Genomic DNA, 69,646 nt, shown 5'->3' with positions numbered 1-69,646 from the left:
CCTGCATCCACCATCAGCAGCAGCACCTTCTCTTCTCAGGCCTGCTCTTCTCATTTCTAGACTGCCCTGCTGTGCTCTCATGTATGTATATGGCCTAAGTGCTCTTTGTAACATGGTGCTTCCTTGTGCATTTCTGTGAGCTCAGGCAGGACCAGGCACTGGACACCCTTATGCCAGACTTGGCCTCCACAATAACATTTCCATATTAAAACATTTCCATAATAAAAGCAGATCTCCTCTTTGACCTGTTCAAATCCTGCCTTTCTTCAGAATTTTGAGTCAAAAATAAGCCCAAGGGATTGCACAACAAAAGGGCTCTTCTGCTTGCCAACTCTATAGCCTCCAGGGGATGTGCTCAGATTCCCTGGCTGATCTGCTACAGACTGCAGGTCGGATTCAGGGTTCACCTCTCAGTGACCATTGGAGATGGGGGATGGTCTCCAAATTGCCTGCTCAGGGCTGTCCCACAGGTGGCAGTTCTGATGAGAGATGGCCATCCTTCTAGAGGGGAATCTGTGCCCCAGGAGAGCTCAGCGGATCTCCAGGGAGAGTGTTTGCTTGGGGGTGGGCAGTGAGTGGAGCCTCACAAAACGAGGGATGGTCCACAGTGGAGTGACCAGAAAGTAAGGCACTAAATCCAGTTATGCATGGGGAAATGAGGACTCTGCAATCCCCGGAGAGGCAGGGAGGACCAAGGAGGCCCCGGGAACAGTCACTGGAGAGCGATTCCTGCACCCTCAGTGAAACACCACAGGCCGGAGCTAGTGCCCACCCAAACACATCTCCTGACACTGCAGATGCCCTGGGTTCAATCTGAGAACAATCCATGAGCACAGACACATGCCAGTAATCGGCGGTGGTGATCCCTGTCTGGCCAAATCTGCTTCCTGACCTGACCAGCATGATCAGAACTGAGGCAGGAGTCACTATGTGACCCCAAGGCCCCACAGCCTGCTTGCACTACAGAGCAGCACTGCCAGCTTGGGTCTTGTCAGGAGCACAGAGCAGGGGTGTGGGAATGGCCAGGCCAGCATGGACATGCTGACCTGGGGAAAGGCTCTCCGGAGAGCAGGGATGTCATAGGAGAAGATCAAGGCAGCACTCAGAAATAGGAAATGAGAACAAGAACCAGGTTTCTCTGTGCACCTGCACAGGTGGCTGTGTCCCCAGGGCAGCAGGAGCTGCCGAGGGGCTGCAGGGCCAGCACTCGCATGCTGTGCTTGGTGGCAAGGTGGGGGGAATGGAGGGGCTGCAGGCAGACAGGAAGGAGGATCTGCTGGTCACTAGAACAGGGGAGACAGAGAGAGACCAGGCCTCATTGCAGGACCTCATCCTCCTTGGTGTGGAGCTGCTGTGATATGCCTGAGATATGCTGTGGACATGGCTGTACCTGGCCCTGCTCCTCTCACCTCTTGATCTGACACTGTCTTCCTTCTGCTGACCTAACTCCTCATCTGTACCTCGGAACTGTCCCCTGACTACAGCCAGGAAAGCCTTGGCCAGAAAAGCTGTGACCCAAGCTTGATCCCACTCTGGCATGACTGGCAGAGCGAGGGGAGCACCCAGGGCAGAGCAGAATGAGCTCGACTGGGAGATGGTCATGGGGAAGATCCAAAGGTCCCTGGCTCAGCCCTGGGTGTGGGAAACTCCCTCATGCACCCTGAGAGGCTTTGGTTGCCTCTTTCACCCTCCCTGTGCTCCTCTCCCATCAGTGAAGGCCGAGTCCAGCATCGCCTGGGGACTCTCTTCCCTATGGGGAGGAAAGAGAGGGCCTTCAGCAGCCCCACGCTGTCCTTTCCACCCCTGGCCTTTGCATTTGTACGTGCCTGGGTCTGCCCACTTGCCTTCACCACAGTCACAGCTGCCCTGTAGCCCAAGAAAATCCTGGCACTCCTGCCCTCCAGCTGGCACCCACCCCACACCTGGAGCCTGGCCAGCCACAAACGCATCTCCCATCCAGTGCCCCAGCCATGCAGCCAAGGGCAGGAGTCTTCGCCCCAGTTTCCCTGCTCCTCCTCTGCTCTTGGCACTGCTGCTGCTGTGCCCATGTCAAACTCTCCTGCCACCAGAATGTCCCAGGGCCTGAGGCAGCTCAATCTCCCTCCAGGACTGCACTGGAGACATTCAGGAGCAAGCTGAGGTGGGACTGGCACCACCAGGGTGGGTCAGGAGACAACAGCTCCCCTCCCTCATACTGGAGCTGAGGCTGGGGCTGGGCACAGCATTTCCCTGGGGAGCTCCTGTAGAAACCACTGCAAGGGATGCTCCACCTCTGTCCTGGCAGCAGCACCAGCACTGTGGGTGCTGGCGTGGAAGGGAACAGAGAGGGTCAAGGGGGCCAGGCTGCCTGGGGGAACATCATGACCTTGTCTGTGCCTTCAGGGAAGGGGTGTGGAAAGCCGGAACTCAGCTGGAGCTGACACCAGAGACCTCTGCTGTGCTGGGGCTCTCCCGGGCTGCCTGAGCAGACCTCAGGCTGTGCTGGGCAGGGGGCTCGTGCCAGGCTCCAGCTGCCATGGGTCTGGCAGAGTGCCTGGACATGGAAAGGGCTGGAGTATTACTAAATGACTCTTAAATGATCTCTCAGTCTGGGGGAGTCTGAGCACTCAGTCCCTGACCAGCCTGGGCTGTGCCCCATGTGGTAGTCAGCAGACAGCTGTGCTCCAGGATGTGCTGGGACCTGGTGCAAAAGAGAGGCCATGCAAGGCTGGGATTTTCCCTTCTGACAGGACACAGAGACGTGTGAGGGGCTGCTCTGGGACGATGGCCCTCGTGTAGCTTCCCAATGTGTCTGTGCTATACAAGGAACACCCTGGGCTCTTCTCTCCTGCACCCTCCAAGTCCTGGTGCCTTTCTCAGGACACCTGCATTTGCCCTGCAAGCACACAGCTGTGTGCTCCAATGCTGCTGTTCAGACATAGTAGCTGAATGGCAGCATTTTCCTTCTCCCAGGGCCGTGTGTGCTTGTGCCAGGCTCAGGTATTTAGTGTGCATCTCCCAGGAAAAGGTACCAGGCTGGGGAGGCTGCTAGAGATGGTGAGGATCGAAAACAGTGGATTTAGTGGTATCTCCTACATTGAAACTTCCCCTTTCCAACCATCTGTGCTACTTAGAGCTACTTTCACAGGGGCTGGCGTGTCCAAGTAACAGCAACTTTTGTTTCTTCAGATTTCCTTCTGCATCAGAGGCTGGATGAGGCAGTCTCCTTCAGTCTCAAGTCAGAAGGGTTTTCTTCCAAATACACTTTGCAGGTGAGGAAGTCCCAAGGGGCAAGCATGAATAAAAAGGCAGGAGAAGGCAGACAGCTGAGCCTGTCACAGCCTGATCATCTCCTCCTGTGGTAACCAACACCGGTGACATCAGAGACCCTGACAAGCCTCCCAGCTTGGAATCAGGCACAGAGCACAAAGGGGAATTGTAGAGAATTGGCTGGACGAGCATGGATATCAGGCCGTGCAAATGAGCAACCCTGACTTGCTGATATGGAATAACCTTGGAGACACCTTGAAGGACAAGTAATGACGGAGTAAGAATGAATGCTATGTAAAAACAGGATGAAGGGGTTGGCGAGACGGGACAGTGAATATGTGGATAGCCAATAGCACAGAGCTTTGTGGCGTGAACTATAGTAGTAAGCCAATTAGATATAGCCAGCAGGATGCTTGAGCGTGTGAACAGCATGTGATGGTATATAAGCAGGTTAAGTTGCTGAAATAAACAGATCATATTGCTAGCTCATATTGAGTCGTTTTATGATTCCGCAAGCCCGCCTCCGACAAGTGGCGCCCGAACAGGGACCCCGAAGATATAAGTGAACCTGCTTTCTATGAGAGCTGGAGGAAAGGCCGTGTGCACACTAAAGAGGAATTCGTGCAGCTGCCCTCCGAGTGCCGGTAAGACCGCTGATCCTTGCCATAGAGATGGAACGAGAAGCGGCAATACAGTTATTGACGGAATTCCTCGCTAAGCGAGAGGTGCCCGTCTCTACTAAGAAGTTACTTGCCCTCTGTGAGTGGGCTAGGGGGCATGGACATTTAAGCGACCCCACTTTGGTATTTAGGGTTGCATGTGCCACATCGGCAATGCTGGGGGATCGCCTCTCGGAAACCTCTCCCGCAGTTACTCCCTCACGGCTTTTTGTGAGCCCGTCCTCCACAGGAGGAATGGAGGTTCCTGTGGCTGAGAGCGCAGCGGAGATAAGGGCAAAAGCGGCTCAGAGCCAGGCAGAGCAGGAGGGGCAGACTTCTCGTTTGGACAAAGGCCAAGGGGGCCCTTGTTGCCGTCCCTCTGCACCACCTCTGCCAGAGAACGAGAATAGTGATAATGAAGGGAAAACAGCTGGGGCAAGGAGTGCGCATGCGGAAACTGAGGAGAAGGACCGCTTCTTTGATCCTCCTCCTCCGCCGCGGTCGCGCTGCTCAGGGCCTCGGCCTTCAGACTATCTGTTGGAGGAAGTTACTCGGTGCATGAGCAATTTGCAAGCCGGAGAAGTGGTTGAAGTGCTTGTTATCTCTTCTGGCGGAGTGCAATTAAAGCCCTTGAATACACAACATCGGTGGTCAGGGGTGATCCGCGATGCCCTTTTGGAGGGTGAGTGGCAGGCCGCCGCTGCCTGTCCTCCCTCCGCCTTCCCTGTGACTATTACGAATGCAGGTGGTCAAGCCACTGCTAGATATCACCCCTTCGAGTGGAAGTTGATGCAGCAAATTCGCAATACAGTTGCTACCTATGGATTACATGGAGCGCCGTCACGACAAACGATTACGTATTTGTTTGCATCAAATGTCATGACACCGGATGACTGTGTTTCGGTGGCAAAACTGGTGTTGACCCCAGTGCAGTTTCTCCTGTGGGAACGATATTGGGAGGAGGGCTGTCGCAAGGTGGTCAACAAGCCGAGGCCACAAACTGATCCCCTGCGAGATGTCACCTTGAATATGCTGATGGGCAAAGGAATTTATGCTGCTGCTGCTCAACAACTGCAGTTTCCGGCGGATTTCCACAACGCCTCTGCCAAAGCAGCTAAAAACGCGCTGTGGAGAGTGCCGATGGAAAAGAGGCCACCCAGTTGGGCTACATTGCGTCAAGGAGTCCAGGAGCCCTTTGACTCCTTTATCAACAAGCTTGTGGCGTCTATTGAGGCATCTCACAAGATCGGGGAGGGGGTCAAGGAACAGTTGTTGCGTGCTTTTGCGTTTGAGAATGCGAATGCGAAAACGAAAATGTTGCTAAGCACCTTGCCTAGGAGTGCCACGCTCTCTGAGATGCTGGAGAGAGTAGCTGATTCTGGCCTCCAGCAGCAAGCTGCGTTTGTGTCTGAGGCGGTCGCCGCTGCTGTTAAACAGCAAAGCAAATCGCTTGCGGAAGCAGTGGCGCAGCAGACACAGGCGCTTGCTGCTGCCTTACAGGGCCCGACCCAGCAGAAGAGGCCTCCGAACTTAGGGGCTTGCTTCCGCTGTGGGAAACCGGGCCACACCCGAAAACAATGCAGGGAGGCACAAGTGTGGTGTGAGAACTGTCAAAGCGACACTCACACCTCTGCTGCATGTCAGCAGTCGGGAAACGGCTTGCGGAGCGCGAAAGGGGGTCGCGCGCAGACAACAATAACCCCTCCTCTGGCTCCGGTGGTTGGGGGACTCCAGCCACTGCCAGGAGCTTGGGGTGCGACCTGGCAACAGCAGTAGAAATCACCCTGATTGACACCAGGCCACAGAAAATTCCAACAGGGTGGCACAAGCTGCCTGATCGAGTGGGGGGCCTTTTGTTAGGCCGCTCCTCAGCCGGATTGAAGGGCATCATTGTATGCCCTGGGGTTCTTGATGCTGATTATACGGGTCAAGTTTGGATAGTAATATATACTCTAACTCCTCCTATTTTTGTACCAAGGGGAAGTAAAATTGCCCAAATAGTCCCATTTCCGCAGTTATTAGCAGAATTGACCAATCCTGCTCAACTTCGAGAGTTGCCCCAGTGGGGGAATGCTGGGTTTGGAAGTACCGACCCACTGGCTTGTCTAACTCTAAATATGAACTGTAGACCGACGGTCTCGGTGAAGGTAAATTATGCCGGTGAGCAGTGGTACTTCCGCCTGCTGTTGGACACAGGAGCTGATGTTACGATCATGTCGGCCACGGTTTGGCCCACGCTCTGGCCAGTTCATCCGTCTCCGGATGCAATTGCGGGTGTGGGGGGTGTCATAGGTTACTCTCTTGAAGGTTAATTCATACGGAGAGTTTGTTAAATCATGTCAGTAATTTATTTAATTAAGTAAGCAGCCACAAGCAAAACAGTGCTGGGCGGCCGGGGAGTCTTAGCTCCGCCAACGGCGCGCGCCTCCTTCACATACAGTCCCCTTTTTATAGTCTGCTAGTTTTGGGATGCGTTGTAATCTCCTGGTGGGTTTTGCGCATGTGTGAGTTGCTGGGGGGGGGGTCGTCTGAAGTTCTCTGGTGGTCGTGGAGAGAAAGGCCGTAGTCCTCCTCTGTCTCTTCATTTTGGCTTGTCTCCTTGTGAGTGATCACAGGTGTTTGCTTATCTGTTGTGTTGACTCCCTTTCGGGATGCTGTACTGTGAGTGATTACAGGCGCCTGTTTATCTTTTCTTCTTTATCCTTTTGTTTTCAAAGGAATTCCTTCTTGTTGACCTTTGAGCAGCTTGTTGTTTACTTCAGCTCCTTATAGTCCTGCAAGATAGCTAAGGCCCCCGACACCGGTTCCACAAGGGGTCATATAAGCTTTTGTGCTTACCATAATTTATTTGTCTGACACCATGTCTCAACCCTGGTTGTTGTAAAACCTCCTCCTCCCCCTCCACCGGCTTATTCCTCCTTTTAAACAATGAACAAATACTTACAATTTATTACAGGGGGATCAGCTCAAGCCATGGTAACTTTGCAGCCTGCGGAGATGATCCTTGAGCAACGCAGGGCCCGGGTACTCCTTACTGTCCTGCCACTACCTGAAGGGGTCAATGGGTTGGTGGGACGGGAGTGCCTCACACAATGGGGAGTTGTTTTAGCAACCCCTGACTCATTTTTTTCTCAGCGACCGCTGTGAAGCAGCCGACACCCCTGAAGCTCACTTGGCTCACTAATGAACCAGTGTGGGTGGAGCAGTGGCCGCTGACACAGGAACGGTTGCAACAGGCGCATGAATTAGTTGCTGAACAGTTACGTGTCGGGCATATTCAACCTTCGATAAGCCCTTGGAACACACCTATATTTGTTATTCCAAAAAAATCAGGGAAGTGGCGTTTGTTACATGACCTAAGAAAGGTAAATGAGCAAATGCTGCCAATGGGGGCGCTGCAGCCAGGGCTGCCAACACCTACGATGATTCCACGTGAATGGCACATATTAATCGTAGACCTTAAGGATTGTTTTTTCACAATTCCACTTCACCTAGATGATGCACCTCGATTTGCCTTTTCCCTTCCAGCGCTCAATAAGGCCGCCCCGAGTCAGAGATTTGAATGGGTCGTGCTCCCTCAAGGGATGCGTAACAGCCCTACCATGTGTCAGTTATTCGTAGCGGCCGCTTGCAGCCCATCCGTCAAGCATGGCTGCAAGCAATCATTTATCATTATATGGATGACATTTTAGTAGCCCAGGCTGCTCCCCTTTCACACCATCAAAGCAAATATTTGCATGATACGTTACTGGCCAGAGGATTACAGGTTGCTCCAGAAAAGATACAGGTTACCAGCCCATGGAAATATTTGGGATGGCACATTAGTGATACTATGGTTGGACCACAAAAGGTTACACTGACGACTGCCGTCCACACCCTACTGGATGCACAGAAACTTATGGGAGATTTACAATGGGTCAGGGCCTTAGTAGGCATTCAAAACGAGGAGCTGGAGCCTCTTTGCCCCTTATTAAAGGGCTTGGATCCAGCTACCCCTGTCCGTTTGTCTACGGCACAACAGGCTTGTTTACAGCACTTAACGGATTTAGTTACATCACGATGGGCATCTCGTCGGTCTGAAGACGAGCCATATAGGCTTGTTGTATTGTTATCTGCGACCTCAGTGTGTGCAGTCACCATGCAGTGGCAAAAAAAAAAAAAAAAAAAAAAGGGTGGGGAGAGATGTGATAGTGGTTTTGGAATGGATATTTCTCCCTCTCCAACCGAAGCGTAGTATTGTTACACGCCTGGAGCAAGTAGGGGAAGTGATTAGAAAAGGACGGGATAGGCTGGTGGCCATCACCGGCCAGGAGCCTGATACAATTCACATACCAATGGCACAAGCAGATTTGGAATGGGCGCTGCGCCACTCCACGGCGCTGCAACTGTCACTCCTAGGCTGGCCAGGATTATTGTCTACCCATGTGCCTAATGGGAAGGATAGCGGATTTTTACAGTCACTAACATGGGCGGGCAAGCCGCTATTTTCGGAGCGGCCACTTCAAAATGCCGTTACCGCCTTCACAGATGCAGGAAAAGCCAGCAGAAAGGCTGCCGTTGTGTGGCAGGACAAGGGGCGTTGGCAGCATCAGGTCTTCCCGGCAGTGGCGGGAGACAGTTTGCAGACATTGGAGTTAGCAGCAGTTTGTTGGGCAGTGACTCACTGGATGCATGTACCACTGAATGTGGTTACGGATTCATTGTACGTAGCTGGTGTTGTTCAGCGGATTGAAGATGCTGTGCTCAGGCAGGTACATAACGCTAGGTTGCTTGCCCTATTTATGCAGTTGCAACAAGCCTTACGGCAAAGATCGCAACCGTATTGTATTATTCATGTACGGAGTCATCAAACGATGGAAGGTTTAGGGTTAGGTAATCACCTGGCAGATCAATTGGTTAGCATGGCTATTCAACCCCTAAATCAGTTTGAGGCGGCGCGGGCCTCACACAATCAGTTTCATCAGAATGCCAAAGGCCTTAGTAGACAATTCTCTCTCACGATTACCGAGGCACAGGGCATTGTGCGTACCTGTCCACAATGCAGCCATCATGGACCGCGGTTAGGGATAGGAGTCAATCCGAGAGGTTTGAAAGCCCTGGAGCTTTGGCAAATGGATATTACCCATATTGTTAGCTTTGGGAGATTGAAATATGTGCATGTTATGGTAGATACATTTTCGAGATTCATTTGGGCCACAGCACAGCCGGGAGAAAAAACCTTACATGTCCGTAAACACCTGACACAGTGCATGGCGATCATGGGGGTCCCACAACATATAAAGACTGATAATGGCCCTGCCTACACTAGTAATAGCACGCGTCAATTTATGATGCACTGGGGAATTAGGCATACGACAGGGCTACCAAATTCACCAACAGGCCAAGCTATCGTTGAACGGGCTAATAGAACCCTGAAAACCTATCTGCAAAAGTATTCTGACATAACAGACGCTAAAGAGCGGTTGGATAAGACCTTGTTTGTGTTGAATCACTTGTGCGTTTTCGGGGATTCCGAGGTTCCTCCTGTGGTGGTTCACAATCAGCATGTACAACAAGCGGTGACACCACGGGTGGCCAAGGTGTTGTATCGGAATCCACGAACTGGAATTTGGGAAGGACCTGCAGAGGTTGTGTATGTTGGAAGAGGTTACATGTGTGTTTCTACCCCCTCAGGTCCACTATGGGTGCCCAGCAAATGGACTAAGGCCTCCACCACTGAAAGGCATCAAGCGGACGTCTCCGACCACGATGGGCTGGGTCAATCCGTTGATACTCTGGCTCATCTGCTTGGAGGCCCAGACACTGCTTGTTGAGGCACTAACAAACATTGATGTGAGACAGAATCTGTGCGTTACTTGGGCTAATCGTACTGGACAGTCCACCTTTTGCCTTTCCATGGCGTCTGCTACAGATCCCTTTAGAACGTGTCTGGTAGAAGTTCCCACTTTTAGGATCTAGTATTTTAAGCCATTTAGCGTTCACAATTGTAGTCAATCCCTAAACGTAAGCCATTGTGCAGCAATTGATTTTTTACTATTGGCGCAAGGACATGGATATGAGGACTTTGAGGGAATGTGTTGCTTGAACCTGTCAGATCTCAGTGAATCTATCCACAAGATTCGGTGGCTACAAGATCATACGAAGAAAATACAACAAGAGCATGGACTTTTGGATGGGTGGCTACAGGGTTTGTTTGGCCCTTTGCCTCAATGGTTGTTAAGTTTGATCAAAGAACTATTGTGGATAGCAGTTGTGCTGTGCTTGCTGGGTGTATTCCTCTGTATTACTTTTAGTTGTGTTAAGCGGATGTTCTCCAAGGCTCTTCAACAAGTTTGGGTTGCTCAAAAGAAAAACGGGGGAATTGTAGAGAATTGGCTGGACGAGCATGGATATCAGGCCGTGCAAATGAGCAACCCTGACTTGCTGATATGGAGTAACCTTGGAGACACCTTGAAGGACAAGTAATGACGGAGTAAGAATGAATGCTATGTAAAAACAGGATGAAGGGGTTGGCAAGACGGGACAGTGAATATGTGGATAGCCAATAGCACAGAGCTTTGTGGCGTGAACTATAGTAGTAAGCCAATTAGATATAGCCAGCAGGATGCTTGAGCGTGTGAACAGCATACGATGGTATATAAGCAGGTTAAGTTGCTGAAATAAACGGATCATATTGCTAGCTCATATTGAGTCATCTTATGATTCCGCAAGCCCGCCTCCGACAGGGAAGCAGTTGCCTGGCCGCTGGCAGAGCAGCAGCTCACCAGACCAAATACAGCCAATTTGCAAGGGGCCACCACTACTCATGATTGTAAAGCATCAGAGCTGCAGGATGTGCAGGGGTTCTGCAGGCAGCAGCCCCATGAAGGGTTGATAGAGTGGCTGTTAAAACTGTGGGATGATGGGGCAGAGGCAGCTTATTCTGCTAGAGAGGAGCTCGGTAGGATGGGGTCTCCGCCCCAGGGTCCTACCCTCTGCAACACCCTCCACATCCTGCAACTGCAAAACCGAGGTAGTCTCTTTCTCTCAGTGTCCAAAAAGTTCCAGAGAGGCCAACTAAATCTCTGCTTGCAGGAACTTAGTGATGAGCCCATTCAGTGGACTCCATGCTGGACCCATGACAGTGGGCACCTGGCACAAGTCCCCTGCCCAGCACAGCCTGGGAGGCGGCTCAGGCCTCTCTGGAGAGCCCCAGCCCTGCAGGGAACAGCCCTTCTGGCCTGTTGTCTTCAGAGCCAGAAGCATCCTCCCAAGCCATTTCACAGCCCTGTTGCTGCTGCTCAGTTGCTCAGGCTGAAGCGACCTCACAGCTGCTCTGCTGATGCTGTTCCTGCTGCTGGCCTATCTGGTACTCGGGCAGCAGTGACCTCACGGTCTGCACTGAGGCCATGAACCTGCTTCTGGCCTGTCAGCAGCAGAGGTAGAGGGGACTTTACATGAAACCAACAGCAACCAAGGGCCTCCTGCTGGCGCATAAGCTGCAGAGCAGGAAGTGACCTCACAATCAGCATCAGAGCCATGTCCCTGCCTTTGACCTGTCAAGTACTCAGGCAGCAATGACCTCACAAAGAACATACAAGCCATGTGCCTGTTTCTGGCCTATCACCACCAGAGATTGAGGTGACATCACTAGAAGATACAAGAGCTTCCTGCTGGCCTATCAGGTACTGAGGCAGCAGTAACCTCACAATCAGAATGGAAGCCATGTGCCCACTGCTGGCCTATCAGCACTCAGGCAGAAGTGACCTCACAAGCACAAACTTCTGTCTTCTCTCTGCTTCTGGTGTATCAAGTGCTGATGGGAAAACGATCTCAAAATCAGTGTCAAAGCCATAAGCCTGTTCCTGGCCTCTGAGTAGCAAATACAGAGGAAACAGAAAGATTTTCCATGAACCAAGAGTCTGCTGTAGCCCACCAGCTTCAGAGAGAAGTGACCTCACAACATGGATCTAAGCCATGTGCCTGCTACTGGCCTATCAGGTGCTTGGGTGGTGGTGACCTCACAAGCACAAACTCCAGCCATGTCCCTGGTGCTGGCCGGTTATGTTCTCACACACAGGTCACCATGTCATTCACTCCCACGAACCCAGGGAATGGTGATCTCCAGGATTTGCTTGCTCCTGCAGTGGCTTTCCAGGAGCTGGGAGAGGGCTTAGGAGGGACCTGGCCCCAGGCACGTGTCAGCACCTTCACCTCACGAGAGGCGGGACCTGTCCCTCCTCCCCTCAGTCCTTGGAGCAGCCAGCTCCTCTCCAGCAGGGTGACAGGAGCCTGAGCTCTCCTTGCCCATCAGGAAGGCATGCTCCCATAAGCACAGCCAGCTGTTTGTCCCCAAGCACCAGGCCTAGGAAGTGTGTGCAGGGGTGTTAGCACAGCCCCAGGTAGTGCAGTGCCATGAGGATCCTGCCAGGCCTGCTCTTCCAGCACTTCCTCAAACAACATGCTTGGGAGGAACAGAAAGGGCCAGGTCCCATCTGTTCCCTTCCAGCTGGGTGAAGGGAACACCTTGAGTGCTTATGGGAGTCCATCAGGAGCATGCCCTCAGGTGCTGCTGCTCATGGAAGAAATGGCCTTTCCAGAGAGGTGGTAAATGCACCCATAGCTAGAGATGTTTACTGGTGGGACCCCTGGCCTGAGTCTCCCTGTTTTGATTCATTTCTACTTTCTTCCTCCACCTCTCCCACAGAAATTTGTCTTACTCTGTGAGGTGAGTCAGGAGCCCATGGCACGAGCAGAGGAGCCTGTATCCAGCCCTGTGGCTCAGGGCTTGGGATCCTTGGCACCTCGGGCGGGCCACTGCCACTTGGCTTTTCCAGACTGGTGCTGTGAGCTCTCACGCACATACTTACTCTTTCAATGGCTCCACAGATCATCATAATTCTTCACAGTTTTGTTTATTATGCAAGGGAAAAGATAGAAGGTATTGTTGAGTGAGATGTGACCCTAGCAAGTATCACTGAAGAGGAGAGAGGGCATCAAGTAGTTTACAGCCACCCTCAGGACATTCTGTCCCAATCTTTTCTCTTTCAGACTAAACTCAGGCTTCATCCCACAGCCACTGAAGACAATAGAAAGAGTTTTTTAGGTTTTTTTTTGTTTGTTTTTTTTTCCCACATCAATGTTCTGGAGTATCAGTCATAGTGCTTCAATCTTAGTTTTAGTTAGATTTGCACAGATATATCACTGAATCATAATTCTGGGCATGCTATCAGAGGTCAAATAAATCAGAAGTCCCCCTGGCACTCTCCCCTGTGAGCAAGTCTGGGCACATTTGGCTTGGGCCACTTGGCCCATGGCAAAAATACTTTTCCTCTCCTCTCCTCTCCTCTCCTCTCCTCTCCTCTCCTCTCCTCTCCTCTCCTCTCCTCTCCTCTCCTCTCCTCTCCTCTCCTCCCCTCCCCTCCCCTCCCCTCCCCGCCCCTCCCCTCCCCTCCCTTCCCCTCCCCTCTTCACTTTTCTATTTTCTTTTTTCTTTTCTTTTTGGTCCTTTATTTATCATACCTCTCTCTCCAAGATGGGCAGTCTGCTAATTCAGCACTTTCTTTATTTTGCTTCTCTTTAGTTGAGGCTGCCAGAGTGGTTCGTCTGTCCCACTGCACTCACCCTGCTGTCTGCACTCTTGCTAGTACAGCCCAGAGTAACGGTGGCCATCCTTGCTACAGGAGCACCCTGTTGACCTCTCGCCAATTTGATGTCCACCAAGACTTGCAGGTCATTGCCTAGATCCTCTTTCTTGTCCTTCTTGAAGATGGATGTCATGTTTTGTGGGGAGGTGGGGACGGCCAGGGGCCAGGCAGCAGCTGCAGGGCTGTGTCAGCTCCTGCTGCACTGCTGGTCCCTGCAGTGTGGGGAGAGGGGATGGGAGATGGAACAATGCAAGGGCAGTAGCAGGTCAGCAGGACAGGGGCAAGGGGCAGTGGAGGCTGCAGTGAGGGGTTGTGGTCGGTGTTTCTGCAGCACAGCAGCTGTGGTGTTCATCTCACACGCAAAAATAGTGCCCTGTTTCTCTGGGGCTCACGTCACCTCCCATCAGGACAGGGACATAGGAGGAGGGTTCTCTGCCTGTCCTGGTGCTCAGGGCAAGATTCCCAAGTCTGGCACAGTCTTGCTGAGGGACGTCTTGGTCCTCAGCCTCTGCCTGGCACAGCTGGAGCAGGGATAAGAGCTCATGGGGCCGGGCAGGGAGAGCTCTCCTGGGAGGTTCTCTTTTGCAGTGGAGTGCTGAGGAGCATCATGGCTCCCATCTGTATCCCATCCCTGCACCCCACACAGTGGCATGGCCCTACTGTGTAGGCACCGCACAAGGTTCGGTGCATTCAGGGTTGGGAGAGCATCTCCCTGTCATGGCCCCCATAACAGCCCTCCGTGACCCATCCACCCACAGCCCTCTTTAGCCCTGCTTTAGCCGCCTCCCCAGCATCGAGCCCCTGCGCAGCCCAGGCCTTCTCCCACACTGGAGATCATACATAGCCATCCTCTAGGGTCTGCCAGGGTCCGGGCTAGGAGAGGGGCCAGGCAGGGCTGACTGTTCCCCTAGACACAGGCAGCGAGCCCAGGAGGAAGGAGCTGGCCACAGGTCAGAATGCACCCAGAAACCAGGGATGCGTAAGGAACACTAGAAATGGCCGATGTGAGAGGCTGGTCTGTGACAAATGCCTGGGGGCACCATGCCATGGTCGCTCCATGCAACCAAGAGCACAGACCGACCTCCTCTCCTCTGCACCAGGCATGTCTTGGTTCCCCTCCATGAGACCTGGCTCTACATCACAACACCCCTAGCCTGTGTCCTCACCCTGCCAGCTCACACAGCTGAGCTGACATTGCCATTTTTCCTCTCTCAGGCCCCTTCCAGCCCAGCCCAGCCTCTCCCCATCTCTCCCCATCTCCCCTACCCTCTCCACAGCCCACTCAGCAAAGTAGCCCAGGATGGTGGTGGCCCCACAGCCAGTGCCTGCCACAGGGGGCTGCAGAGCTCTGGGCACTCACTCCACAGCCTCAGCCCCACAGCAGGCACAGCAGCTCCATGGGGAAGGAGATGTGTCAGCTCCATCAGCCTCCAAGCTGAGACTGGCCCCCGTGACACAAGGAGGCAGAGCACAGTGACACTCTGTGTCCCTTGTTCTGGTGACCAGGAGATTCCTGGGATGTTGGATGGGCATCATTGCACCTGACAATTCCCACCAAAGTGTCTATGGCTCTGGAGGATGCTCTCAGCAAGCACAGGGCATTTCAAATGCCTCAGGCTCTGTCCCAGATCGCCTGAATGTGAGAGGCAATTTCTTCACTGTGAGAGTGATGGAGCACTGGAACAGGTTGCCCAGAGAGGTTGTGGAGTCTCCTTCTCTGGAGATATTCAAGGCCTGCCTGGATGCAACCCTATCTAACATGCTCTAGGTGACCTTGCTGAGCAGGGAGGTTGGACTAGATGATCTCCAGAGGTCCCTTCCAACCTTACTGATTCTATGATTCTATGATTCTAGATCCCAGCCCATGGTTTTTGATTGAAGATGGTATGAAAAACTCCCCAAGTTCCCTCCTCTGTGCTTGCTCAGTGCCCACTGCCTCTTCTGGGATTGTAGAGCTCTCACTAGCCTGGACATTCATTGGTTTTGCCCTCTACCTTTGGGTAACTCCACTTGACTTTGTGAAGCTCCCTTCACCTCGAGGCACATGGTGCCCTTGGAGGTGCCCTGTGCTCTCCTGGGGGCTCCAAACTCCCTTTGAGAAGGACAGGCATCAGTCTCCAGCCCTGTCATATGGGAGATGCTGCTTGACCATTCACCACCTGCACGAGCAATGGGCCCCCACAAGTCAGAATTGAATCCAGCCCTCATTCCCTAACACATCACCGATGTGCCCATTGGCTTGAGCCCAAGCAGCACCTGGAGAAACAAGTCTTTCAGTGTGAAAGTCCTTGAGACATTCTTGGCTCCAGTGTTAAAAGAAGAACCCAACCTTCAAGCACTGCACTGCACTGCCTTTTATTAGAGAGAGGCCAGCTGTGACACAGGGACAGACACATTCACAGGAGGCCTCTGGGTCAGACAGACTGAGGTCATGCCTTTGGAGAAGTGGGATAAATTCAGACACTCCTATACAAACATGTCTATCACAGGGAGAATGCCCAGAGCACAACAGTTGTCTGAGACAAATGAGAAACCACTTGTGAGGAGGCATGGGCAGCTTATTGCTGCTGACCTAGGATGCGCTGAATCAGTTTCCTCAGGACATCTTTGAGCTCCTTGTTCCTCATGCTGTAAATGAGGGGATTCAGTGTTGGAGGCAGCACCGAGTACAGAACAGCCACCACCAGATCCAGAGCTGGGGATGAGAGGGAGGGGGGCTTCAGGTAGGCAAAAATGCCAGTGCTGACAAACAGGGAGACCACGGTCAGATGAGGGAGGCACATGGAACAGGCTTTGTGCCGGCCCTGCTCAGAGGGGATCCTCAGCACAGCAGTGAAGATCTGCACGTAGGTCAGCACAATGCAAACAAAACACCCAAAGAATAAAAAACCACTAACCATAAGAAGCCAAATTTCCCTGAAGTAGGCATCTGAGCAGGAGAGCTTGAGGATCTGGGGAATCTCACAGAAGAACTGGTCCACTGTGTTGCCTTGGCAGAGGGATATGGAGAATGTGTTGGCAGTGTGCAGGAGAGCATGGAGAAAACCACTGGCCCAGGCAGCTGCTGCCATTTTGGCACAGGCTCTGCTGTCCATGAGTGTGCTATAGTGTAGGGGTGTGCAGATGGCAATGTAGTGCTCATAAGCCATGACTATGAGAAGACAATACTCTCCTCCTAACAAGAAGAGAAATAGAAACATTTGTGCAACACATCCTGAGTAGGAAATGGCCCTGGTGTCCCACAGGGAATTCGCCATGGATTTGGGGACAGTGGTGGAGATGGTGCCAAGGTCGAGGAGGGAGAGGTTCAGCAGGAAGAAGTATATGGGGGTGTGGAGGGGTGGTCACAGGCTACAGCTGTGATGATGAATCCGTTGCCCAGGAGGGCAGCCAGGTAGATGCCCAGGAAGAGCGAGAAGTGCAAGAGCTGCAGGTCCTTTGTGTCTGCAAATGCCAGGAGGAGGAACTCACTGAGGGAGCTGCTGTTGGACATTTGCTCTGTCTCGGTTCAGGGCACTGTCCAAGGAGGAAAAGGCATTGACAAGTTAGAACACGCTTTTCTGAGCAAAACCCTCTCCATTCTTCAAAGCATCCCCACATTACCTCTCTCTTTTACCTTGTTCAGCTCCTTTCCTGGCCCACAGCTTGTGCTGAGGGTGCCCAGCAACGCAGGGGCCTCTGACCATGAGCTCCAGAAGAATCAGCCACTGAGATTTGTAAATGGAGGTGTCAGACTTCCCCGTGTATTTGGTGGAGATACCTGGGAATAGATGCCCTGAGCTGAGGAAAGGGGATTTGGTCTGGCGACCCAGGGAGAATATTCTCTTTTTATCCTTACGAGAGAAAAACTTAGCACTCATGGTAGCTGTGCCTGAAAGAGAATGTCCTTATGAGGGTTTCATCTCTCCAGGCTTTACCCTCTTGAACTGGGTGTCTGTATCTGGATCAATCACACCAGCTCCCACCCTGCCAAGGGAGGGAAACAGTGCAGTGAAGGCAGGGGTTGACCCAGTCCTTCTTAAGCATGTCTTTCCAACTGAGAAGGACCCTGCCCTCCCATCACTGTACTAACTGCAATGTTTCTCCAGGCAGCGTAGTGGGAGTGTGATGTTGTTGCCTCAGCTGCAGCTGAACCCCCTCCTTAGCCCCAGTGAGCAGGAGAGCAAAACCAGACCAGTACAGAGAGGTGAGGAAACAAGGAGTAGTTGCTCTATCACTCCTGCCACAGGAAAAAGCAAAGAGTAAGGGAGAGACGGGCACTCAGGAAAGACTTCCCCTCACCCAGCTGTGCACACCACCTCCCAGGTGGCAACATCGCAGGACAGTGGCTCTCAGCCCTTTTGTCACACAGTGGGAAATGGGCATGTTGCAATAAGAGATGCCTCTCTCCTCGGCTGGAGCTCAGGCTGCGAAGAGGACTGTCATGCCCTAGACCCCCTGGCTGTGAGGGCGGACGTCTACTAGGTGGGAGAGGAGACCCAGCAGTGCTTGCTTAGAGATTGAATTGAAGAGGATGACAGGGAGGTCTCCAAATTACCCCTCCCCCCCCCCCCAGAGCATTTTTTGTTCTAGTTTCCTGTCCTTCACTGAGCATATCTTCACTGCTCGGAGCTTTTCCTCCTGGGAGCTGTTTCTCTCTGCCCTATTTCTTCCCTGTGAGCACTCTGCAAACAGGAAAATGAAAGCACAGACTCAGGAGAGTCCCCAGTCTTTAAGGTAACCTCTGTTACCCTCACAGGCAGCACAGTCACTGCCCCAGGCACACAGCACCACGGGGCACAGGGACACTGCTCTGAACTACAGCGCTGGGCAGACATGGGTGCATTCCCTGGCTTTACTCCCTTGCAGCGTTCTGTGATGCCCTGTCCCTCTGACCACATAGCAATGAATCCCTGCTCTAAAGCACCACCTGCTACAAACAGGAGGAGCTGAGAGAGCCACCCTGAGAGACCCTTTCAGCTATGGAAGGTGCCAGCTGCAGAAGAACCTACCAGGAACCACAGCAGCATTGCCCTGCAGCCAGAGACTTACTGTGTCGGGAGCTGTGAAGGTTTATCCCTGCAGGGAGCTCTCAGTCATCCTCCCACTCCCAATTGTCTTTAACTTCTCAGTTAAAGAGAGAGGGAAAGAACTTGGCTCTGAGCCTTGCTGCTCTTTTAAGAGGAGCTGCTCCTGGACAGAGCTGTCTCTCTGCTGCACCTGACAGATTGCCATGGACAACCATGGTTACAGGAGCCAAGTGCAGCTCAGAGGCAGAGTCCCAGCTGAAAGCATGACTGTCTCTGTCCCCTGTGCACACTCAAGATGTCCTCAGAACTCCAGGATTGACAGCTCCTGAAAGGCAGCAAGGTCACATTAAAGGTCCACTGAAGCAGACTAAAATAATCAACGGTCCTTCCTGAAAGAGCGGAGAGAGACTGAGTCCAGCCTTGCAGTTAGTCTCATCAGAGGATGGTTATCTAAGAGAGGTGGAAACGTCCCACTCTAGAAGGCCCTGCTCCCATCTCCTAGGAAGACAGGACACCTAGACACAGGGAGAAGAAGGGAGTTCATTTACCTGTGCTTCAGGGACCTGTTTAGAGGAGTTCATCAATACATATAATGCCCACTGAGAAGCCCCTGGGGTGCAGTGGCATTCAGTTCCTTCCTGTGCACCCACAAACTCATAGGATGTGGGATTCCCTTTGCCCACATTTGGGGGTAAACAAAATGAGTGTCTGCATGGAAGCTCCTTCTCAAAGCTCCCATTGGAATCAAAGGTGAAATAGGGTGGGAGAAAGTTGTTCACGCACAAACACCTGGTGGCACTGGAAGAGACAGAGGTCATCCAGGACATGTGCCGGTGTCTGTCTGCCTGCTCTGACAGAGTAACTATGAGACACAAATCCTTCCAGAGCACGAGCTGGGGGCCAAGTGGAGAATCTCCTTGGCCATCTGCAATGACACTTGCTACCGACAACTGCAAGAGCTCCACTCACTCCAAAGCCAGGACACATACAGATCCCAACACTGCAAACAGCTCCTGTGATTCAGTGCTCACACTTGATTTAATGCAATGACAAGAGGCCTTCAGGGCCATGCCAGGTGCATGGGGTGTGCAGCACAACCACCACGTTTCCAGCAGGTCCAGCACAGGACCTCCAGGAACTCCACGCCTTTCTGGAGTGGTTGCTGCCAAACACTCCAGGGCATCTTGGATTTCCTGTGTATCCCCAGAGAGTGGGTTCCCATCACTGTCTTCACACAAAGTCTATCCCATTTACAGCCAAGCATGCTGCAAAGATGGACAGCATATCACACCAAGTTCTCCACATATTTGCCTACACTCTCAAAGCCCAGTTGTTCTCCTGTCTCCAAACTTTTTCTGATTCCCACAGACATGAACAGGGATTGTGTTAATGATGCAGCCACAGTGTGACTGCATTGCAGGCTGTTCAGGTCAAGGGACTTTCTCAGTGGCACCTTCTCCTTCCTGGAGATCTGGTCACTTCTGTCACAGACCCCAAGATACTGCAGAGTCACCTTGGGTACAAAACACCTCTTCTGCCACAACTGTATGGCCCAGTTCTGTTTCTCTCAGGCCTTGGGTACTATAGCGTTTACTCTCTTGGTGGAAGCCTCATGTCAGCATTACATCCTCAGTTGCCATCTACACCAGCATGTCTCTGCTCTGAAGCGGGGCCTTTGCATACACAGTGTCCTTGGCTCTGGGACCACATTTCACAGCGACAAGTCTGTGCTCAGCCCTGGTGCCACAGCTGAGGTTCCACATCCCAAATATACACAAATGCACAAAGCCTGGCACGCAAACAGCAGGAAGTAGAGATGCACAACCTGTGACAGAACTGCTACATTCTGAAGCACCCTGAGGAAGCCTATGGATCACAGAGCCTAATTCTCATGGGGGGACTTTAATCTCCCTGACTTTCACTGGGACAACAATGCAGCAAGGTTCAAACTATCCAGGGGGATTCTGGTGGGTGTGGAGGACCACGTCCTACCACAGCTAAGCCAGATATACCAACAAAGGTGCCATTTTCCTTAACTTGTAACCTGTCAATGGGGAAGAACTGATCAGGGATGTGATATTCAGTGTCAGGCTTGTAAAGAGGAGAAGCAGACTCCAGACTCTGGCGGTCAGGAGAGCAGACTTGGGCCTACTAGGGGGGCTGGTAGAGGGGTCCCATGGGAGGCACCTCTGAAGGGTCAGGAATGCTTGATAGTTGAGTCAGGAATTCTTTGCAAGAACACAAGTCTATGGCATTGGACAGGCTGCAGCTGAGAATGCTGAGAGAGCTGGCAGCTCTCTTGCAAGGCCACTCTCTACCATCTTGGAAAGGTGTGGAGACTCGAGGAAGCCCCAATGTCTGGAGAAAGGCAAAGTGGCATCTATCTTCCACAAAGGTCACAGGGACAAACTCGGGAATTATAGGCTGTTCAGACTCACTTTGATCAGGCGAGTGTCATGGAGTGAGTCTTCTCTGATCACAGTTCTGGGCCCATAAAGGAGAAGAAGGTGACTGGGAACATTCCATATAGGTTTACCAAGGGTAAATCATGCCTCCCCAACTGCATGGCCTTCTAGGTTAAAAGAACTGTATTGGTCAACCATCAGAGAGCAGTGAACATCAGTTAACTCGAGCTTAGGAAGGCTTGCAACAGTTTCTCCCACAGAAGACTTGCACACCGATTAGGTCTTCATGGTCTGAATGCGTAGATAACCAAATGGCCACATAATTGGATGATGAGGCTCAGAAGATACTCGTGAAAGGACGGTACTCTTCCTGAAGAGTTCAAGAGTAATGGAGTAACACAGGCTCCTTCCTGGAACCTGTCCTGTTTTAAACCTTCATGAATGACCCGGAGAGGGTAACTTTCAGCACGCTTGTAGATGACCCCAACCTGAGTGGGGAGCAGTCTTAGGCTTGAGGGCTGCCACTGAGAGGGCCCTAGATTGGCAGGAGGAAAGCCAGGTTAGGAATCTCATGAAATCCAGCAAGGACAAGGGCTATGTCCCTGCACTTGGGACAGAAGAAAATCCTGCAGAGATACAGGCTGGGGACCAAGTGTCCATGGAGTAGCTCTGCAGAAAAGGACCTGCGGATTTGGGCAGACTGAAGGCAAAGTATGAGACAGGTGTGTGCCCAGGCAGCAGAGAAGGCCAACAGCAGCCTGGGCTGTATGAATAGGAGCATGGCCAGGAGGTCAAGGGATGTGATTATTTCCTTCTCCTTGGAACCTTCTAGACAGAATGTGCAACATTGCATCCAATTTTGGGCTCCCCAGAACAAGGACCTCCCTGTACAAGGAGGTCATCAAGAAGGTAAAGATAGGTTCTGCATAACAGTGTGTGGCAGGATAAAGAGAGACAACGGCTGTAAGTTGAAGCCAGAGAGAAACAGGCTGAAGAGAAGCAGAAAACCTCTCTGCTGAGAGGATGTTCAAGCACCTGAATGCATTGCCCATCTTGTTATCTTGCTGGAGGCACCATAGGTCAGGGGGAGCCATCAACAGACACATATTAACAGTGCCACAGGACAGCCTCAGTCTGTGGGGAACTTGAGAAATGGAAGGATTCAGCCAGCAGAAACCTCATCAAGTCTTACAAAGAGAAGCGGCAAGTGCTGCACCTAGGAAAAACCAAAAACCCTGTGCATCAGGATAGTTTGGGACCTGACCAACCCAGGAGTGGTTTCATCCAGGAGAAGGCCTGAGTGTTACGAGGGATGCCCTAGGAGCCATTGGTGCATGCTCCTTCCCTCAGAATAAGGCCAAAAGCCTACGGGGCTGCATTAGGACGAGCATGGCCACCCAGACAAGGGGAGTTATTATCCTCCTCAACTCAGCACGAGTGTGACCCATTTGGGGTTTTCAGAAGCAGTTCTTGGTAGTGGGAAGCAGCATGGAAGGGGAAAGAGCTACAAAACTATAGCTTGAGAAGTCCAGACTGGACAGTAGGCTGAAGAAATATCACTCCAGGGTAGTGCTGTGGTGCAAAAGGTCACCAGAAGTCTGTGATCAGCCGATGGTTGTGCGTTTCCAAGAACAGCCAGTGAGGACAGAGAGATATCAGTAAGGGAGGGGAGAATCTGGAGAGAAATCAAAGTGGAGAAGCAGGTTGGGAGTCTACAGTCTCCAGGGACACAGGCACAGGAGTGGGACAGCACAGAATGGCCTGAGTTGGAAATGGCCAAGGGCCCTGGCAAGGCTGAAGGGCCCTGACAGAACTGACGTCTGTGTCTCCTTGGCTATGGCTGTTCTCTCTGACACTGAGCCCCACCAGGAGACACCGGGGCCTTGTTGCCTCCTGGCAGCCCAGGGAGCCCAGGAGGAATCATGTGGTTGTCCTGCACTTGGTACTGCACACCCCCACCTGCACGCTGCCCCAGAAAAAGGCATGGGCAATGGGAAAGGGAAAGGATCTCGCTTCCTAGGGATTTGGTGTCCGGTAACTGTGCTTGGGCATTTTGATTGATAAAACACATCAAGGGTTGGCAATCAGAGCTGTCTGCACATTTCCTTTGCCTGCCTGTAATCCGTGAGTACAATTTTCTGCTATAATTAGCCCCCAGGGAGTCTTTGTGGATAACAGTCCTCAGTGGGACCCATTAACACTTGATAAAACTTGGGCTTTGCTTCTGACTTCTACTGCTGGAATATTTCTTCAGGTTCCTCTCAGGAGCTGAGTTCCATCAACTCAGCACCACATGTACTGTGGGGCTCATTAAAATGAAAAAAGCCCTGACGAACCATGCCCCTCACTGTAATTTTCTTCAGATCCTGTAGTCTAATTGGAGAGGTGTCAAGAGTGCAGCTGAAAGATGGAGACTTCAATAATACACAAGAATTCCTACTTTTGAGGGTTTCTTTTAGGATTATTATTTTGGAGCTTTCAGAAGAAGTGACAGCAACAGTCTCCTGTTGAGATCCATCCAGAGTGTCTCCTAGGGAAGTCAGGACATCTAGGAAAAGCAGTGTCCTGGAGGTCAGACCCTGGGAGGACAATCTTTCTCCCCATGTCCCCAACATAGCCAGTGCTCTCCTCAGCCACCTGGGACTGACATCACTCTTGGTAAAAGCTAACCTTATTCCACTCAAGTCTGCAACTGAGTGTTACAGCTCATAGGTCCCAATTCCCTCCTGCTTTACCTAGAGAACTAGCTGTAAATCATCAAGCAAGGACTTTTTTTTTTATTGCAAGAACATAAAAAGAAAATAAAAAGACAGAAACAAAATATGATAGAGTTTCATTAAAATAATTACAGTTCTCAACACTATACTAAGTTACCTTCAATGAGGTTCACTTTCCAAAGGAGATAGCCTCTCTAGAAATCTTTCGGACAGATAGGAAACTGTAGATAGAAACAGAATTAAAGACTTGGCTAAATGGACAGATTTTGGAAGATGGAATAAGCCTTAAACTCCCTGAAGGGCAAATCAGCAGCTCAGTATCTTTATGAATCAAGAGTAAGAGGAGGAAAAATGGAAAAAAGGGAAACTTAAAATGTCCAGCTAGGGTGCTGTAAAGGTGATGACAGAAAATGTCAATTTAATTGGAGCATGTGGAAAAAGAAGAGAGAGTAACACAGCTCCTACAGGACCCAGGCCATGCTATGGGCTGTGCTGCTCTTGGGCCTCTAGGAACAGGCTGTGTTTCTGCACAAACGTCTGGAAAAGCCTTGATGTGAGGCCCTAGAGAAAAGAGATTTTTCCTGGTTACTCTGAGCCACTCCTGCAGAACTCAAGGCACATGGAGGGAAACCCCTCGCACCCACACAAAACCCACTGCTCTCCCCACACACCTTCCTGGACCCTCACAGCAGCAGCAGGAGAGGATACAGGCGCATGGCCATGTCCTAGACTAGCCTCCACCAGGCCTTCAGCTACACAACATGAAACATCTTCAAGTGAGCTCTCTAAAGCAACACTTCTCATGCCCCAGGTGCCTAGAGAAGTCTTTGAGTAGACATACAATAGACAAGGTAAAGAGCTAAGGGTGCAGGGCTGGGGCTCACAGCATCAGCTAGGCAGTGCCAAGGGCTCAACAAGCAACCCAAAGAAGTAAAGGAGTCCCTCCATTTGCAGTGACTTGGAAGCCCCATCTCTGACAGTATTCAAGGGGGATGGAGCCTCCCTTCCACAGGAGTCACACCAGGCAGTGCAAAACTAGTACAATCAGGATGGCTGGGTGTAGGGACATTCTCAAACTCCAGCAGCTGCAGAGCTGGGAGCTGGTCATTGCACAAACACCTCAATGAGCCAAAAGGCAGGTCTGGAGGCACAGCACTGCCTTTCGGGCTCTGCACCACAGCCTGGACAGCAGCACTGCACTCAGAAGCCCAGGGTCAAAAATGTGGGGGATTCAGGGAGCCAGGGCTGCACAGTCTCCCAAGATAGGCAGGGTGCTGGGGTTATGCAGGGTGTCAGGGGCTGTACCCAGGGAGAAGCACTGCCCCAAGGTGACATGGAAAAGCCCAAGGACCAACAGAGCTCCAGAGATGAGAACTGCTTTCCCCAGGCTCAGCCAGATGGAAAGCTGGACAAAATTCATGGAAAAGGGGAACACTTCTTCATATTTACTACCTGGTCTGCCCCATGGCCTTGGAGACTGGCAAGGACCAGCATCCCAGGCAAAGTCCTCTGGATGGTGTGTATTAAGGGCACATTTGCTCTTTTGTGGCATCTCATCTCCATCTCAAGCACTGCAGACCAGGAAATCTTGCTGAGAATTTTTTTTTAATCTGTTTTGGTGCTTCAGGGAGGAAGACTACATCCTGTCCTATGCTGCTCTGCATCCTACTTCTACAAAGAGAGTGACCCACAGTAGCTATCAGTTTTGAAGCTCACCAAAGCAACCCACAGGGGAAAGCAGTTATGAAGCTCACTAAAAGCATCTCAGTGCCTGGTCACACTTTGTGCTGTCATGTGGATGTCATATGACTCTGATCCTGTCTTTGAAGGATGTCAACCTCCAATCCAAACCCCAAAGCCCCAGCTTCCTGCAGAGGTCTGCCCAGTGCAGAGACCTGTCAGTGCAGGGGCACAGACATGACCTCTCTAGTGCCTCATTTTAAATATTTCACAGCCTTTGGAACCATCTGCAGATGTTCCTGAGGGGGTTATTAGAAATATTTGGAACTTAACTGGGGTGGGGAGAGGTGACTACTTTCCAGGAAGTGAGGGGAAATCTCTGTGTGCTCTCCCTCGATGTGCCGTCTCCATGGGAATGACCTACTGAGCTCCACATGACAATAGCTGAGGTCACAGTGGGATGTGACACATCACAAGAAGGTCTCCCTGGTGACATGGTGATGTCCTCACTTCCCTGCAAGGCCCAGGCACTGCTGGGCACTGCTCTCACCCTCCCCACTGCTGCCCTTCAGAGCTGCTTCATGGCAAGCAGCAGGGACAGGAGGCAGCGGGAACATGTTAGGACTGCTCGCTAACGGGCAGAGGAGCAGGGACACGTTGGAGAGGAGTTTTGGGTGACCGGACAGGAAGAGCATCCTTCCTCCCTGCATCGAGAGGTGAGCTGAGGGCAAGGGAGCAAGGCAGACGGAGACCTCCTGCACTGACACTATGAGCTTGGACTCCAGCTGTTTATTCCCAAGTCTCCTATGCTCTGCACCAAGGGTAAGGGCTGCAGGGGCTCCTTCCTGACATGTTGCACAGAAACTGTTAACTGCAAAAATGGCTGTGGGCCCTGATCTGTGGGGTGACTGCGCAGTGAGGGAGCTGCCACAAGAGCCCTGCCTGAGGGTGCTGCCTGGTTCAGGGCAGAATGTGGCAGCCAGGACTGCTGGGTCCTGGGAATGGGGCTGCCCTGAGCCCCAAGGCTCCTGAGCTCCTGGGGCTCCTCCCCAGTCACTCCGGAGTGACCCCCCTGGGGCCCAGCCCAGCCCCGCAGAGAGCAGCCCCTGCCTGGCCATGGCCCAGCCCTGATGGTCCCAGCACAAGCGCTGTCAAGCCCCAGGGCTGCTGTGCGGAGGGGGCCGGGGCAGAAGGGGCGAGAGGACACAGCCCTGCCCTGCCCTGGGGGCAGCAGCACGCTGCCCGTGGCCTCCAGCACCCCGGCCATGACCAGGGCCACCACGCAGGCACCAGGGCTGGCACCAGCACAGGCCCCAGGGATGCCCCCCATGCCCGGCACGGCCTCTGGGCGCAGGGCAGCAAGGAGCCCCATGGGGCCCCTGCGGCAGAGCCCAGCCCTGCGGGGCAGCAGCCGGGCCCCAGGGCCCCGCACTGCCTGAGCACCCGGCACCGGCCTCCCCGAGGCCCCACCGCGCCCCGTGCTGCCGCCCACAAGATGGCGCCGTCCCATGGCAGGAGGGGAGGGGAGGGGCGGGGCTGCCACGGGGGTCACATGGGGGGGTGGGGCGCAGCGTTGCCATGGCAGTGCCCTGGGGCTGCAAGGGAAGGGGGCAGGGCTGGGCCTGACTGACGGCTCTGCCAGCCAATCGGAGCGCAGCCTATGGCTCTGCCCTGCGGAAGGAGCCAGGCGCCTGCGCTATGGGGCGGCTTCTCCCTCTGCCTGGGCCGTGAAGCCCTGCTGCCTTCAGCCCCGTGGTCGCTGCTCCCGTGCGATGTTCCTGTCAGGAAATGCTCCGCAGAATCACTTGCAGGCCTTTCCCCAGCTCCTGTGTCAGGCACGCGGCTGTGGTGGTGACTGTGATCTCTTCCTGAGTCCCTGATGGGCCAGCATCAGCCTCATGGCTGTAAGCGCAGACCTGGAGTCTGACTTGGGGCTTCTTCCTCAGGACAGACTTGCACCCCTGCACCAGTCTCTGAGGGAGTCCAGGTAGAATTTTTATGCTGCTAAATGGATTAAGAGAAGGTGCGAGCAGTGACATTGGTAATGTCTGATTTCCAGTGCCTGTGTGCTGCAGAAAATTCTGCCCCATCAAAACATGAGGGGGCTGCTGAGCTTTTTCTCCAAGATGTGGATGATATCTCTGAGGGTTGACGTGTCCTGAGGGTCCCCTAGCTGCAGCCATGGCTGGTTGTGTGCACTGTGTATCCCTGATGTATAGCTGCATGTTGGGTGTCAACCCTCTGTGAGGTGAGGAGCGGGCATGTGGTGTGTCAGAGTGGTGGGGTACCTTGTGGTGGGCACAGATGATACCCCAGTGTCCTGGTGCTGATCAGAGGAGGAGGTGTCTGGAGAGAGCAGTGCTCTTTGTGAGGAGTTCCTTAGGCTGAGGGGATGAGGATCACTGTGTGGTGAGGAGGTGGCTTGGCTTGCAGCAGCCAGGTACCTTGATGGTGTGAGGCAGGGATGCTGGCAGCCTGCTGCCTTCTCAGCGATGAGGTTCAGGCCTTGTGTTTCCTCAGCTCTTGCCAGAATGTGCAGGCAGGATGCTGCCTAAAGGGCAGGGAGTGTTTCTGCTTACTCTGAAGTGTGAACCAAGACTGCTTTTTCCCTTTCTGCTCGCTTGCTTTTCTTCATGAGAGCTTTCCCCTGCAGCAGTGCTTGCTGAGGGAGGAAAGGGCCATGTGTGTTGCTCATTGCTGGCTGGGCGTTAGTGTGCTGGAAGCTCCTTGGAGGAGTGAAAGCTTTGCAGAGAGAGGGTCTTTGTATGCGGGTAAGTGTGTTCCTAGGAGATGAATTGGAAGGTGCTGCTCCCTTGCTGTGCCAGATCTCCCTAGACAAGGAGTCCCTTTGAGTAGGCAAGCCAAGCAAGAGTGCCCTGTGAGGACTGCACCTCTCCTCCTCCCAGCTGCAGTCTCTGAATTCTCCCATCATCCTGCTGTCTGTGCTACAGCAGGGACACAAGAGAGCAGCCCATGTGCAGGCAGCAATGTACTAGGTGTGGTGTTGTTAGGTGCTGACAGTGCTGACATGGGCAAGGCGCTGTGTTTTCTCCTGAGCCTTGGATGGGTGTGAGGAGCCCCACTTAGCTCTAGATGCATTGCTGCAAGTAGCTGGAGCCAAGGGAGTGGTGGTGAGCACAGCTGTCGTCCAAGGAAGCTGCCATCTTTTGGGCAGGCATTGAGGACCTTGTGTGCTTGAAGCCCTTGACACTTGGTGTTTTCTACCTGAGCACTTTTAGAGTTGCCCCTCCTTTTTTGAGAAAGAGTCCTAGAGCTTTTGCAGTGTGACCACTCTTGTTTTTGATCTCATCCCTGCTGAGGCCTGAGGGGATAGTCTCCCTGCAGTGCTGAGAAGTCAGGGTGCCCATGAGGGGAGCCCTGAGGGTCAAATACTTTGTAAGAGAGGAAAGAGAAATGGTCCTTCCTCCAGCCTGCCCCCTCGTGCCGGTTTAGAGGACAGTGTCTTGCACCAAAAATGGGTAAAAACGAGCTTGGCTCTCCCACACCTTCTGTGAGGCATGTCGGGAGGCAGTGTGTCACAGTGCAGTGGGTACCCTGTAGTGGGGGTGGAGACCCCAGTGTGTTGGTGCTGTGTGCAGGAGGAGGTGTCTGGAGGGAGCAGTGCTATGGGAGCCCTGCCAGGCTGGGAGAAGGGAGCACTGTAAGGGAAGGACTTGAGTTCACTCCCAGGGCTCAGCGTGCCATCACAGTGTCCTTCTTGGGGATGTGATGTGGGGATTGTTGGTGACCGTGTTCCCTCCTTTGAGCATCCCCGTATGACCCAGAGATGCTCACTGTTTGCTGATACCTTAATGACTTTCTGTTGAATCTGGACACTCATTGCATCTTCCCATCGCAGGCCCTAAGCCATTCGAGTCCTTCAGAGAGATGGGGAGTTACTCAAATGAGTCAGAGCCATTTCTCCTCTTTGGGCCTGCCCAGACCATTACAGATAGTGGTGTGCCACCTCAGAGGAAGTCAGGCCTCTTGGGGTGATGGGTGGCTTTGAGGTGCCTGTCTTTGGTCAGCACTCAAGGTGGGCAGCTCCAAAGTCACTGGTCCCTTGGGAATGCAGTCCTAAAGTAGCAAATGTATTGAGCCTGCAATGGTAGAGGACCTGTGGAGTTGGGGGTCCAGCAGCCTGATCAAGGCATGGCCCAGAGGGTGAGGATGCTCCAGTCCTTGTCCCGTCAAGTTCTGAATATCTCCCAGGATGGAGTCACAATCTCTCTGGGCCTTCTCTTGCCTGGGCTGAACATACCCAGCTCTTCCAGCCTCTCCTCATCTGCCCCATGCTTCAGCCCCTGACCGTTTTGGTGTCCTTGTGCTGGACTTCCTCCTATGTGTCAGTGCCTTTTGGGAACTGGAAAGCTCAGACAAGACCAAGCATCCAAAAAAAGGGTCTTAGTTTTGCCCAAACCAGGAGTCCAGTGTCTCCAAGGGTCCGACTGTCTGTGCTCTGATGATTGTTCGGTTCAATACAGAGGGGAGACATTTGCCCTGGGCTGCTGTGACTATGAAAGGCCAGCAGAACTGATAATAACCCTCCAATTCTTTCTTTCTAGGTTCTTCCACTCATGTAGGCTCCAAGTGCAGTTCTAGTGCCCGCACAGATGGAGGGAGGATGCCAGGGTACGTTACTGTAGCTGTCAACATCTTTGCCAAGATCATGACCCTCTGAAAGCAGCTGCAAGTGAGTGAGGTGAGGCTACGTATGGATGTGAAGGCTCCCCTCAATGCACCTGGCTGCCATGGGTGACAGGTATGAGTTCACCTCCTGGTACCTCTGCTCTCCTTCTGCTTCCTCATGCCACAAAAACTGTTACTACTGGCCTGCTCAGCAAATGCTGTTGTGCCCCCTCCTTTCCTTTGGGCCCTATAAAATGGCCAGTAAGATGAATTAAAGACTCTTCTCATGAAGTGCAGCATGTCTTGAAGGCCTGTGTCTAAGTGCCTGAAAGCCTCCTGTGTGTGAGCTGAGGAAGTCTCGCAGTGCTTGGGCTTCTCACCCTGCAAGGGATGAAGATGTGCCCAGTGCCAGGCAGCACGTGGCACCAAGGCATCAGCCAGTGCCCCGTGAACCCAGGTACAGAGCCAGGTCTCCTGCTCCAGAGGCTGTGCCCCCAGGGCAGCTGGCATTTCAGCAGAGCTCCAGTCTGGGGTGGTCTCCTTGCTTGGGTCTCAGTTCGCAGACTCTGCATCCTTTCTCCCTTCACAGAGCCTCCCTGCCCAACTGATGAAAGGAAAGGGACAGAGGTTGCTTTGTGCTCAGGAGACCTGCAGGACCTCCAAGCATTTCTGAATTGTGTCTGTAACTTCAGCATTACAAAACAAATCCCCTAACCATTGTCCCCAGGTGGAGGTTCATGGCATAGTGGGGTCCAGGGATGAGGCAGCAGTCTGCTGTGCCCACAGGGAGCAGCATCCTTCCCTCTGAAAGCAGCAGCATTGCCCAAGGAGCCAGCTGTGGCCCCGGTCTTGTGCTCAGGTTTTTCCACATGCCTTGTGAGCCCAGAGTGCCTTGGCCACTTTCTGGTGTCACCACAAGAGCTTCTGTGTGTGTCTGGGCTGAGCAGCCAAGGGAAGGCAGTGAGCAGAGCAGTGCCTGGGGAGTGTGCAAGTGGCGAGTGTCCTGCATCCTGAAGGGAAAGACTCTGGGGATTTGTTGTGCCTGTGGCTTTGGTGTGGTGATCCAAAGAGCTGTGCAGACAGGCAGACTCATGGCTGTTTCTGATGGATGACCAGTTGTCTCTAAGTTACTGTTGATTTTTCCTGCCTTGAGGACACACCCTGGGAAACTGCTAGTCCCCTGCTGCTGCATAGACCTGTCTCAGTGGCTCTTGTGTCTGGAGAGAGTTTGTTACTGGCAGTTTTGGGAGCTTCTCTGTCCCCCCTGTCCTGCTCTCTCTGAAGAGAGGGAGAGGAAGCAACAGCCATATGGTTGCAGGTGGGGGAAAGCCTCACTTGTCTCCCATGGGAGCAACCAGTGGGCTGCTCACCTTCCGCACTGGGGAGAAGTGGTGAGAGTCATGAAACCCAAGACACATGATTGTAAGCAGTGGTTCCCAGGAGAGCTGGGAGCACAGATGTCCCACTGTTATTTCTGAAGTACAAATAAAGAGTTTAATACATGCAGTCACATTTGGCCATTCCAGCGTGTCTGAGTTCCCTGAGTACCTCATATGCCAGCAGAAGGTGGCAGGCCATGAAAGCAGCCAGGCCAAACATGGCTTGGATGCTCAGAGTGACTTTTTTTCCCCTGGTGTGCCTGATAGGTCAGTTAAAGGCACATGTATGGTACGTGTGCCTGTAAAGTCACTCGGGACTATGTGACTGACAGGTCAGTAGAAGGCACGTTCCTTGGATGCTGCTTGTGAGGTCACTTTGTTCTCTGGGGTTGATTGACCATCAGCAGGCTCTTGGTTGGTGCAGGTTCCTGTGCTGTCACCTCTGTGTATTCTCCAAATAAACAAGAAACTGATTAATAGCTTCAGTGTGGACTTTGAGGTCCTTTCTGCCTGAGTACCTGATAGGCCAGCAGCAGGCTCATGGGGAGGATGGGTGCTTGTGAGGTCCCTTTATCCTCAGTACCTGATAGGCAAGCTGCAGGCACCTGGCTTGAGTGCTGACTGTGAGGTGACTTCTGCCTCAGCACCTCACAGGCCAGGGAGAGGCACCTACCTGCTGTTTGTGCAGATTGGGAGGTGCTTCTGCCTCAGTCCGTGATAGGCCAGCAGTAGGCACATGGCTTGGAGGCTGAGTGTAAAGTCAATGTAGCCTTGGTATGCACATTGCTGCTGCTGCCACTTGCGAGGTCGATGGTGAGTCAGTAGCTGATAGGACAACTGCAGGGAGACAGTTTCAGGGCTTAATGTGAGGCCCCTTTTCAATCCATACCTGGTAGAGCAGCATCATGGAGATTACTGCTGGGTTGTCTTGGTTACTGCCCTTTTCCTACGTTTGATCCTTCCCTAAACACTCCATAGTAAGTCTTGCACCATCCCAGCATTCCAAAATGACTCTCATACACCCATAGGCAGTAACTCCCATCCTCAGTCTGCAAGGCCATCCTGGGAGGCTCTCCCATTGAGTGTATGTGAGTCTTACACACGGATATGTTGGATCTGCTCTGAACGAATGTTTCTCCTCAGTAATTTGTAATCATTTCTCTGAAAACAGGGTGATTCATGTCCTAGAAATGCTGATTCTTCCTCTTTCTTTCTTAGGGAAGTATGTGGAGTTAGGTCAGATTAAAATGCTATGTGGGTTATGTGTCTAATCCCACCTGACCACGATAAATGTCCTGAGGACATCAACTCCATAGTGCATTTCCTTGCACTGATCATAACTGATAGGGGCCATAGCATCCATAGATCTAACTTACTAAGACCTTTTCAACCTCTGTGTGCCTCCGCTCCTCCCTGCAAAAGGATGTGTCAGACGTTCAAGAGCCAAGATCTAAAACAAATTAAAGTGATGGAAGTGCAAGCCAGGCAGACAATAGCACTATTTAAAAGTTTAAATGACAACAAACATATTGAGCAGCAATTGTGCACTGAGATTAAAGGCATGCTGGAGGATTTTATTGAACACCATCTGAAGGATGCCTAGGGACTCTTCGGGTGCATCCAGGTATCTGGAAGGCGTTTTGGATGCTCTCCAGTGTGCTACCATCACAGTACAGTGATCCTCCAGAGCAGGATGTGAGTGTCACGTCATGCCAAATTGAGTATCTCAGATTGTGGTCTAGGCTCACTTTGTCATCATTAGAGAGACAGCGGAAGAATCTGGAAGATAATCTGTCTTCTTCTGAGGGAGACACAGAAATAAGCCCAGTGAATCAGTCTGGCTCCTTTTTCTGCCAGTGGTCAGCAAGTCAGTTTTGAAAAGATGTTACCTCAGATCCTTGTTCTACCCTGATTCCCTTCCCTAGACATTCCTTAATCAGTTTTACACATTCCTTCAAGCACTTCTCAAATATCCAAAGCCTTCATGTCTTCTTTCCCACTTCTTATCTATTACAAAGTCTAGGTTGGCCCTCTCCAAAGCTATGCTTGTACTTTCTTCATGGCCCATCAGTTAATGACTGGGGAATGTTGGTCTCAGCATCATCTCTGTTACTCCTTGTCTATCATGTTTGTGTCTATGTCGTTTTCCTAAATGCTTTCTCTTTACTTATTATCCCTTTTGCACTGGAAAGGTCTGAGACCGGATAGTCTTCATGAAGCAGATGCTCTCACATTATGCATACCCTTACGTCAGCCAGACAAGCATACTGACCAGCAGCTTGTTGACATGGAACTGCTCTCTTTCTTTGCCCCTCCCTTCCATTTCTCCATTCTTCCTCTTCTTGATTCCCCTGGATCTCCTCTTTTCCCCACTTTTGGCCTTCTTCCTGGACATTCCAGCATAAGCTTTCTACACTCCCCTAATCCTCGTAAAACATGCCAGACCAAATTCTACGCAGTGTGACAGCCTCTCTCCAATATCCCCGGAAGAGTCTCCCCTTTCCCAGGAGACCCCGGATAATTTTGTGCCCTTGTGATCAGTTAATGGATCAGGGCTTGATCCTCTGCAGGTCCATAGTGGGAAGGTTTACTCAGTGCCCATCCATCAGTGACCTGAGAGCTCTGGTCTCTGTCATCTGCTGCTCAGTACTCTAGAGGGCTGGTTGCTATTCATAGGAACCTCAATGCACTGCAGATTTGGGCTGGCAGGAGCCTCCTGAAATTCAGGCAAGGAAAGGAGAGAGTCTTGAACCTGGGGTGGGATAACCCCAGTAGCCCTGTGCAAAAGGTGAGCACACACCTGACTGATGAGAGATCAGCTTTTCAGAAGAGGACTTGTGACTCTTGGTGAGAAAGCTGAAGAGGATTCAGGAGTGTTTCTTGGTGGCAAATACCATCAAGTAGGATGAGACTCCCAAGGTCCCATAGCACAGGGAGATAAAGGAGTTGAGATGCGTGGGGAATGTGGTCCCCAGGCCCACCCCTGTCCTAGGCTCTGGAGGACTGGTAAAAGCTTTGCAATAGGAATGAGGGCTGGGGAGAGAAGCCTGATGCTCCAAGAGAAAAGGAGTAGGGAGGAAGGATGATAGTGCCATCTCCCTACAAGAAGGTGATGGGTGAGGAGCAGAGCTGCAGCTGGAGTCAGAGAAGAACAGCTGGAGTGGGTTTTGCTGTTCCCTCGGTGGACAGGGACAGTGTGGAAGAGGGAGGCCCAGGTGTTGCTTGAATCTCTTTTGCTAACCCTCAGCAACAGGAACTGCCTGCCTCACTCAGGCTTTTCCATTTCCTCTTGCTGCTGGAGAAGGCATGACTGCTCACCCCATCCAACCACTTGTTGTAACCCTAGCTGGTCCTTGAGGTTGTGCCAAGCCAAAGGAGGGAATATAGTTGAGGTGGGTTTAACCCACCTAAGCCCCCAAACAGAAACAGCACATTTTTCCTTAGAAGTCCAGAGAGATGTAATATTCACTGCCGGCTGACATGCCAGCTTCTACCCTAGAAATGTGCAATGCTGAGGGAGATGTCTCCCATCTCAGGGACCAAAAGCAAGATGGATCCCCCCAGGCATGCCCATGGAAGGAATTCATCTGCCATCCCAAATTTATTCCTTCCAGATTCTCCGAGAAAGAAAACAGTTGATACATGTAGGAACAGCACACTCCTTATAATCAAAGAAAAAGTTTATGCATGACCTTTTTAACTTTCTTTTTCTAAAATAAGAGCATTTCTTTCCACAGAGCTTTCCCTTTCCTCCCATTAGCACTCCACAGGCAGTCTCAAGGCCACACACTTCTAAAGAGATCTTGCAGTACACAGTACTTGGCTTTGTAGAAGTTAGAAGTTGTTTGTGCCCATGTCAACTGGCATGAGCCCTGGGTACCACCCAAATCTTTCCTGAGTGCTTTCCTCAGGGCCTTCCTGAGCTCCTTGCTCTGCAGACTGTAGGTGAGGAGATTGACCAGGGTGGTGAGGACAGGGTAGGAAGAAGGAGAACACCTTGTTGAGCTGTCTGAGTCTGGGGGTTCTGGGCAGCATGTGGACAATGATGAGGGAGCCATAGAAAACAGTGACGACAGTGAGGTTCGAGGAGCAGGTGGAGAAGGCCTTCTGGCTGCCCATGCTGGAGGGGATCCTCAGGATGGCAATTCTGATGGACACGTAGGAGGCCAGCGTGATCAGGAAGGGGAAGACTGAATCCAGGAGAGTCAGGATGAAAGTTACTATTTTAACTACACTGGTGTCAGTGCACGCGAGCTCCAGCAAAGGAGTAAAATCAGAGAAGAAGTTGTCAGTTGCAGCAGGGCCACAGAACTTTAACCTTGATGAGAAGACAGTGGCTACTACAGAAAAGACCAAACCCCCAGCCAAGACCCAGCTGCCATCAGGAGACAAACCTTCCAGGTCATGAGGCTTGCATAGAGCAGGGGCTGGCTATGGCCAAGTACCGATCATAGGACATGGATGCCAGCAGGAAACACTCAGTAGCTGCAAAACCAATGAAGAAATAGAGCTGAGTCATACAACCCTGAGCAGACATAGTTCTGTCTCCAGTCAGGAAGCTGGCCAACAGCTGGGGCAGGATGGTGGAGCTGTAGCAGGTCTCTACAAAGGACAGATTGCCCAGGAAGAAGTACATGGAGCTGTGCAGATGCCGGTCTGCCACCACCAGCACAACAATGAGGCTGTTCCCAACCACGGTCACCAAGTAGATCAGGAGCAAGAGGAGGAAGAGTGGTGTATGGAGTGAGGGGATGTTCCCCATTCCCAGCAGGAGGAACTCACTTGATGATGTGCAGTTATTCCCTTTCTCTTTCTCCATACGATGTTGTATGTGTACAACATCGACAAGGGTGACTATGAACTACTTGATGCCTTCTGTGCTCTTCAGCCATGTTTCCTAGGGCCACACCTTAGTCTACCATGTCTCTATTCTTTCTCTCGCATAATAGAGCAGAACTGTGAGGAAAGAACTGAGTCTAAGGAAATGCCAGGCCAAAAATCTGGGCATCTGAGGGAAAGAGTAAGTATGTGCGTGAGAGCTCACAGCACAGGTCTGGAAACGCCAAGTGGCGGTGACCCTGCTGAGGTGCCAAAGATCCCAAGCCCTGAGCCACAGGGTTGGATTCGGCCTCCTTTACTTGTGGTGTGGACTCCTGACATATTGCACAGAGTAAAATGAATTTCTGTGGGAGAAGTGGAGAAAGAAAGTAGAAATGAATCAAAAGAGAGAGATTCGGGTCAGGAGTCTCAGCACTAAACATCTCTAACTATAGGTACATTTGCCACTTCTCTGGAAAGGCCATTTCTTCCATGACCATCAGCACCTGAGGGCATGCTCCTGATGGACTCTCATAAGCACTCAGGGTGTTGCGTGCAGCCAGCTGGAGGGGCACAGATGGGACCTAGCCCTTCCTGTTCCTCCCAAGCATGTTGTTTAAGGAAGTGCTGGAAGAACAGGCCTGACGGGATCCTCACGGCACTGCACTGCCTGGGGCTGTGAGAACAGCCCTGCACACACTTCCTGGACTAGGCACTTGGAGACAAGCAACCAACAGTGCTTATGGGAGCATGTCTTCCTGATGGGCAAGGAGAGCTCAGGTTCTTGTCACCCTGCTGGAGAGGAGCTGGCAGCTCCAAGGACTGAGGGGAAGAGGAACAGGACCCATAGCTCATGAGGTGATGGTGCTGACGTGCATTTTGCCAGGTCCCTGCTACTTCCTACGCCCTTTCCCAGATCCTGGAAAGCCACTGCAGGAGCAAGCAAATCCTGGAGATCACCATTCCCTGGGTTCGTGGGAGTGAATGACATGGTGACCTGTGTGTGAGACCATGACAGGCCAGCACCAGGGACATGGCTGGGATTTGTGCTTGTGAGGTCACCACCACCCAAGCACCTGATAGGCCAGCAGCAGGCACATGGCTTAGATCCATATTGTGAAGTCACTTCTCTCTGAAGCTGGTGGGCTACAGCAGACTCTTGGTTCATGAAAATTCTTTCTGTTTCCTCTGTATCTGCTACTCAGAGGCCAGGAACAGGCTTATGGCTTTGATACTGTTTTTGAGATCATTTTTCCATCAGCACTTGATACACCAGAAGCAGAGAGAAGACAGAAGTTTGTGCTTGTGAGGTCACTTCTGCCTGAGTGCTGATAGGCCAGCAGTGGGCACATGGCTTCCATTCTGATTGTGAGGTTACTGCTGCCTCAGTACCTGATAGGCCAGCAGGAAGCTCTTGTATCTTCTAGTGATGTCACCTCAGTCTCTGGTGGTGATAGGCCAGAAACAGGCACATGGCTTGTATGTTCTTTGTGAGGTCATTGCTGCCTGAGTACTTGACAGGTCAAAGGCAGGGACAGGGCTCTGATGCTGATTGTGAGGACACTTCCTTCTCTATAGATTATATGTCATCAGCAGGCTCTCCGATGCTTTTGGTTCATGTAAAGTCCCCTCTACCTCTGCTGCTGACAGGCCAGAAGCAGGTTCATGGCCTCAGTGCAGACCGTGAGGTCACTGCTGCCCGAGTACCGGATAGGCCAGCAGCAGGAACAGCATCAGCAGAGCAGCTGTGAGGTCACTTTAGCCTGAGCAGCTGAGCAGCAGCAACAGGGCTGTGAAATGGCTTGGGAGGATGCTTCTGGCTCTGAAGACAACAGGCCAGAAGGGCTGTTCCCTGCAGGGCTGGGGCTCTCCAGAGAGTTCTTCCGTTGATGTGTTTACCCCGATGACTGTACCTCTTTCCTTTCCTCAGATATTACCACATCCCCATTGGGAATATCCCTGATGACATGTCTACCTCTTGGTTCTGACCTGTTTTTCTCCCGCCCCCTCCGTCGCCACAACCATTTGGTGTGGCTCTCACCGACAGCCCACCCAGAGCTGGGGGGGTAAAGAGGCTGATGACAACTGTTTAGTTATGGAGTTTGACGAGAGAGCCTCAGTGGAGATAAACAACCCTGGCTGCTACTCCACAGATAGGATAGCACTGAGTGGGGGCAGAGCCAAGTGTTCTTTCATGAGCTTCGGGAGAAGGATGGCTGCAGTGGCAGAAGAGTATCTGAGCAGTTCTGCAGTTGCTGACAGCTTCAGAAGTTGAGCAATGATGATCTGGACAGGATATACGCAGTTTGCATCTCCTGGGGATAGAAGGTCCTGTATGCAATAGAAAAAATGCATGTAGGCATTTAAATACAGATTATTTTCTAGTTTGCGGCCTCTCATAGCAGCATTCAGAAGATCACTTCTGGTGGTCCCTAGGATGAATCTTTCTGTGATGCAAAACAAGCTGACTGATAGTTCTTCTGAGCACCTCTGCTGCAGAAAAAGCTGTGGCCCCTGGAGGGGAAGCAGATCCAAGTTTTGTTGTAGATCCAACAGTAGTTGGATCTACTGTTTAGCTGTGCAGTGAATGGGGCCATGCATACATAGCATCACATCCACAGAGGGGAGAGGTCTGGCCATGTGCCAAAAGTGTCCTTTAAGGCCTGTAATACAAGGTGTGTGGCAGTCTGGAGAGCAGCACAGTTTCCCATGCTGCTGCAGTACTATATAGGCTTTCACCATTTCCTGATATGAATATCTTGATGTTGCACTTGGTGGATGCAGCAACACCTGTAAAGAGCTCTTACAGCTTGTGGAAAGTCCTGGCAAGTGGGTGCATTCATCATACCTGGAGAGGGGATTGTGTCCTTGCTGTTTCTCTGCCCTGCTTGCCCGTTGACAGGTTGTGTTTGTTCACAGTGTGTCTGGAGCTGGATATTCAGAGCCTGGCTGTAAACACAGTGTTACAGTCCCATCACATCAATGACATGGAGGAAGGTTCCAGCGTGAGTATCAGTTTTGATGTGATCCAGCAGGAATCTCTAGAAGACATGGTGACAGGGAACCAAGGTGCCAACATTCCAGACAGCTATGATGAGAGTGCCCTGTGCTCCAACCCTTTCAGGTATGTCTGTAAGGGTCAGCATGAGATGGAGCATCTATTCCATCCTGCCTGATGCGCTCAGGGTCCTGCCTCTCCTTCCCAGCTGACTGGCTGGCTTTAGCCTCTCCAGATTCTTACTAGCATGTGGTTTGTGGGGTGCCTTGAAGCACAATAGGCAGCTGGCTTGGCAGAGGGAAGGAGGCGAAGCCCAGCTTTGTCTGTTGACATCCTCCCTTTTAGGCTTGAGGATCAGCTCTCCCTAGTGGCTAGGCCAGCATATGTGAGGAGATGCTTTTGAAGAGTTTGCCCTTTCCTGTTTCTCTTCTCTTCACCTCCACAAGGTCACGGAGGCACATATTTGCCCTGTGGCTTATGTGCTGAGAGCTAATGCATCTCTGCTTTGGCAGAGTTCTCACTTGCTCTAGCATTATCTGAAAACATGTCAGTGTGTGAAAGGAGGAAGGGCTCATGTGCCTGGTGTGATGCTCATCTCTGCTCCGTGGCAGGATTCTGAAGAGCATGGTGGTGAGCTGGGTGAAGGAGATCACACAGTATCCCTACATCTATGCAGCCAACCAGGTGATTCGCTTTTACCACTGGCTCCGCTCTCCTTCCTCACTGCTTTATGACCGAGCTTTGCATTGCCCTCTGCACAACATGATGAAGAGGCTTTTCCTACAGTAAGTGAAAATGGAGCTTGCCATGCCCTGTGTGTGGAGCAGACAGATGTAGCCATGGGTGGGACTCTATTGGCACCCATAGCTGGGTCTTTTTCAGCACCTGTGGCACAACCTCTGGAAAGGCCCAGTAACTTCTGGATGCATAGCTGGTCCAACTTTTGTTGGAGTGCCTGCCATACTGTGGTTGGAGCTCCCTTAGATGGCAAGACCAACGCATTTGACTTCTGGTTGTGCTGGAGCAGCATATCCTTGTATGTTGTGTTGTGGTTTGCTGTTCCCTGTTTAATGGCAGCTAAATAGCAGCAGTTCCTCCAGCCTACTGCCTCCAGCTCCTGTGTTCTGCTTGTAGGTTAGTGGCCGAGTTCAAGCGTCTTGGTTCTTCAGTGGTTTATGCCAGCTTCAACCAGATCATCTTGTGCACCAAGAAACGGCGAATTGAGGATGCCATCAGCTACATGGAGTACATCATCAACAGGTGGGGCACACTTGGCTGCCAAGGGGTACGCTCAGCAAGCCAGGCCTGGAGAAAATCTTCTGGAGGCTGAGCTAAGACATGGCTCAAAGTGTGGAAGGAGGATGCTGATTGTTTGCCTCTTCTTGGTCCTCAGCACTGCATTTCTTGCAAAGTTAGCTTTGGAAGAAAGGGGACAAGGTCACCTGGTTCTCTCGCCATCATGCCCAGAGTAGGGATCTGTCCCTTAACTGTGCTGTATGGGGCAATATTCCAAAAATATCTGTACAATTCAATCTGAAGAGACCTTTAGGAGAATGTGAGCAGTTGCGCTCTGCCCAGTCTCTTATACTCTGGCAGCTCTCAGCATCCCAGCTATGATGTGTAGGCTCCTAAGACAGGCGTCTTGACACAAGAGGCAGTTGAAGCTTGGGTATGATTCCTCTGCAGCCCTTAGTTCTGCTAATGACTGCTCTGCAGCCTTTTGTACTGAGTCCATTCGCTGAAGCATGGTTGGATGTGAGAAGTGAACTGCTCTCTTGCTAACATCACCTGCTCCTCATTGCCTCCCATGGAGAAGGTTATTAACTAGGGAAGATGCCAACATTGTGTGCGACTGCAGTCTCTTCCCTCCAGCATCCACTCAAAGGAGATCTTTCTGACTATTTCCTTCTGCCGCTGCTGGGAATTCCTGATGTGGATGGATCCAGCAAATTACGGAGGTATCAAGGGAAGAGTGCATTCTAGCATCCACTCTGGGGAGGTAAGAGATGGGAAGTGCTCAGCTCCAGAGACAGGGGTGCAGTGGGTTGAGTTGAGCAGGGAGCTATTGGTTTGGATATAGGGAATTGCTATGATATCACCAACCGAAAGCCTGGGCATGGCTTGTGCTCCATTCCAGCAGGACACTAGCAAGAGTTAAGTGTTGGATGAGGACAGTGAGGAAGAAGAGGAGAACAAGGAAGAAGAGGAGGAGGATGGAGAAGCAAATATGGAGGACTTGCTAGAGAATAGTTGGAACATTGTGCAGTTTCTCCCCCAGGCTGCTTCCTGTCAGAACTGCTTCCTCATGCTTGTGTTGGGTGAGTGCAGTCTGCTGCTCACCTGGTCCTCCTTTGAATGTTACCTCTGGTGACTAGAGCTATCCCCACCCTGCTGCTGCCCAAGCCATATCCACAGCATTCCCCACAGCTTCTTGAAGCTCTTTGTGCTACTGAGAAGGTTCTGATGTTGATCCAAAAAACCCCTTACAGTCAAAGACTGCACTGTGCTAGATGTGGTACGGAAGGGACCACCTCCATGTCTGTAAATATCATTGTTTGGGTGGTTTCAGCACCAGTGTGAACTCTCAGAGAGGGAAAAAATGTCATTAGTTCTTGATCAGTCATTGGTGCCCCAGGAGGGTCAACAAGCACAGTAGCACTTGTGCCACTCTCCCATCGTGGACTGCATCTGGAGCTTTTCTTATGTGTCTTTGCAGCCTACATTGTGGCTGTGTACCACAGCATGAAGGAGGAGCTGCAGCACAATGCCCCTGGGAGCGCTCCCATCAAGAGGAGAGCCACGAGCCAGGTGTCCTGGGAGGCACTGGGAGAGACAGCAGCCATGCCTGGTGAGTATGGTTAGCCACAGTTAGGCATGGGAGAGCTGTGAGCAGCACTGCTGAGCCAGTCCTGCAGCAGGAAGAGAGCTACCCACCTTGCTGTCCCCACATGCTTCCATATGGCTCAAGAGCTCTCTCTGCTCCTCCTCTGCAGGCATGATCACTTTCTCACAGGATTACATGGCCAACGAGCTCACACAGAGCTTCTTCACCGTCACTCAGAAGATCCAGAAGAAGATGGCCGGTTTCCGTAATGCCACTGAGCCCTCAGACATGTTCCCAGTGCTACCTGGCTCCTACTTGCCACTCAACAACCCAGCTCTAGAGTTCATCAAATATGTCTACAAGGTTAGTGGGGTGGGCCATGTTTTGGGGTTTTTTTGTTTGTTTTTTGTTTTTTTGTAAATAATCTGTTAGAATTCTACAATCAATTTGTAGACGGGGGAGATGCGAGAGTCCCCATGAGGACCGTCTTCTCTGCTGGTGGCCTTACCTAACACTTTCTCCTGTAGGTTTTGTCCCTGGATGCCAGTATAACTAACCAAGTAAACAAACTGTGCTGGAACCTGCTGCACCTCATTGAGGTGGGTGAGTTCTCAGAAGAAGCCCAGTTTCAGGACCCTTGCCACTCCTACATGCTCCCTGAAGTCATCCGCAGGAAGTGCAATTTTTGCAGGGACTTGGATGTGTGCAAGGACCCTGTCCTCTCGCAGGTACAACCTTCCTTTCCCAGGAAATCCCTTTTGCCCTGGCTGCATGCATGAAGTCCCTTTTGGGGACACCAGAAGCCCTAGCATGGTTGTGCTCTCGGCCTGTCGTGAACTCACATGTTGTCTGTCTTTCTCTCTCTCTCAATCCTTTGGCTTTGAAGGTCTGCTTGGTTCCATGACAATGGTAAACCTCCCTTCAGGGTTATTTTCTGCTCATCCCCTTTCCTAGCTGCCTGTGACGGTTTGAGGTGTCCTGGTGCTTTGGCTGATGCTTTATCCCCTCACAAAATCGGTTATGGCTTCCTGGCACTTGGGGCTCTCAGAATGCTCTTGTTAGGCTGCGAGGGCTGAGGCTGCACCATGCTTTCTCTTGGGAAGAGTCACACTTGTGTTCATCTCCCTTCTCTCTGCCCCTCGGATGGGTCAGTGCTGCCCAGTTGGGTATGCTCCAACTGCCAGGCCCAGTATGACTCGGATTCCATTGAAATGGCACTGGTGGAAGCGCTGCAGAAGAAGCTAATGGCCTTCCTGCTGCAGGACCTGGTGAGTGCTGGGCTGCCATGCTGCAGGAGCCTGCCCTTGATGTGGCAGGCTGCAGCAGGAGGGCTGAAGCTGCTCTCTGCTCCTTGGAACCAGAGCAACCCAACCTTACCTCTGTGACTGATGTGATGCAGTGGGGATATGATGAGGAGAGTTTGGCTCGAGCACTCTCCACTTCTTCTCTGCGCATAGCTGCAGCCTTTTGCTGGCTGGCTGAGGCTTGACCCATTGACCTTGTGTCTGTGGTGTGTCCCCAGAGAGCCCTGTCAAAGGACTGAGCTGCTCAGTCTTGTCTGCTATCCCAGCTAAAACCCCTTTGCCTCTAGGTGTGCAAGAAGTGTCATGGTGTGAAGGGGACACCTATGCCTGTGTACTGCAGTTGTGCTGGAGATTTTGCCCTCACCATTTCTTCCCAGGTATGTGTGCATCCTGCCACCAGGTCCAGCCTCCTGGCAGCAGCTCCTCTGTAACAGCCAGTGAAAAACCCAGTGATAACTTGTGCCTTTCGGCCCATCTGGCACAAGTTCATCTCTGTGTGCTTTCTGGACGTTTAGTCATTGCTTTGTGCCCAAGCCAGCCAGTCCTGCCTGAGCAGCTTGCAGAGCTTCTCTTGGCCTGCACACCTGTGGATAGCACGGCTGCAGCGTGGCAATGCTGGATCCCAGGGATTTCTACATCTGCATGAGATGGGTAATGCTTGGCTGCTGAAGGAAGTGTGTGGCAGAGCTCTGCCTGTGCTTTCTGCCAACCGTGAAGGCCTGCCCTGCGTGGGCAAGGTAGCCGTGAGGTGCAAACCTCAGGCCAGGGAGGCTGGCTCTCCTGAGACTGCCCTGCTGGGGTGCTCTGCTTGCCTGTGCAGAGCAGCATGGCAAGGGCTGTTTGCAGGTGGCTGCCGCGGCTCCAATGTGTCACTGAGGACCTGACGCTGGCCTCATCCCATCCCTGCCTTTGGGATGCTTTCAGCTTTCCTGAACTGTGCAAAGCCCAGATTAGCAGGTTCTGCTGGCACTCACAGAGAGCAGGGTGTTGGTGCTTGCCCTGGCATGACTCCATGCCCACCACCTCCACCCTCTCCTGTGCCACAAAGCAGCTGTGCTGGAGCCTATGCTCTCCAGAAGCTGCTTGGGACCAGGTAATGGAGGGGCCATGCCCGCAAGCCGGGGGAGATACAGCAGAGATGCTGGGCATGTGTTGCTGTACAGGGCAAGGCGAGTGTGGCAGCTCTCTCTTAACTGTCCATCCACTCTGCCTGCCTTTGGTGGCTCTGAGATTACCTCCTTGCCCACACATTGCTCCACACCATGATCTCCTGGAAGCATGATTGGAAGTGGAGCAGAGGGATAGGAAAGAGGAGGCCCAGCTGGAGCACTGCAGTGGCAGATCCCAGGGACTTCCAGAGCTGCAGGAGATGGATGACACGTGCCTGGTGAACAAAGTAGCCCAGCAGAGCCCTTCCCATCCTGCCTGCTGCCCTCAAATACCTCAAATCGCAACAGAGCCCTGTGTCTCCTAGCCCCATGTGCTGGTGCCCACAGATGGTGCTAGGGAGCACTTGTTCCACTCAGGTTCCTGGGGGCCAAGTGCTGCCTTGCCAAAGCGGACACAAACACATACACACACACTCACACTCTTCAGCAGCAAGCAGTTTATTTGTAAGTATTTACAAAGAGACTGACGGAAATCTCAAGAAGGAACACTCCAATGCTTGTCCCAATCATCTGCATGATGAGAGAGAGACAGTCAACAGGCACAATCCTTTTGGGCATCCCTGAGGAGGCAACGTGGCCCTCTGTTGTGTAGCAGCCTCTCTCTCCTTTGGAAAAGTTCCGGTGTTTATGGTTATTCGCGGTAGGCGGGAGTCCCGGCACATGGGCCCGGCAAGTGCAGGGAGTTTAGCCCAACTCCACCCCATTTGCATAACCGGGCTATGATACTGCGCACATGTGCAGATTTATTTCGGGGGCCACATTGACTTTGGGATTCGCTATTTCATTACTCTTCAACTTCAGACCTTCTTGCTGACTGTTTCTCACAGTTATTCTGTGGCTGGAAGCCACTGAATCTGTTCACTGTTCTTTCTCACAGATTTCCAGGACCTTGTTAGTTACTTATTCGTTTTCTGCTTAACACTGCAGTGTTGTTCTAGACACCCAAATTTACAGCACAGACCATTCCCAGCAAGTATCACATAGTACGGTTACAGAAGTTACAGCACGGGCCATTCCCACCAAGTATCACCCAGTACGGATACCAAAGTTGCAACACAGACCATTCCCACCAAGTATCACGTAGTATGGATACGAAAGATGCAACACAGACCATTCCCGCCAAGTATCACGTAGTACGGATACAGCACTCTGGGTCTGAGAGGCAAGGAGATCACTGATAGCTCCTTTTCCTGTCCTTTCCTTGTACATCTATGTTCATCCTTCAGAAGGGCTACCAGGAATGGGAGACAAGCCCGCAGAGCTCTGTCAGCACCAAAGTCAAGGGCGTGACACAGTCACCAAGCAAGCTGTGGGATGTTGGGGTGTACCTAGCCCACTACCCCCCACCTCCGCTCCACACCCACCCCTGGCCGAGTTGAGGCTCCGACCTTCCTTTCTCCCTTCTCTTCTCTTGTCTTGCTTGCTTTGGGTGGCCTGTTGCAGCAGTAGATGAACAGCAGACTTTCTGCAAGGGCTTCCCAACTGCTCCTTCACCCAGATGGACCCAGCAAAGGAAGCTGTCCTGTGTGGTGGTCCGCGCTGCCTGCATGGGGACTGCTGTGTTCCCTCCTCCAGGCCCAGCACTGTCCTTGGCTCCCGCTGAGGCAACCACAGCTGCATCCCAGCCACATTGGGACTGCATGTTAGGTCACCTTTGCAGTGCTGTGCGGCAGGCTCAGCGGAGCTTGGGGAGCTTGGCACGTAGCACCGGGCAGGGCCCTGTGGCCTTAGCCAGGCAGGCACGCCATGCTCTGCCTGCCCTGACAAGCAGCGTCAGGCTTCTGTGGTTTTGGATGTTCAGGGCAGGAGAGGGCACTTTCAGATCAGGTCAGGGGAAGCTCTGACATTCACCTCCTTGTTTGCCAGGGCTATTATTGCCAGCTGCAGCTATTTGTAGCAGAGGGCGGATCAGCTTTGTATTGCCCCAAAGCTTGTGGGAAACAGAGTGAACCTTGCCAGACTCTGCAAGTGAGAAGCGGGAAGAAGAACGTGCCTTTGATGCTGGGCTCCATCCCGGAGGAGAGGCACTCTCTCAGCTTTTTGTCTTTCGAGGCAACCGCATGACTTTGGTGGGGCACTTTCAGATGTGGCAGCTGCCCCAGGCCTGTTGCGTAGCCAGAGTAGAGATGGCTTGGTGCACTGGGGAAGGCTCTTAGCTTTTTCAACGGGTGGCATAGAGAGAGAGGATGAGTTTGCAGTGGTTTTGGCAAAGTGCTTTTGAAATTACCAAGCTGGTTTGTGGAAGAGCTTGGGCTGTCCTCGAGCATTGCCAGTGTGGACATGGCTTGGAGCCGCCACCCAGCATCACCTGGCCAGTGTGTCAGACCTGCTTGATGGCCTCTCTCGGACAGAGAGTCTCGGAGCCTTCCACTACCCCCAAAAGTCTTGTCACAGAGATGTTGAGCCAGATGAATCCCCCCTAGGTGGCAACAGTGAGGCCACATCTGGAATGCAGTGCCCTGTGCAGGGACCATGAGAGCTGCCAGTAAGCTGGAGCAAGTGCAGCAGAGCCCATGAAGATGGTCAGGGCTGGAGAACACAACGTAGGAGGAAAGGCTGAAGGAGCTGCGTTTGTTCTGTCTCAGGAAAGGATAATGAAGGGGCATCTAAGACAGTGATCCAGCACCCGGAGCAGGATATGGAGGCAGACTCTTCTTAGAGGTGCTCAGTGAAGGCACAAGAGGCATCTGGCATGAGGTGCCCCTGGGGGAATTAGAACTGGTAGAAGGGAAACTATTCTTGTGCCTGAGAGTGGTGCAGCCCTGGGAGAGGCACCAGAGAGGTGGGAGCCCTGTGTCCTTGGAGAGGTTCAAAACATAGCTGGACAAGGTCCTGAGCAGCCTGCTTTGCATGGAGTTAGCCCTGCCTAGAGCAGAGGGGTGGACTAGAGGCCTGCAAACCTCCTGCCCACCTCAGGCTTTCAGCAATCTGTGATTAAAAGCAGCAAGAAGCCATGGAGAAATGACTTTGAAGGCAAAATGCTTCTTGCTGTTGCACTGCAGCAGATCGGAGCTTTCATGGGGCAAGTGATTTGGGGACAGCGGTGACCCTGGTATGAGGACACAGTGCTGGAGTGTGTCCCTGCCACTGCCATTCTCGACAGTATTTGTTTCCAAAGAGCAAAGGTTGGCTCAAGTCTGTTGGGTACATGGTACAGCAGCTCTGCCCTGTGTGCTGCCTGCAGAACCAGCTCCAGATTCAGCAAAGTGCTGCCAGGGGGTGCTTTCCACAGCAGTGCAAAGTCACGACTTGCGTGTCCCTGTGTGAATAGGCATGCGTAGGTGGTGGTATGAGCACGGGGGTGAACCTGTGTTCACTGTCCCAGTGTGTGTGTGTGTGTGTGTGCCCCTGTGCGCGTGCATGTGCAAATGCATGTGGGCACAGCTGCACGTGACTATACATGAGAATGCATGTGGTCTCATCTCCATGTGCATACGCTTGTGTGTGCCTGTGTCAAAGCATAGCCGTGCCTTCCTACAAATAGCATCATCTCAGCTGGTTGCTTCGTAGGTCGGGAGCACCTTCCGCATCCTTGCGTGGGTGGAGTTCAGCCCTGCCGTGATAATAGAGACCTGCCCTGAGGTGAGGTGGGCCTGGGAAGAGGAATGGAGAGGATGGTGGGTTACAGAGATGCATGGAGCTGCCAGCAGGGACCCCAGGACAGTCAGTGCGGTGCTGCACGTGGACGTGATGTTGGTGCCTGTAGCTCTCCTCTGCCGCTACCACTTTGTGGCAGGAATCTGCATGCCACCCTTGGCTTGGGCACTGTTTGGGGGCTGCTGAGTGAGGGATCATGGGAGGAGAGATGTGTGGAGACTGAGTGGAGCTTGCTGGCGGATGCAGAGAGCTGGGGAATCCTAGTGAGCACAGCTACCCCTGGCTCAGTTCCCATGCAAGGAAATGGAGAAGAGGGTTGACTGTCTACTCCGGAGGACACACCAAGGAAAGCCATGCTAGAGTAGGGCCACCGCAGGCACTCTTAACAGCTGCTTACCCCAGGCAGCTTGCAAGGGCTGGCACCGATGCAGAGATGGGGAAGCACATGGGGTACCCCATCCCCTCTGCAGCCACAGCATAGGACTACCAGGTGCATGTCCTGTTCTCATCATGTCCCCCTTGACCCTGCAGGGGCTAACAGTTTGCAGTGCTGTATGCAACTGCGACCATGACTGCACCCCTGGCAACATGGACATGTTGGGCCACGGGGAGCTGGGCATGTGCAGGGACAAGTGATCTGTGCAGCACAGCACACTAGGCAGGATCCCATTTGCCAGGAAGTTCAGCATTGTGTGTTTATCCTCCCAGGGCAGAAGACAGTGCGCTGCTTACCCAGTGCTGGCGGCACCGAGAAGAGCTGTGAGATGCTGGCTTGGTGTCCAGTGGAGGAAGCGAGTGTCGAGTGTGGGCCCCAAGGATGGGTTGTGGCTCTGGGGAGGATATTCCTCGGCTAGGATGGAACAGGCACCAAAAGGCTGGCCCGTCTTCAAGGTCCTGTTGGACACCAGGGGATGCTCTGGTCGGGACACCTCTGAGGGTGCTCTTGAGAAGTTTGGCCCCTTCAGCAATAGGCCTTGGCCTAGGGAGGGGGTGCCATGGCACAGGGATGCCACTTCCCAATGGCAGCATGGGAGCGAACTCTTGCCCTTTCTGCAGTGACCTGGGGCAAGCCTGGGGCAGCGTGGGGCGTGTGGACACAGAGCAAGGGGCAGGCAGCCATCCTGGGCCATGGCCCGGGCATGGCCGTGCAGCGGGAGGCACAGGTGCCCTGGGGTGCTGGGCACAGGGGCTGCAGCAGGGCTTGCAGCCCCGGGGCCTTATGCCATGCCGACGCCGGGCCGGCAGATGGCTGGCAGGGAGGCTGCAGCGCAGCCCCGGGGCCCCCATGTCGCAGCACTATGACTCAGCAACACAGTCACAGTGCTCGCGGCACGAGCAGGGCTAGAAGCCGCCCGCGCCCCTGCCGCTCTGCCAGGCTCGGCAGCCGGCTCGCAGCTGGCTGCCGCCCAGGGCCGAGGCTCTCTGCAGGCTGTCCTTGGGCGCAGGCGCACCCACCGCCACGAGGGCAGCAGGGCTCTCGACAGCCACCCAGCGCGACGTTGTCGCAGGACATGCAGGGGCACGGCTGCCTGCACCTCAGGCCGCCAAACGATGGACGCGCTCAGCAGCTGCACCTCCCTTTGGTATGGAGACCTCTTGGTGGCCTTCCTCTGACCTTACTCCCAGCTCTTGCTTTGCACCTTCTCTGCCCTGCTTTGGTGCTCAGAGCACTCCCTGCCATACCTCGCAGGCTTGGAAAGTGCCTGTGTCTGCTGCTTCGCTCCCTAACACTGCCTAACGCTGCCTCCTGTGACGGCTGCCTCTTCCCCAACACAAATAGGCACGACCAACCCCTTCCTCCTGCAGCCCTTGACCCCTTCCAGCACCTGCTCTAAGACTGGGTCTTTGGCTTGCCTGAGCCTCAGAAAGACTGTGGATCCTCTTCCTCTTCCGCCTGACACTCCTCCAAAGATGCACAGAGCAATACCAAGTGACAGCAAGGTTTTCACAGTGTTTTCACACTCAGGAAAACAGAGGGAGGTCAGCACCTGCCAGCTCCAGGTCTCTTCTAAGCTGCCTCAGCTGAGCTGATGCAAAGGGGCCAAGGCAAGCAGGCTTTCTGCCTTTATTGCTGTACTCGTGTGGTGCTGCTGGGCACAGCTGGCCTGTGCATGCCTCCTGTGGGAAATGGAAGTGACCCCTGCCACCACTGTCAGCAGCCATTCTTCTGGGAGCGCAGACTGTGCCCAGGAATTTGCTAACAGGCAGGCAGCAGGCTGAAGCTCACAGCTGATTCAGCCCTCATGTACCGTCCGATCATGGAAGGTTTTCACTGGAAGAGGTTGCTGGAGGCCCTCCGATCCAATCTGTGTTCTGGGTAGGCTTGGATTCAAAGCCGGATGTAACTTTGGTCTTTCAGAGACTGGAGCAAGCCCTTGGGAGTGGGAGAAGACCCCTCACATGCACCTCGAGCTCCCCAAGGGCTCCAGGCCTTTTCAGTTGGAGAGCAGTGGAGAAAGTTAACTCGATGGCCCACAAAGAGCAAGGGCATCCATTCTTGGAGCTGGAGACCCTTCCAAAGCTCCACATGCCTATCTGCTTTGGCGCCACATGCAGCACCCAGGAAATGCAGGCCATGCGATTCGAAGATGCTCCAAGTGGTCATCGTCAGTGTCATACGTCTCAGGTAACACTCTGGAGCACCTGGCCAGGTGGTCTCCTGCAGGGCCCAGGAAAGAGTTTTTTCCCCAGGCTCTATCAGGTCTGTGTGGGGGGATTGAGGTTTTTTTTGATTTTGCCATGCTCTGGAGCCCCTAAAGTGGCTTCAGTTTGAGAGAGAGAGGAAAGGAGCTGGGCAGCGCTGGTGTGCCCCGGTGGGCGTGAAAAGCCTGCCAGGGCTGACCGGGAGGCAGGCCTTGCTCACATGCGCAGGGAACAGCCGATCGCCACCTTTGGGGTCAGGAAGGAATTTTCCCCCAGCACAGATTGGCAGCAGTGCCTGGGGGTTTTTCGCCTTCCTCTGCAGCACTGAGCACTGCCCACTCCCAGGGCTCCTTGGAGTGGAGTGCATGCTCTTGCTGCACCAAGACACCAGCTGTGCCCTGCAGCTCTCTCACTCTGTGCCCTGGGGCAAGCTCAGGCACTTCCATGCATTCCATATGCTTGGGCTGTTCTGCCTTGTGCAAAACAATGTGTGTTTGCAAAGGCTCCGGGCTTGATGCTGCATCAGGAAGCAGCTGCCGCTTGTCAGCTCTCTCTGCATGTAATGAAAGTGCAATGTTTGTAGCCTCTGCTGGCTCTGCTGTGTGTGTCATGTGAGTCATGGCTGTGGCCTGAGTGCTTTGTTGTGCAGCTGTGCTGTCAGGAAGCGCAGGTACCCTGCTGCCTGCAGGGCCTGTTGTGGGGCTTGCAGGGCTTGCAGGGTTGCTCTGTACCACAGTGCTACCGCAAAGCATGCTCAGTTGCTGTCTCGTGAGCATTGAGTCAAGCCACTGGAATTGAAAAATGGATCCCTTGGGTGCCTTGCGGTCCACAGGTGTTTCTCTCCAGTAGACCATGTCTGTTCCTCTTGCTGTGGCCCAGGGCTGTGTCTCGCCATCCCTGCCACTCATCACCAGCACAGGAAGGCCAGGACTGGCCCCACAGCGCGTTCGGCACACAATTGCCTGCAATGACTGTGAGCAACACACTCCACCCAGAGCCCTGCAGGCAACGCCAGGATCCCCTACCTTGCCTGGCAGAGTGTGCTCCCAAGACTCTTTCCCCACAGGCACGCATGTGACACAAGGCTCTTCCCAGAGCCCAGACCCTCCGCAGGGGGCTTCCCACCTTGCAGCCCCAGTGCCTGCCATACTGCCGCACACCCTCTGGCTCCAGCAGCACGCTCTGTCCCAGTCTTGGAAGCCAAGCCAAGCCAAGGCTGCCAGGGGAGGTGACAGTGGGCTAAGCAGAGGCTGCAGGCAGGACAACACCTCTGTCACCACCACCTTCCCCACAATCCCCGCTCCAGCAGCATCACACTTTGGCATGCTCAGACTGCTGTCCAGCCCAAAGGCTTCATCAGTGGCAAGGGTAGGAGGAGAAGCTGCTCCCTGCGGAGAGCCCTCAAACCTGCACACCTGCACCCAGTCCCAGGCTGGCACCCCACATCTTGCAGTCGGCCTGCTAGGGTATGGCTCTGACGAGTTCCCGATGGCATCTCTCTGCCATGCGTGTCTCTACTCTGTCTGAACCCTGCTGGTACTTCCGCCACCTCCTGTGGAGCAACTCTCTCCAGTTCAGGGCCAAAAGACAAGGAAGAACTGCCTTTTACCTGCTTTAACCCAGTCTTCCGCCAGTTTCACTGTGCCACTCCAGTTCCCCCGCAACATTTGCTGAACAGGAGCTCGACACACAGCTCACCCACTACTTTCTTGGCCCTGTAGCCTGCATCGCCCCTTTCTCCTCCCCTCCAACCTGTAAACCAGCCGTCCTACCTCTGCTCCCCAACCCTTCCTGCAGCCCCTGTCTGTGCCCTGCTGGCAGCCCTGTGCCTTGCCTGCCAGTCCCTTCCCTCGCCTCCAACCCCTGTCCCTCATCTGCAGCCCCCATGCCCTGCCTGCAGCCCCAATCCCTTGCCTGCAGCCTCTTTCCTCTCCCTCTGCCCCACCCGTGGTGCTGTGCTGCGAGTGCCAGCTCCAGGCTCCTCCACTCGTGTCCATGCCAGTCCCTCGCTGTGGTCCCCACGGCACAGCAGGGGTTGTGTCTGTGCCGGGTCGGGGCTGTGTGACGGCTGTGGGGTGTCATTGGGGGTGGGCAGATGGGGTCAGTGCTTCCTGCTCCAGTGGTTCCCTGAGCCATGCCGTGCCATGCCAATCCCGGCAGCAATGGGTGCCCGGCATTGCCTGTGGGCGCTATACAGCTACTCCAGCCCACAGGCGATGGTGGTGAGGAACGGGCACCTCAGCACCGTGCACCGTGCGCTGCAGCTCCTCGTCCTGCTTGACTTGGTAAGGTGAGTGTGGGGCTGGGACCTGCTGCCTCCCGGTGTGGGCATCGCTGCGACGCGGTTTATCTGCGCTCCCCACACAGCCTCTGCGCAGCCCCACAAGTTGCCAGGGCAGCTTCTCTTGCCTCTGCCGGGAGAGGGGGGGAGGCGACTTCAGCTAAAGCCATAGTACTCCAAGAGGGGGAGATACTTTCCGTTGCATGTTGCTCAAGGCTCCTCCTGGGGGCAGTGTGAGGGTGGGGGCGTGCAATGGCGAGTGCAGGGCAAGGACACAACACGTTGCAGGCTGCCCAGTGGGGTGAGAGAACGGCAAGGCCCCGGTGTCTCCTGGTCGGCCCTGGTGGCACACACAACAGCCCTAGCCAAGGGGGACCACGACTTGCCCCTTCTGCTTGTAAAACCTCATGAAGGTGCCTCTGGCCAAATCCCCGGGCTTCTCAGGATTCCGCCATATGGAAGCTCCTTGGTGTCAGCTGTTCATGTGTGTGCGCAGACGGCTCACCCACGCTTTGTGGTGCCTCTGACAAGATAACAGCGGGCAGAACTACCTGCAGCACAGCACCACTACTAGCAGGCGGTGCTAGTGTAATGGCATTGCTGGCCAAGGTAGGAATTACCATCTCAAAGGCATCTCAAAAACACCAGAGGAGGGTTCAAGACAAGCAAAACCTTTCCCTGTGGGGAAAGGGCAAACAGAGACAGGCTGTTTGGAGGCAAGGCTATGTGGATGGCAAGAGGGAAGAACTTAGACGGGGGAAAAGAGCGAGAAAGAGACTAAGAGGTGAAGCAAAGCAGGACCCAGGGCAGATCATGCTTGTGTCTGATGTACTTCCATGGTCCCACGGAACTTCAGTGCTTTCCCTAACATCAGCAAGAGAAGAGCCGGAGCGGAAGGAATCACAGGCTCGCTGAGGCAAGGCAGGACCTCCAGCGGCCTGTAGCCCAACCTCTGGCTCCCAGCAGGGTCAGCTATGGTGGCAGAGTAGGTTTCCCAGGCCCTGAGGTACTCTTGAAAGCTCTTCTCCAGGCTGAACAAGCTCCCTTGCCTCACCCAGCAAGCATTTCCGATCCCCAGCCATCTTGGGAGCAGTCCATCGAACTCACTCACCCATACCAGGTGCATCCGCTGACTCTTTCAATCCGCGATGAGTTTTAGCAGTCAGCTGTGGGCTGCAGAAAGGCCCCTGGGAGGAGGGAGGCAGTACCCCAGCTCATACTAGGCCTCAGCGACTTGTAGACCAGTTGGACAGGCATCAGTCTGCATGCTGAGGGAGCTGGCTGTTGTCATGGCGATGCTGGAGCGATGCTGAGAGGAAACCCCTGCAAATAGTTAACACGACTCAAGGCCAAGGCAGAGAGAAAAACAGCATTGCACTGGATAACCAGCTGCAGCAGAATGACCTTGCTGAAACCACAGCACGTCAAAGAATGTGAGAGGTAGACAATTCAAAAACAGAGGAATAACCCACAAGTGATTGTCGGTTCATGAAGGCTTATTAACATGTTATCCTAGACACCCCTAAATGAATAATGAGGTGGAAATGCCATGATAGTGATGTCACCACCTCTTCTCCACTTCGTATGCTAATTAACAGGAAGGTGAAAGCACAAGCGCAGAGCGAATAATGAAATTGTAACTGGAAGGAAAATTGGTATGAAGTACTCCCTGAAAAGTATATATAAAACTGGGAGAGGTTCCTGAGCTCTAGAAGAAAGCAGACATCACTCCTACCCACAAGCATGGGAGGAAGGCGGATGCAGGCCTGCCAGCCTGTCTGCGTGTCAGCCGCAGCTTGATCCCTGAGAAGGTGATAGAGAAAATCCTCCCTGGAGCCCTTTCCACACATATTTTCCCCAGAAGGGGACTGGGAATACTCAGCATGGTATAAGAAAGGTAACTCTACAATGAATGGATGGGTTCAGTGCGTAAGGGCAGTAGGGCAGCGGGTGCTGTTTATGGGGCTTTCGTAAGTGGTTGATACACCAGAGAGTTGTGCAGCCATTCAGGAGGATCTCACTTTAATGAATGACTTCTACTCCAAAGTGCACGGGGAGCCCCGGGAACCGCGCAGAGCGGTCACAGCTGGAAAGCTGCTGGACACCCAGCTTGGACGGCCAGCCAGGAGTCACTCCGCGTCCCCTAAAGGCCCCTTTCACAGAATGGGTAAGGTTGGAAGGGACCTCTGGAGATCTTCTAGTCCAACCCCCCTGCTCAAGCAGGGTCACCTACAGCAGGTTAGACAGGGGTGCATCGGGGCGCGCTTTGAATAGCTCCAGAGAAGGAGTTTCCACAACCTCTGTGGGCAACATGTTCCAGTGCTCTGTCACTCTCACAGTAGAGAACACAGAACTGCCTGTGTTTCGGGTTGTGCCCGTTGCCTCACGTCCTGCCGCATGGCACTACCGACAAGAGTCCGGCCCCATCCCCTTGACACTCTCCCTTCAGATCCTTCTACACACTGAGGAGAGTTACACACTTGGTCAGACTAGAGCTATTTCTTCATCTTGACTGCATGCAGCTGGAGTAGCAACTGGCTGCAAAGTAGCTAGACATCGTTGACAAAGGGCAATATGCATGTCCGGCCCTGAGTGGATTGGTCAGTGGGTAGAGAGCACCCTTTGGGGCTGCTCTCACGTGCTCTGCCAGTTGCCTGAGTCCTCACCAGATCTTCCACAGGTGCTCTTACTACACATGGGCACATCTGAATGCACGCAAAAAGAGCCAGTGCGAGAAAAGGAACATCACAGACAACATTGCTGCTGCTGCCAAGACCCTAATGAGGTTCTAACCTCTTCCTAATGCACCCCAGGATACCTGTGGCCACGTTGCGGGCTCATAATTAACTTGTTGTCCACCAGCACTCCCAGGTCCTTCTCTGCAGAGCTGCTTTCTAGCAGGTCAGGCCCCAGCTAGTATTGGTGCCTTGCGTTATTCCTCCCTCGGTGCAGCAGTCCGCACTTGCCCTTGTCAAACCTCAGGACATTCTTCTCTGCCCCACTCCCCAGCCTGGCCAGGTCTCTCTGAATGGCAGCACAGCGCTCAACTGTGTCAGCCACTCCTCCCAGCTTGGTATCATCAGCAAACGTGCTGAGGAGATACTCTGTCCCTTCAACCAGGTCATTGATGAATAAGCTGAACAGGATGGGACCCAGTCCTGAGCCCTGGGGAACTCCACTAGCCACAGGCCTCCAACTAGACTCCGCACAACGGACGACAACCGTCTGAGCTCTGCCGTTCAGCCAGTTCTCAATCCTCAATCCACCTCACAGTCCACTCATCCAACACACACTTCCTGAGCTTGCCTGGGAGGATGTTACGGGAGACAGTGTTGAAAGCCTTGCTGAAGTCAAGGCACACCATGTCCACTGCTCTTCTCTCATCTACCCAGCCAGTCATGCCATCATAGAAGGCTCTCAGATTTCCCCTTAAGCATGTTTTCTCCTTTGTGAATCCATGCTGACAACTCCTGATCACCCTGTTTTTCTCCATATGCTTGGAGATGGCATCCAGAATGAGCTGTTCTATCACCTTTTGAGGGATGGAGGTGAGGCTGACTGGCCTGTAGTTACCTGGGACCTCTTTCTTGCCCCTTTTGAAGACTGGAGTGACATTGGCTTTCTTCCAGTCCTCAGGCACCTCTCCTGTTCTCCAGGACCTTTCAAAGATGATGGAGAGTGGTCTGGCAAGAGCATCTGCAGCTCAGTACTCGTCGGTGTATCCCATTAGGACCCATGGGTTTGTAAACATTAAGCTTGCCCAGAAGATCTCTAATCCAATCCTCCTGAAGCAAGGGAAAGTCTTCCTTTCTGCAGACTTTCTCCCTTGTCTACAGCCTCTGGGATTCTTGAGGGCTGCCATTAGCAGTGGAGACTGAAGCAAAGAAGGCATTCAGTAATTCTGCCTTCTCTGTAGCCTTCGTCACCAGGGCCTTTGCCCCATTCAGCAGCAGGCCCACATTTTCCCCAGCCTTCCTCTTGCTGCTGAGGTATAGGAGGAAGCCCTTCTTGTTGTCCTTAACATCCCTCACTGGACTTAATTCCAGCTGGGCCTTAGGTTTCCTTGTTGCATCTCTACATACTCTGACAGCATTCCTATAATCCTCCCAAGTAGCCTCTTCCTGCTTCCACATTCTGTGTACTTTCTTCTTCTGTCTGAATTTGGCCAAGAGCTCTTTGCTTATCCATGCCGGTGTCCTGCCCCGTCTGCTGGACTTCTTTCTCCTTGGGATGCCCCACTTGAGCTTGGAGGAAGTGATGCTTGAATACTAGCCAGCTCTCTTGGACCCCGCTTCCTTCTAGGGCCTTAACCCATGAGACTCCACCAATTAGGTCTCTGAAGAGCCTGAAGTCCAGGGTTGCAGTCCTGCTTGTTGCCCTAGTTCTTTCCTGCAGGATCCTCAACTCCACCTCCTCATGGTCACTGAAGCCAAGGCTGCCCCCAACCTTCATATCTACAACCAGTCCTTCTTTGTTGCTTAAGACAAGGTCCAGCAAGAAAACTTTCCTCGTAGGCTCCTCCACCACCTGTGTCAAGAAGTTACCATCGATGTACTGCAGGAGCCTCCTGGACTGTTTGTGCCTAGCTGTGCTGTCCTTCCGGCAGATGTCAGGGTGGTTGAAGTCTCCCATGGGAACCAGGGCCTGTGACTGGGAGGCTACTTCCAGCAGTCTGTGGAAGGCCTCATTGACTTCCTCTTCTTGGTCAGGTGGCTTGTCTTAGACACCCACAACGGGGCCCCCATGCTAGCCTGCCCTTTGATCTTCACCCATAAGCTCTCGACTGCCTCCTCCTCCACTCCTAGGCAGAACTCGAGGCATTCCAATTGCTCTCTCACATAAAGAGGAACTCACCACCTCGCCTTCCTGGCTTCTCTTTCCTAAAACGCATGTAGCCATCCATGACCGCATTCCAGTCATGTGAGCTATCCCACCTTGACTCTGTATTATCAGCTCCATTACATTTCGAGCTTTACAAACCTTTCTAGTTTTCCTATACCTCTGGCGTATTCAGTGTTGTCCAGCATCTGTCATAGGTGTAGAACCACTAAGCTCCAAGAAATTCTCCTTAACAAATGATGAGTTCTCGAGTTCAGCACAACCAGCCGGCACAGCCCAACACTCTTCAAAGCCTCAGGCTGGGAGCAGACAGGGTGGGGAGCATCTGTGCTGAAAAAGACAAGAGGATTTTGGCACACCAAAGGCAAAGGAAGAATCACAGAATGGTTGAGGTTGGAAGGGACCACTGGAGATCATCTAGTTGAACCAGCCTGCCCAAGCAAGGTCACCTACAGCATGTTAGATGGGATTGCATCTGGGCTGGGGGACCCAGCGCATCCCCTCAGGTGCAGGACAGAGGCTCCCAGAGGTGACTAGCCTCAAAAATGGGCAGAACCCCTTCTCAATGGTGCCCAGCCTTGGTCCTGGCTCTGCTCTATCTGCACCCCGTGGTGGGGGGGGCACCACTCAACCACTGTCCCAGCCCATGCCATGGGAGATGCTGTCCTGGGCTGTTCCCTGCACAGGGATGGGGAGCTGTTACAGGTTTCACATGGGTTTGTGCTTCCCAAGGAACACCTTTTTTGCTTTAAAAATGCAGTTAGCCAAATTGTAATTAGAGAATACCTTCACCTGCTTTCTTGTTTGAATGCCAGAGGATTAACAGCTGAATTAAAAAACAACAACAACAAAAAAATCCACCCCAAATTTTGTCTTTCTTGCCTCTACTACCTAACTGGGCATTGAAAACTTCTCCATGATTGTTAATCATCAAGGAACAAATCTAGTACCTAAGCTCTGAGGAAATCAAAAGGAAAAAAAAAAAAAAAAAAAAAAAAAAAAAAAAAAGAAGAAGAAGAAGAAGAAGAAGAAGAAGAAGTCCCGAAAGGGGATATTCTACTTCAAAATGAAGTAACCTTTTTAAAGGTCGGGCAGGAGCTGTGAGCACAGAAGCGGTGCCTGCAGTTACCTTGTGATACACTCCAACAAGCAATCCTTTCTGGCCCTACAACTACAAAAAAGGGGTTCATGCCCGCGGAGCCCTTGGCTGAGCAGCTCTGCTCATGTGGACACACCAGCACTGCACAGCACTTGTATAAATCCACAGATCTGCATTTACCCCTCCGGCCTTGGCACTTCCCTGCCCACAGCCCTCTGCAGCCCATTACCCACAACAGGCACACACGAGTGCTGCCTGGTCCACATTTACTGCACAACCAGGCAGGTTGTGGCACCATGCAGAGGGCCATTGACAGGCTGGAGAAAGGGGCAGAGAGGAACCTCATGAAGTTTGGCAATGGGAAATGCCAAGTCCTGCACATGAGAAGAAAAATCCCCAGGCATCAGGACATGTTGGGGACTGACCAGCTGAGGAGCAGCTTTCCAGAGAAGGACCCAGGGATCCGGGTGGGCAAGTTGGCCATGAGCAAGCAACAAATCTGTGTGAAAAAGACGGCCGACAGTGTGGCTGTTGTGAGGAAAAGGAAGTGCAAGGGGTCTTGTATCTGGATGCACATCAGCAGAAATGCCAGGAATAAGGAAAGTGCAGAACAGACTCATGGACACCCCTTCTGCCCACTCCTGGTCTAGCACTAGTCTTTACTTCTTCACATCAGGAAACTGTTTCCCCAAAAGAAACTAAACAGTCCCTCAATACCTACAGTACTTGCACCAGACCAAGCGAGCACCCCCAGCACTTGGTGCTCAGACCTCAGCTGAGCAGCTGCTTTTCCCAGGCTCTCTGACTCAGGAGAGAGAGTGAAATGCTCCCACAAGGGCAGCCCAAGCAACAAGCACATGGGCAAATTCAGCTGCACAAAGTAGATGAGACGGTAACTGCACCCAGGCCCCTCTGCTGTAGTCCTTCAACCTCCTGTCAGCGGCATCACAGATGCCTCCATCCTGATATCCTGACTAGCGATTTCTTCTTCTTAATGCACATGGCATGAAAAGAACAGATCTGGAATTAAAACCCCTCTTTCTTTCCCTTCCACATCCACAAACACTGAAAACAACCGAGACAATCTAGTTGCTGCTAGCAACCCTCTGGCTTCTTCATTGTTTTCTCTGAACGGTTGTTTTGAGTGTGAGTTTTGTTGTTTTCACAGAATGACAAAATAGATGATATTGGCAGGGACCTCTGGAGATCCCCTAGTCTAACCCCCCTGACCAAGCAGGGGGGCTTAGAGCAGGTTGTCCAGGACTGGGTCTGGTAGGTTTGGAGTATCTCATCAAGCCAAGACTCCACAACTTCTCGGGGAAACTCTTCCAGCGCTTACCTACCCTCAGAGTGAAAAAGTGTTTTTCTGCCCTCAGGTGAAAGTCATGATTTGCCATTTTGTGCCCATTGCCTCTCTTCTTCTTGCTGGGTACTACAGAGAACCACTCAGAGTCATGGTCTCCATCTTCCTTACACCCTCCCGTCAGTTTAGATACCTGGAAAGGATCCCCACCAGCAGTCTGCTTTACAGCAGAAACAGTCCCAGCTTTCTCAGTGTCTCCTCCTATGGGAGATGCTCCAACCCTTCAGTCATCTTTGTGACCCCACAGCACCAACATCTCTGACACTTACAGCAACAATAGACATGACCCAGGGAAATGAGGAGGGCAAACAGGGACAGGTTTGCAGCTACAGATACAGAACAAACCTCTCCTCGAGGACTGTTAGAAAGAGACAATCCACACAACCACAAGAAATGATCTTACAACCACAAACAGCAGCCATGGGCCTGGCACTGGCCCAACAGACACTACTGCAGAAATGACCTCACTGGCCGGCACTGACCTGTCGGACTCTGCAGCATAAGGGACCTCACAAGCACAAACACCAGCCGTGTTACTAGCAGTGGCCTATCTGGGCCTCAGGCAGAAGTAACCAAACAGCCTGATAGAGCAGACACGGCCATAGCACTGGCCTGTCAGGGCCTCAGGCAGAAGGGACCCCACTGCCACAAACCATAGCCATGCACCTATAAGAAACCCTTCAAGCACTGAGGAAGAGGCGATCTCACAAGCAGCCGTGGACCTAGCACGAGCCTCTGCAGCACGGAGGTCCAAGTGACCTCACAACCACAAGCAGCAGCCAGGGCCCAGCAGCGACCTGTCCGGCACTGAGGAAGAAGTGACCCCAGAAACACAAAGAGCAGCCATGTGAGCAACGCTGGCCTAACAGACACACTGCGGCAGAAGTGACCTCACAGCTACAAACAGCAGCCAGGGGCCTGCCAGTGACCCCTAACAGGGTCCCTGCTGCACAAGCCACCTCACAACCACGGACAGCAGCCATGCGCCTATCACTGGCCTACGAGGGCCTGAGGCAGAGGGGGCCTCACAAGCACAAAGAGCAGCCATGGGCCTGCCAGGGCCCTGTCAGGCAGAGAGGCTGAACTGACCTCACAGCCACAGAGAGTAATAATGTGTCTCCTTGGTGTCTGTCATTTACAGATGCAGAAGCGTTTCAAATACGTATCAAAGGAATTTAATTGCAGCTTGCCTATCCCGTTCTCAGGAAGTGGTGACTTCACAGTCTTCATCAAAGCTACCTGCTGGCATATCGGACAGCACGGCAATAGCGACCTCACAAGCAAAAGCAGCAGCTAGGTGCCTACCCCAGGCCTCTCACATACTTAAACAAAAGTGTCCTCACACTCTGCATTGAGCCATGCTCGTGCTGCTGGCCTCTCATGGACAGAGGCACAAAAATCTCAGAAGCACAAACAGCACTAATGTCTGCACTGCGGCTCTGCCAGGTACTCATGCAGAACCAGAACTCAGAACCAGAAACAGCAGCAATGGGTCTGCTGATGGCCTGTCAGATTCTTCAGCAACAATGATGCTCTAGTTAGATTCCCGGGGACCAAATGTCCTGTTTGGCAAGCCAGCACAAACTCTCTCTCACACACAAACACTCTTCAGCAGCAAGCAGTTTATCAGTAGATACTTACAAACAGACGGACTCGATGGTAGTCTCGAGAAGGACCACTCCAATGCTTGTCCTGATCATCTGCATGATGAGAGAGAGAGTCGGCAGGCACAATCTTTTCAGGCATCCCCGAGGAGGCAAAGCGGCCCTCTGCTGTGTAGCAGCCTCTCTCTCCTCTGGAAAAATTCCGGCATTTATGATTATTGGTGGTAGGTGGGAGTCCCGGCACATGGGGCCAACGAGTGCAGGGAGTCTAGCCCAACTCTGCCCTGCTTGCGTAACCGGGCTATGATACTGCGCACACGTGCAGACTTATTTCGGGGGCCACATTGACTTTGGGAGTCACTATTTCATTACTCTTCAACTGGAGACCTTCATGTTGACTGCTTCTCATGGTTATTCTGTGGCTTCCTGCCACCGAATCTATATGTAACCAAGCGCTGTTCTTTCTCACAGATTTCCAAGACCTTGTTAGTTACTTATTTGTACTCTGCTTAACACAGTGGTACTGTTCTAGGCACTACAAAGTTACAATACTAGGCCATTCTCACCAAGTATCAGGTAGTATAGATACAAAAATTACAACACGGACCATTCCCACCAACTATCACCTAGTACAGATACAAAGGACAACAGAATCTGCATCGAAGGAATGTGCTTCCGTGTTGCTGGACTACCAGGCCCTAAGCACAAGGGCAAAAGGAACCATGTGCTTGATGTTGTCTAATCAGGTACTGAAGCAAAAGTCACCTCACAAGTACAAAAAGGAGCACTGTGTCCACTAGTGGCCTAGCAGACACTGAGGCCAAATTTCTTTACCAACGCAAACATCAGCATTATGCATCAAGCGGGACTGGCAGCTCCTGAGGCTGAAGTGACGTCACAGGCATCCATGGAGCCATAGATCTGCCTGGCCTGTTAGGGACTCAGGCACAATTGCCCTAAACAAGTACAAACAGCAGCAAGGGGCCTGCTCCCCATTCATGAAGAACTGAGACACAAGGGACCTCACCATCTGCACCAAAGCTAGGGGCATACTGTTGGCCTACCAGGTTCAGAGGCACAACTCACCTCGCAAGCGCAAAGGGCATCAAGGTGCCTGCTGCTGGTCTTTCTGGGACTGAGTCACAAGTGACCTGAAAAGTGCAAACCTTCACGGAGGAGAAGCTCACCTGCGCCACTCTCATGGCCCTTCACTACGCTGTTACCACTCCAAACATAACAGTCCCCTGCAAACCGCTTTCATCTCCTGGCAAGGCTCTCTCCAGGACATGGGACATCTTCACTCTGTCACCCTGGGCACAATCCATAACAGGGAACAATTGGTCATGCCTTTCCTTTATTACCATCAAGACTGAGCTGTGTGCCTTTGCCCTGGAGCACTTACGCATTGCTCACTGCCTTCCCTTGCCTCCTCCTCCCAAATACACAGAGAATCTACTGCGCTAACACCAAAGGTGGCCAAGGAACTCTGGGTTCACAAGGCATGTGCAAATGATCAGCACAAGATCAGCCACAGTGCTGGCTCCTTGCATGATGCGGCTCTTTTCACTGGGCAGCATCCGGCTGTCTTTAGGCAGAGGAGATTGCTGCTTTCCACCTCCCTCCCCTCAAGAACCTCCACCTAGGGCGGGGGGAAGGAGTTTAGTTTACCAATACAAAGTTAGAGATACAACGTAGAAACATCAGGGAGCCCTGAAGGCCTCCTGAGCCCAAAGTAACCTTATTGTGCATATCCTTTATCAAACCTATCCTGTTTAACGCCTTACGAGCATAGTTCGGCTTGCAAAGCTGAAGTTGTTTTATGCAAATAACTCTGTGAGCCTCTTCAGTATTATGGTCCCCGTCTTTTCAGATACTCGTCTCTTACCTAAGGGAGTCATTTCTGACCTGGCAGTTCAGATGTCCATCTCAGCTGAGCATATTTTGCAATGTGTCACTAGGTTTTTGGAGGCCTGCAGTTTCTGCAATTCTTGCCAGGGTCCCCAGCCAGAATGCTTACTAAACTCCCACTTTCAGCTCATCAGATACAAGTAACCTTCCCATCAACAGCCAAGCCATGTGGCTACTGCTGGTCTGTCAGCTGCTAAGGCAGGAGTGACCTCACACACACATGCCTCAGCCATGACCTTGCTGCTAGCCTGTCCGAGGCTGAGGCAGACACAACTTCCCAAGCGAGAACATAAACCCTGTCTGTCATAGAAACTGCAAGGCCAGAAGCAACCACATGTAGGTCTGGTAGGTGATTGTTAGGACCTCTCTAGCTGAGCAGCTGAGAGCTGCTCTGATGAGCCTTTGGCTCATGCCTGAGGTAATTGTTTGCAAGATCACTTCTGCCCAAGGACCTGGTAGGCCACCATGAGGCACAGGGCCAGGATGCTGATAGTGAGGTATTTAGAACTGAGTATCGGGCATACCAGAAACAGTTGCATGGCTCGATGGTGACTGAGAGATCACTTGCACCTCAGCATCTAAGAGGCCAGCTGCAAGCACGTGGCTCAGGGGATGGTTATGGTGTAATTTCTGCCTGAGCACCTGACTGGATGGAAGCCAAGACCATGCTAAGGTCGTTTCCATAAGGGAAAGGGAAAGATCATCAGCAGGCCCATTGGCTTGGTAGGCGATTAGGAGGTCAGTTGCATCTGGTCAGCTGATGCAGCTCCCAGTCACCAGGAGACTGGTGGCTGGAGACGTTTTTATGAGATTTGTCGTTTCTCAGAAGCCCATAGGGCAGTAAGAGGCACACAGCCATGAAGGTGCCGGTGAGGTCACTTCTGTGTCTGCAGGTGCCGGACCATGAGCAGGCACTTAGGTTGGAAAGTGACTGTGACGTCACTTCTGTGGGTGAAGCTGATAGGCCAGCCCTTCCCTCCTGTCTGGGATGAGTGGTTGTGAGGTCACGTCTGCCTGAGTACCTGATAGGCTGCCGTCAGGCACAGGGCCGGGATGTTGGGTTCTGTGGTCATTCCCTTCCGCGGTGCGCACGACTTACTCCGTACAGAGAGTGAGGAGTGGCATGGACAGCCCTGGGCAGGGAGTGTTCGGGGGCCACTGAGCTCTGCGCAAGACACACAAATATCTTTTTAATGGTGCAGGCATGAGTGTAAAAGAAAGGCTACTGGATCTTTTGAGGGCGATTATTTTTTCTTTAAAGGAAAGTGATTTCCAGAATTGGGGTGGACTGCAGTCACAGGAATACAGACAGCTGGTGCCACTGTAGGTGCCCTGTTCTCCTCTGCCCAGCCTCCATCTGCAGCTCCGAGGGGCTCCCACAGGTCCTCCATGAGAGCTGCCTGGCCCAAGCAGCTACCTCCGATACACTGGGGCCTCCCCAAGTGCCCCTGGGTGCCTGTGCTCAGACACCTGAGCTGTGCCTGGAAAGGTAAAGAATTGTTTTCAACATTTAAAGAAAAGATAGGAGCACCTTCTCCTCAGCTGAAATGGCTGAATAGTTTTAATAAAATGTCAACATTTTCCCATGAAAGCACACTGGAAATTTTCAGGAAAGATATTAATCTCAGGAGAAGAAGTACTGCTCTGCCCCTTGCCTTGCATTACCACTGCTCGGGCTATTATGCTGTCCATGTAATCTCACTGATCTTTCACATATTTGCAGCTGTCCTCATCAAAGTGGTCATGTGTAAAGTTCCCTTTGTATCAGACTATCTGGACTATCTGGAAAACTTTCTGTAACTTTCCAGTTTTCCTCCTCCCCTTGCTCATTATCCATCAGATACCTCTCAGCTCTCCAGTTGCTGCTCTGAGCCTCAGGGAGCCTCAAACTTGCCTTGTCTTTTGAGGAGTCTGATTGTCTCCTTAGTCTACTCTGTAGCAGTGCTTCTGTCTGTCCATTTCTACCTACCAGTCAAAAACAGTCCAAGGAAGGTAATTTCTTGTGGAAAGTGGCCCTCACTGGAGGCAGCCTGGCCTTAACATACAGTAGAGGAGTGCATTTGCCTTTGTATTAAACTGTATCTTATTTTATTTTTGTTTGCAATTAAGAAAAACCCTCCTATGTCTGCAGCCAATTCTCTAAGGAGGACAGGTGAGAGACCTCAGCTGCCTCAGGAGCCCCAGCCCTCTGGCTGACCCTGGGCATGGAGACTCCCCACCAGCTTCCCTATTTCGGACCAACACGGGGAATCCCCGGCTCAGAGGTGGCCCTTCACAGGTCGCCCTTGTGTAATTAGCTAATGAGCAGCCCCCCTCACCTCCTAGCCAGCCCCACGGAGGCCTCACTGCAGTGAGCTGCAGCAGAGACCGACCGGGGTGATGTCAGGGCCCTTAGTGACCTCCACTGTCCCCCCCCACTGTGACTCCAATGGTCCCTCGTGGTGTCACGTAATGCCCCACAGCATCGCCTCAGTGTGAGGGGAGGGGGACGGCTAGGATCTCCCAGGGAGCTCCCTCAGCCATCCCATGGTCCTGTGAAGGTCCCCCTTTCACCACTGCTCCTTCGTGTCCCGCCTGAGCCCCAGAGCCGGCATGGCAGGGAGACACCCCAGCCGCCCTGCGGCAGTGTGGGGTGAGGATGAGGACCATCCCCCCAGCCACCCCATGGAGGCCTGGGTCAAGGAGGAGGCCAGACCCCCCAGACGCCCAAAAGAGGCTTGGGTTGATGATATGGAGAGATGCCCTGGCGTCTCCATGAGAACTGGGGTCACGGAGGAGGATGGACCCCCAAGCTGCCCCATGGAGGCCTGTGAGGAGGCTGAGCAGGCAGATGTGGTCCTTCTGGCCATCGAGGGCATGAAGGACAGCAGTGCCTACAACACCTCAGCGACAACACACGTGCTCGAGGATATGATGGGATACTGCGCTGCCAAGCCAGAACACGTAAGCCTCCAGCCCACTGGTGTTGACCCCCAAGCACGGGGCTCTAGAGCACAATTTGTCCGGCAAAGGGGTTTCCTGTGGCAGCAGGCTGGTGACAAACTGTGTTTCTTCCAGTTGCAGCTGACTGTGGCACATATCTATGAGCACCTGCCAGGCATCAGTGAGGCTGCAGCCCGGGACATGCTCAAGACCTTCCTTCTCCGCCTGACATGCCACTACCCCAGTGAGGTGGTCACTGGCCTGCTGAGTTGCTCCCCGACCTGTGACAGGTACACTTCCCCTGGTGCCAGTCTGAGTGCAGCAGCCGCAGGGCTGCAGCTCTGCTCCCTCCAGGCCTCACAGGTCTGCCGGGTGGGCCAGCGCTGGCAAGGGTCAGCGGGATGCCACAATGCTGACCTGACCCTTTCTGGCTTGGACTCACAGTGTTGCCATGGCCATGTGGGAGGTGATGGTCTCCCAGTCTTTGACAGCGGAGAAGGTGCTGCAGGAGCTGCTCTGTGTGCTGCAGGAGCGGCCCTTCTGCAAACCGGGCACCACCATCAAGGACCTCAGCTGCATCCTCCCTCTGACCGTGAGTTGCCCCACAGGCTTGCTGGCTGAGGGAAGCCTCCCCGTGCATGCAGCTGTGGCACTAGTGAGGGCTGCCATTGGTGTCTTTGCAGGCAACCCGGGCACTGAACATCATCCTCCTGCAGCACACGTGCAAGCAGCAGGTGAAGGCACTCTTCCCCCGCCTCTACCTGGCGCTCTTCTTCCAGCTGTCCTTTACCATCGTCTGTGCGCAAGAGGACATCCCTGCCTTCAGCCGCGAGGGCAAACTCATGCCTCACAGGCCTGTCAGGCACCCTGTCCACCCGGCCTGTCCCCCAGTGCCCATGCTGGAGAAGGGGATGACAGATCAGTGCTCTTCTCCCTGCGCAGGGTGGTGGTGCAAGCCATGCAGGCGTTGTTGTGCTGCAGTGGCTATAGGGAGCAGGTCACTGCCATGCAGCAGCGGGGTGGCTGGGACATGATCAGCCAGCCTGAGACTCACCTCACGGGGGTTACCTTGCTGGCCAGGTAAGCCCCTTCCGGTCCTTACTTCCCGTCCCACCACGGGGTCCCACTGCACTTTGCCCTTCGGTCTTGGCCACCACGGTGCCTCTCCTGCCCATTGCCAGGCAGATGCAGGGCAACCCCCTGGAGGAGCGTGCTGAGGTCTTCCTGAACCTGAGCGTGGCCCTGAGGGGCAAGGACAGGTGCCAGGAGATCCCTTCTATGGCCTTCTTCATCGAGGTAGGCTGTGAGGTGCTGGCATGAGTGGGAAGGGGTGGCTGGTGACAGCAGAACGAGGACTCTGCTGGTGCCTCTGTTAGTCCCCAGCTGTCCCCTGTGTCTCACGCACCCTCTGTGCTGGCGCTCAGCGCTCCATGTGCTCTGAAGAAAGGCCAGAGGGCTGCAGATGGAGCCAGGCTGAGGGGATGGGGACATGGGGATGGCGCTGAGGGCACGGGGATGGGGTGGAGGGGTTGTGCACAAGGGGACAACGATGAGGGGATCAAGCTGGAGCTGGGGATGCCCCTGGGGCTGGGGCTAGGGCTGGGGCCAAGTGGGAGGTGGCAGTGGGAATGCTGTGCTACGTGCCGGGGTCCTGGTCCTAGCTGTGGCCACTGGTCCCTGTGCCACCCTGGCCCTGTGCCGTTGCAGCTGCTGCAGTGCCCTGATCTGTGCGCGGCAGATGACGAGGTGGCACTGAGCCTCTGCCAGGAGCAGCTGGGCAACGAGCGCCGAGTCATGCGCTGGCTGGCGCTCCGCGGCCTCCTCTTCCTCTCTGAGAGACCTGCCACAGTGAGTGAGCGCTTGCCGCCCGTGCCTCTGTACAGAGCATTTCCACCATCAGTGGTCTGTGGAAAATGCTGCATGTCTCGCTGCAGGCAAGGAAGATGCAGAAGCTGATCCCGGACGTGGTGAAGCAGCTGCAGGACGCTGACGGGGAGACAGATGCCAAAGCGCTGGTGGTGCTGAGTAACGTGCTGCACCACATCACCCCATCGCAAAGCAGCCGGTTAGCTGTGCAGCTGGCCCATGACCTTCTGTCCCTCTTCTCCAGTGTGAGGATGGCAGCAGGGAGCTGGTAGGGAGCCCTTTCCGGTTACTCCCCATCGCCGCTGCTGACGTTGCCGTGTTTGCCCCAACAGGAGGTCAGAGCGGTGCGGGAGCTGGCCATGCGGCTCTTTGGGGAGCTGCTGAGCCGGGCAGCAGGCAGCGAGAGGCAGCAGATGAAGCAGGTGGCACGCCAGGGACTGCTGCCCCTCTTCCTGCATCTGAGTGACCCACACCCCGGGGTAGCACAGGTACAGGGCACTGTGGCAGGCCGTACGGCCACCCGGGGGACACTCTGGGTGGCGGCTGTGGGGTGTCCCTGGCCTGGCCATGGTGCCATCACCCATCTCCCCACTCCTCCGAAGGTGGCCCAGGCAGCCCTCGTGGATGCTGCAAAGCTCCTACGCTGGAAGCAGCTCCGGAAGCTGGCCGAGAGAGCACAGATCTGGGGTATTGGCGAGTACCTGGTAAGGAAGCCCCAGCAGCGCCAGGCCTGTCCCGGAGGTGCTGGCCCCTGTCCTGCTGTGGCCAGCACCTCTCGTGGGAGCCAGCCCCTGTCCAAGCAGTGCCAGCAGCTGTCCTGCAGGTGCCAGCCCTTGTCCTGGAGGTTGCTTCTCCTGGGACAATTTGCAATCTGACTGCTTGCAAAGCCAGTGCCAATCCCTGTCCCAGCTGTGCCAGCATCTTCCCTGGAGGTGCTGGCCCCTACTGAAGCAGGGCTAGCTCCTTTCCCAGAGGTGCCCACCACTACCCCAAAGGTGCCAGCATCTCTCCCGGCAGTCCTAGCCCCTGTCCTGGCGGTGCCAGCCACTGGCCCTTCT

At 53.2% G+C, this 69,646-nt stretch overlaps 2 protein-coding genes and 1 pseudogene across 2 annotated transcripts; 1 reads left to right on the top strand and 2 right to left on the bottom strand.

Annotated features, from left to right (window-relative positions):
• Positions 1–16,092: 16,092 nt before the first annotated feature.
• LOC134143752 (olfactory receptor 14A16-like) lies at positions 16,093–33,748 on the bottom strand. The gene is made up of 3 exons (XM_062582038.1): positions 33,603–33,748; positions 17,452–17,500; positions 16,093–16,734 (listed from the first exon to the last, which is right to left on the bottom strand). The coding sequence occupies exons 1-3, from the start codon at positions 33,746–33,748 to the stop codon at positions 16,093–16,095; spliced, it is 837 nt and encodes a 278-aa protein (XP_062438022.1).
• A 1,439-nt stretch (positions 33,749–35,187) lies between these two features.
• On the bottom strand, positions 35,188–36,172 carry LOC134143751 (olfactory receptor 5B21-like). Its single transcript, XM_062582037.1, has 2 exons — positions 35,799–36,172; positions 35,188–35,671 (listed from the first exon to the last, which is right to left on the bottom strand). Exons 1-2 carry the CDS (start codon positions 36,170–36,172, stop codon positions 35,188–35,190), a joined length of 858 nt encoding a protein of 285 aa, XP_062438021.1.
• A 4,933-nt stretch (positions 36,173–41,105) lies between these two features.
• LOC134143750 (DNA polymerase epsilon catalytic subunit A-like) lies at positions 41,106–57,469 on the top strand (annotated as a pseudogene).
• The last annotated feature ends 12,177 nt before the right edge of the window (positions 57,470–69,646 follow it).

The sequence above is a fragment of the Rhea pennata genome, chromosome 8 (assembly GCF_028389875.1).
Source record: "Rhea pennata isolate bPtePen1 chromosome 8, bPtePen1.pri, whole genome shotgun sequence".
Taxonomy (NCBI): domain Eukaryota; kingdom Metazoa; phylum Chordata; class Aves; order Rheiformes; family Rheidae; genus Rhea; species Rhea pennata.
Note: the sequence above shows the minus strand (reverse complement) of the source record. Positions and strands in the feature narration are given on the sequence as shown.

What these genes read in the sequence shown, in the direction of transcription:
- LOC134143751 (XM_062582037.1), bottom strand. Translation starts at nt 36,172, where the DNA reads ATGGAGAAAGAGAAAGGGAATAACTGCACATCATCAAGTGAGTTCCTC. An exon ending in GCATCCATGTCCTATGATCG is followed by an intron (nt 35,672 to 35,798) that starts GTACTTGGCCAT and finishes CTTCTCATCAAG; the next exon opens with GTTAAAGTTCTGTGGCCCTG.
- LOC134143752 (XM_062582038.1), bottom strand. Translation starts at nt 33,748, where the DNA reads ATGTCCAGGAAGAAGGCCAAAAGTGGGGAAAAGAGGAGATCCAGGGGA. An exon ending in AGTATGCTTGTCTGGCTGAC is followed by an intron (nt 17,501 to 33,602) that starts GTAAGGGTATGC and finishes CTCCCTTGGCAG; the next exon opens with GGTGGGAGCTGGTGTGATTG. An exon ending in CAGACACCCAGTTCAAGAGG is followed by an intron (nt 16,735 to 17,451) that starts GTAAAGCCTGGA and finishes TGTGTTGCACAA; the next exon opens with ATGTTTCTATTTCTCTTCTT.